Here is a 72089-nt window from a genome sequence, read left to right on the forward strand (position 1 = left end):
AGAACTAGAAGACAAGCCTCTGAGTGTCAAGTGCCTGGCAAGCCTTATGCTAAAGGCCTTCATTTCCCAGACTTTCAAGGCCCGCTTATTCCCACCTCAGGGCAGCACCCTCTCGGTGGAGTTCCTTCTCCTCCTATTTCACACGACTCCCCCAAGTCCCTTTAACAAGTCTGTTTTAGCAGGAGAGGTAATTTTCAGGGGGTCAGTTTGTTCTTATGGCTGGGGCTAAAACCGCTGCCCATTTGGCTAACTGACATGGATGGCCTGGTTAGGGGCGAGGCAAGGATAGCCTCAGCTAAGTCTATATGGTATTGTCTGGGCTACTCTCCATAAACCAGCCAGTGTGGGCAGGTCCCCACTGCTTGTGTGCAACCGTGGAACAAGAAGCCAGCCTGGGAAGAACCCACAGCACACCTGTGCAGTCGCACAGCAATAGGCCAACAGCTGCACACCCCTGCTGCTTGTATGCAACCAGGCCACAACAAACCAGCATGTGCAGAGCCTCACCACTGATGGGCAACCATACGAAAACAAGAGAATGAGAGAGATTCATGGAGGTTAAGTCCATTAATGGCTATTAGCCAGGATGGGTAAGGAATGGTGTCCCTGGCCTCTGTGTGTCGGAGGGTAGTGATGGACGGCAGGAGAGAGATCACTTGATCATTACCTGTTAGGTTTACTCCCTCTGGGGCACCTGGCATTGGCCACTGTTGGTAGACAGGATACTGGTCTGGATGGACCTTTGGTGTGACCCAGTCTGGCCGTTCTTATGTTCTTAAGTCAGCATCTTCAGCAGCCCCGCAACACACGAGCATCACTACGAAAAGCAGCCAGCTTGGACACTCACATCCGAAGGGAGAAAATTAACGAGGGAATTGAGTTTCAGTGTCACGCTTCGAAGCAGCAATTCTAAATGACGATGCGGGAGGGGGTGGGGGTGGGGGAGGGGAAGAGAGATGATTTTTTAAAATGATGAAAAATAATCTCTGAAGTGCCCTTTTTAACATAATTTAAATGCAGCTTCACTGTGTAACTTCTCTATGCATGTCCAAAATCATTTGTTGGAACAGCTTATAAAGGCTATCACTTCAAATGCTGATGAGTAGCTGTCTTACAGTCATGTCTCTTAATGTTTGTATAAATGGTCCTCACTTGATCTTACTTTTATTGGAGAGCTGAGAAATTTGAGCAGCCGAAAAACCCCCTTTAGGGGAACAAAACAACAACTAAAAAGATAAAGCAATTCTCAGCTCTGACGGAAGATGTATCCTTTTTCTGCTCATTATAAAATACTTATTATCTCCCTTTATCTCCAAGCCAACAGTGTTATTTCAATTTAACAGTGTCTGAGAAATGCAAGGAAATATAATAACAGGGCCATAGATGCACTATTTAATGTCAGAATGACAGATGCTTCAATTAGGCAGACAGGGCTATTTTTTCCCAAAATAGATAAAGATGAAATTTTTATAAGATTGTGCTGTTTGTGTTTATGGTACTGCACTGTTATAAGCTTCCATTACAACATAAATTAAAATAAAACCTCCTATTTCAATGGAAGCCCAAATAGGTTTGCCAATAATTTTGCAGCTCATAAAAGCATTTTATCCAAAAGCTGCCCTCCTCTTCCCTCTATTGCACTGACTTATTGCCTCCTGTATCATTGGAACTGGAAGGTGTATGGTGCATGTGACTCTGAAGTGTAAACCTGTTTTTTGAGGGTGGATTCAAATCCGTCTCCTCAGTTTACAGGGTGTGTGCTAATTAGCTTCACCCTTCACCAGCATGGTTTGTGTTTTGCTCCCTCCTGAGTGCTAGGGGCTTATCAGAGAGCGCCAAGCTGACGGAGCAAGGATCACATGGAATCCTGCCTGTTACTTTGATGTCTCTGAGATAAATTACCAGGGCCCCTGTTGCATTTTTCCTTCTGCAGAGTCAGGCTTTTGGACTCGGACTTAGAGCGGGTTCAAAAGCCCAAGGAACTGATGCAAACATTTTCACACATTTTTAGTTTGTTTCTTTCTTGATTTTTTTTTTCCAGCCAGCTCTAATCAGATCTGTCCTAGAGTTCAGGCCAGATGGGACCAGATCATCTCGTCTGTCCTCCTGTATGTCACAGGCCACCAACATCACCCAGCGCCCACAAACTAAACCTGACAATGGAAAGGTGACCAAAGAATTAGAGCTCACTGGGTGTTCTGTGTCACCAGTGGAGAATAGGAGGGACCGAGGTGCACCAGTGCTTGAGCCCCCTGCAATGGCAGGGAAAGTATTAAGTGAGTTATAGTCAGATAATCCTGGCAAGTGACCTGCACCCACACGGTGCAGAGGGAGGTGAATCCCCTACTCCCAAGGTCACTGCCAATCTGACCTGGGGAGAATTCCTTCCCAACACCACATATGACTATCAGTTAGACCCTGAGCCAGCCCAGCACCTGAGAGAGAGCCCTGGCCCTTCCCATCCAATATCCCATCTCTAGCTGTGGCCATCCCCTATGCTTCAGAGGAAGGAGATAAAAAAATACATTGGGGGCAAAAATCCCTTCCTGACCCTGACCGGTGGCCAGCTGAAACCCTGAAGCATGAGCTTTGGGAACATAACACATAAACCAGAAGTGAGCCCCCAGGCTGTTAAGCCCTGCCCCTCACCATCAGAAGCAACCCCATCACACAGTCGCACTCATAAATTTGTCCATCTCTTTCTTAAAACTAAGTTTTTTGTCTCCACAACTCCTTTTGGGAGGCTGTTCCAAAACCTCACCCCTCTTAGAAACTTTCTTCTAATTTCCAGCCTGGATTCATTTTTGGCCAGTTTATTTCCATTTGTTCTTGTGCCAACTTTCTCCTTTAGCTTAAATAGCTCTTCACCCTCCCTGGTGTTTATCTGCTTGATGTATTTATACAGAGCAATCATATCCTCTCTCAGCCTTTGTCTTTTATTTATTTATTTATTTTTGCTAGATTAAACAAGACAAGTTCTTCTGGGCTCTTCCCCAAAGACAGGCCCTCCATTCCCCTGATCATCCTTGTCGCTCTTCTCGGCACCTGTTCCACTTTAAATTCATCTTCCTTGAGCGCAGGGGACCAGAATTATCCCTTCTCAATCCTTTTGTGTGACCTCTTCTTGGGCGTCCTGTCGCAGGCTCCCAGGGACAACGCTTGCCTTGTAGATTTTTCTCTTGATAAATAAAAACTCACTGCTGTACAGGGGCACTCAGCACAAGGCCTAGCCACCACCTCAGCCCACTTAGGACCCCAGTGATACATAGGGCTCCTACATGCTCTCCTCACAGGGTAAATCCACCCTATGTTAGTACAGTGAAACCTGCAGCAAGGATCCTGGGGCTTTGTTTTCCTCTTGCTGGCACCAGTGTTTAAACCAGCAGCAGCCCAAATGAAACACACAGAATGACACAGATGTAAAATATATAAGCCAAAGGGGATCAGAATTCCTACCTCTAACAGGCAACCACCTGCTTTCAAGGACCCCGGGCTTTCAGTACAATTTGGCTTGACCTGCGGTTAAAGAACCTCCTCCACTAGGCAACGGACTTTTGCTGGGTTGTTTCGGTACAGATTGTCTTTGGTCTCCTCCGCCTTTTTTGGTGGTTGGGTCTGTGTGTGTGTCAGCTCATTACACTGCTCATTTTTTCTCCCTGGAGCTGTTAAGGAGGCAAATTCATTTTTTTCCTGCATTGCTCCCCTTGGTTGGGGGGTGGAAGAGCTGATTTGGGGGTCCAATCCTGCAAGGTGCTGAGCACACCTCAGTGGCCATTGAATTCAGTGGGTATTTGGATGCTTTGCAGCCTCTGGGCCTCAAGCTCATGAGGGCAGTGAGACCGCGCTGCAGGATCACAAGCGTGTGGCAGGCGAAGTTGCAGTCACTCCCCACCTGTTCCATGTTTCCGGTTAACGAGGTACCTAGACCTGAGCAGAGAGACACAGAAAAATATGGGCAGCAATTTGGAAGCTGACTCACTGGTGTTCCGTTGCAGTCCTCATTACCAGAGAGCCAGTGGAAACAGCTCCTCACCACGCAAGCTGCACTTTCTCCAAATGTGTTTCAGAGCATTGCTGAATGCCTGCTAATGTTTGTGTTTAACCACGTCTGTCTACCAACACATCTAGTGGGATTCTATTTAATTTCCTTCTTCAAACAGTGCATCTGCTTAATGTAAACCAATTAGACAGTTTCTCCTTCTAGGAAACCATGAGGCATAATCAAGAAAATGCAATTTGTTTGCCTTTCACAAATACATATTTTAACACAACCGCAGGAAAATAGAGTTCTGTGGAGCCACAAAAACAAAATAAAGCACATTAAAGCAAGCATGTGCTATGTACATATGGTCTCATTTAAGCCCAGGAAGGTCAGGAAATGCCAGCTTGGACCTGGGAATTCAAGTTCGCATTGACACTGTACTGCTAAACTAAACAGGGTCTGATCAACATGCGGGGACCTTCACTGACACATCTGTGACTGGTGGCCAGAGGGGGCCATTAGAAACGTACACTACCTGCTCCCTCTTTCCAAGATAAAGCATTATGTTCTCCTGAGGCATTGTTTACACTCCATCTGGCACCAGTTTACTTAAACTGGTGCAGCCCCTGTGGGAACACATTTATTTTGGTCTAAGAAGGGCTTCTTCCAGTTTAGCTTAAACGGATTCCCAGTCGACTTAAACTGAATCAAAATAAGCCCCTCTTAAACTGAAATAAGAGGGTCCACACAGTTCAGTTAAACCAGTGCAACTCTGCATATAGTCTAGCCCCGGGTGTCCAGCCCCTGCTGGGTCAATGAATGAATGTCCCAGCTCAGATTCCTCATTTTGGAAAATCAGTGTGTTGTGGCAGATGCAGCTGCACATGGGATGCAGGGTGGTTAATGGACTGGAAGGCAGTGCCAAGAAGTCTGATGGAATATGCCAGCCAGCAGCCAGTCATGCATCAATTTCAAATAAAAAATGTCCAGGGAGGTGACTATTTACCCCTGCGTGAAAACCAAATGGAACTTGATCATAATCTCCCAATTCAGAACCCTCGCTAGAGTTTGGCGTTGTTTTTAATGATCAGAATGGAGTAACAGTGTTATTCCCCAGACAGACTCCCATGCCCATTGTCTCTGACTATTGTCATCAGTCTTAACTCACTGGTGCTGGGCACGTTCCTGGGAGGGTGGTGAAATAAAAGTGTGACACACAGGAGTTGGTCACAGATTGGGCTTTGTCTTCTGGCTGCAAGAACTGGACATGGCTCAGAGTTGCCAGAGGCTAATATCTCTTTGTCACCTGTCCCGGTCAGTACAGTGTTCCTGTTATCAGGTCAGGCCGCCTCTTCCTTGGTAGTTGCATTTGAGGAATTCTTGGAGTGCTCAGTACGTCTGTGAGTAAACTCCAGCTGACGACTTGGGTCACTGCCTGCAGCTGATCAGCGGCGTCAGGCTGAGACACTGCAGAACACATAAGTACCTGCAGAGTTCAATGGCAATGGAGCTGCGTTCAGCGCCTGCAGGATTGGGCCCCAGGTTCTCAAGGACGCTGGTGTAGCTTTATTCTGAGTTGCTGGATGAGACAGGTTCTGTTTGTTCTCTAACGACAGTAAAGACCGCTAAGTGCTCTTTGTAAGCAAGGGCCTTTGCCCTGGTGTTCCTGCTCTCCACCATGCCACTGTTGTATAGGATGTGCCATGCGCTGCTTAGCTGCTGCTCTCCGTTGCTCAGGGGCTGTTTTTCAGTGGTGCTCATCATGTGTAATGACGTCGTCCCAATGTGCCCACTGCTGGTTCTGTATCCTGTTTAGGACTTTCCTGTTGTACAGAAGCCAGCTGTCTATATAATCACTTCAGAAATAGTCACAAAGCTCTCCCATCTGATATTATGAGCAGTGTGAGGGCAAAGGTGAGGGAAGCTAAGACTGGGATTAGACACCAGGCCATCTCTCAATCACCCATACACATGAGTTATCCAAAATAACTGTCACTCAGCCAGTATTTCCTCCTGGCTTCCCTCAGTGGATTATTCCTGTAACACAGTTGCTTTATAGCTGTATAACATTTGAAGGCAGATTTGTTTCCCCAGCCTTTTTTCTTATGTTACCATTGGTTAACATTGGTCAGGACCTTGTAGTGGCCCATAGCTTTGAGTTTCTTTTCTTTTTGGTTATATGAGTGACCTCTTTAAGGCTTTGCAGAATTTATACTAATCTTATCTGCTAATGACTTCGGTTTTTCCCCTTTTATTTTATCCAAGATTATCTGTGTAGGCCGATTGTGAAGTGTTCTCAAAGGATGTTATTAAGAATTTGTTATTCCTCCTTTTGCAACTGCAAGACAAAAAGCATTACTGAAGGCACGATACATTTGCTGGCACTTCATCAACCAGCAGCCAAAGTCTCTTTGACTGAATATTTTGTGTTCTTTGTTTTGGCTTTTGGGATATTATATGTGAAATAAACACTGCTCAAAAAATCATTTAGTACAAAGAGTTGCCAATAGTCAGAGATAAAGTGAGCAGGATCATATTAACCTATCATCCTGAAACATCAAAGGGAATAGCAAGTACTGAACATAAATGGCTGCCTCTAGTCTTCAAGTACAGAGACATAGCTGCATTAAGTACTTATTACAAAGGATTTGTTTTAAGTATAATTAGTATGATCTCTTCACTGGAGAGCATAGTCTAGTGGTTAGAGTAGGGGGGTGTTAGACTGGTTGTCAAACCTGGATTCCTTTTTCCCATTTTTCATTTGCTGCATTACTCTAGGCAAGTTACTTCACTTCTGTATGGCTCAGTTTACTCCCCTATTAAATGGGGATAATGCTACTTACCTACATATATGGGTTTAAGACCTACTCAGTTACTCAAAACATTTTCCCTAATTAGACATCAGGGTTTAGCTTGGCTTGTTCAATGCTGTATTATTTTCTGTTCATCAACATTCATAGGATCAACATTTTGTTTCTATGGTATTTGTGAAAAGAGAATTTCAGGTCTGATGCTGAGGGTCAGTTATTCAAGCAACAAAATGTGTTTTGTGGTATAGTAAGCTTAATTTTGAGCAGAAATGGCAGTATTGTATAAAGATTAGCCCAGAGGTAATTCCATGCATCTCAGTGGACCAGTCATAAAGCCTGAATAGTGAATTTCCAATATGAATTAATTAGCTGAATAAGCCTTGTGAATGATCCACAGACTCCAGCATATTCATAAAAAATGTTTGACAAATAATTTCAAATGAAAAATTAGTGCAGATGATCAGAAAACAATCAAAACAAATTTTCTATATGCTTTTCAGCTTTTCATTGAAATTTCATTTTGTCTGAAATTTCCCTTCCACCTCCACAAGTCCCTGATCCAGCAAAGCATTTAAGCTTGTGCTTAACATCGAAGGGCCTTCCATGAGTCGACTCCTCTGCCTCAATTAAATGTGTGTTTAAACACTTTATTAGTTTGGGGGTCCAAATTAGTAAACACTGTGGGTTTTTTTTGGCAAATAATTAGCACACAGGAAAAGGTGTTAAATTAACTGAAAAAAATAGTTTGCAAAAAAGCATTTGACCATCTTTAATTAAGATCCTCAACTAATCTAACCTTTCCCCACATTTACTGGTGGTCTGGAGTGGAGTTTTGGATCTAATCTAATCTAACCTAATCCATAAAGGCAGAGACAACATTTAAGTCCATGTCCAAATTCAGATATGAGCTTCTCCAAAGTTTGGGGCTGAGACTTTGGGCTGTGCCTACCTCTAACTGAAAATATCACCATTTCATTAGGAAACACCCATCTAACTTCAGTCTTTTCACTTCTTGATTCAGATCTTTGAAGAAAAAGAAAAAGTCTGAACTTTCCAGTCTTTTGTGGTGTATGTCCCTGGCAAAATGACTTTGCCGTTTCCCTTTGTAGTGAAATGCAATTTTATGTCACTTCAACCACCATGTGATACCACAGGCAATAACCTTTTAAGATATATGAAAGATGCTGATGACACTTACTATAGAGTTTACTTTAGATGCCTTCTGGTAAATTTCTGCTTCAAGATGTGCATAAGCTATCTGTGAGCCCTTGAAATATCTGAAGGTCTCATCTTTTTATCTCTGCTAAATTCCATGGCATATGTGTAGAGTAACTAGGTCAAGGAATAGTCAACAGAAAAGTTATGTCTGCATTTACTCAGGAAATTATATATGTAGCTTGGATTATGCATGAATTTAAAAAAGTCTACAATAGATACATAATAAACATTTCATGTTTGCCAGTTATTTTAATGGTGGAAATCTAGCCAGCTGGATTGTTCCACAAGAGTTAAAGTACAGGACAAGCTTCCTGACTTTCAGCATAATTGCTGCAAAAGAAAATACTGCAAATGGAAATCAGAACTGATACCAGATTACAATCGGCCTTGAGAATTGCCTGGTGAACTTTGTAGTCAGGGGATGTGCAGGAGAAAGTTCATGCTTTTTAGCAGAGCAACCCAAACAATATGAAATAATGTATAGTCATAGCCAGACTAGAGCTGTGAACTGCACTGAAGCACGTATAAAAGAATCAGATTTTCCACAAATGAAAATGCTATATAAGGCCATGTCAGGCTATTTCACGGCCGCTCCATTCCTTCAGCTTGCAGCCTTTTGCACCTACAGGGTGGATGGCTCCATGTTAGGGTTACCATATCTAACAAATAAAAAAAGAGGACCCTCCATGGCCCCTGGCCCCGCCCATTTCCCCACCCCAGCCCCGCCCCAAATCCGCCCCTTCCCGCCCTAACTCCGCCCCCTCCTCCCTCCCACTCCCAGCCACGCGGAAAGGGCTGCCCAAGCGCTAACGGCTTCACGGTTTGCCGGGCAGCCCCCAGACCCTGCGCCCCCGGCCGGCGCTTCCCCAGCGCAGCTGGAGCCCGGGAGGGGAAGCGCCCAGCCGGGGGTGCAGGGTCTGGAGGCTGCCCGGCAAACCGTGAAGCCGGTAGCGCTTGGGCTTCGGGCAGCCCCCTTGCCTCCGGACCCTGCGCCCCCAGCCGGGTACTTCCCCTCCCGGGCTCTGGCGGCGCAGGGTCCGGAGGCATGGGGGCTGCCCAAAGCCCGTAGCGCTCGGCTCTTAAACAGAGCCGAAGAGTCAGGGGAGGAGCAGAGTGGCCGCGGCCGGAGGCTCTGCTCCTCCCCTGACTCTTCGGCTCTGTTTAAGAGCCGAGCTGCCCGAGCGCTACCGGCTTCGGGCAGCCCCCATGCCTCCGGACCCTGTGCCGCTGGAGCCCGGGAGGGGAAGTGCCCAGCCAGCGGCTGGAGTCTGGAGGCAAGGGGGCTGCCTGAAGCCCATAGCGCTCGGGCAGCTCGGCTCTTAAACACAGCCGAAGAATCGGGGAGGAGCAGAGCCGCCATTTTCCCGGACATGTTCGGCTTTTTGGCAATTCCCCCCGGACGGGGGTTTGAGTGCCGAAAAGCCGTCATGTCCGGGAAAAAGAGGACGTATGGTAACCCTACTCCACGTTAACCGGGCACAGGGTTGACACCTGAAAAGGAGCTTTCCTATCTCACTAGCTCCGTGATGTGCTGGAGTTGGTAATGTGTTTTATAGAGAGACTCATGCTCGCGAGAGGTTTTATACATAGACTCGCCCTGTGAAGGGTGCTGAGGGGAGGTGTTTAGTTTCCCCAGGTTTCTGGGTGGGGAGGTATGTATCCTACATACATGGAAAGCAGCTCTTTAAATCTTTGTTACCATTCCTGCACCTGCCTGGCAGGGTGCTCAGCAAAAGGGATGTGGCTCCTTTCAAACAGCTCTGCTGAGTTAAAACAAGTCCTGTGACCTGAAGGTAGGTGTAGACAATACTGCTGCTCCTGGACAGAGGGCCATATTCTGATCTCAGTTGCATCGGTCTGGTGTAACTCCAGTGATGTCAAAACATTTACACTGGGGTAAATCGGAGGATTCAGCTGAGCACTTATTTCACTACAAGCTTTTATTCTCATTATTAATCATTTTTAAATAGCATCTTTTCCCTGTATTGACTCCAAACATAGGCAAATACACCATCTTTGCTCCATGGCTTAGGCAATGTTAAAGGTCAGTTAGTGCACAAAATAAATCAGTTACTCCAGCTCATCAGTTCCTGTGCCGTATCTGAACTGATATATTGCATTGTGCAATACTGTGTGTTTGCTTTCTGAATAGTTTGCCTGGCATATTGATATTATTTATGGCTTCCTTCTGACTTTAATTGTTTCAATCTTGTATATTTTAGTCATTTAATCTGTATTTGATTAGTCATAAAGTGCCCAGATACTTTGGTAGCTAGGCATTATAAAAATATTTATTATTATACTTCAAGCAAAACAAGCATTACTTTAATTTATTTGTTAATCACTTTTCAAATTCCAAGGAAACATCTGTGCAGATTTGCAATTAAGGTGGCGTATAGCTGCAGAAAGATTTCCCTAGACTTTCTGTAAATAGAGCCTGAGTTTATTCTGTAATTTTTTCAATATTCCTGAACAATTATAATCCTTTCCCTTTGCTGTAGACCATTAGCCGTCATATCCCATATGACTGTTGACTTATTTAACCAACAGGATTTAATTACTCAAAAGTGAGACCTTTTCTTTTTCAAAGTTGTCAGCCAGCGAATAATTCAGTTAGGGGCTAGTCTTTCTCCCAGTGACGCTCTGGAGCAAAGGTTTCATTGACTTCTGTAGGTCATAAACCAGGCCATTAGTCACACTGGGAGCCTGACAAGTCTGTGCCTCCATCATTTGAATAAACTGCCTGGAAAAGAAGAAAGACTTGTTTCTGAGTTGGAAACCTTGTTTCATGATAGCTGCAATCCTGTAAAATGCTCAGCACTCCACAGCTCCCACTGATTTCAGGGCACTTTGCAGGATCTGGATGATTATGTCAAATAGGAGTTAATTAGATTTTCCACTGGTAATTCTGCTCATTTTTCCTCCTGGCTGTTTTGTAAGAAGGCAGCAGTTGGAGCTCTAACACTGGCCAGAACTATGGAGAATGTGTTTGCTGGAAGAACTCACAAGGTGAGGTGGCAGAGTGCCAGAGATGCAGTATAGCATTAGCTGCCAAATGGGACTTTTTTCTTTTGAACCTTACCCAAGAAACCAAAAGTGCTACAGAATGTAATCTAGATCATTTTGTAGCCTTTCATTTTAATCATACAAAGGTCGACTGCTATTACATTTATAAAAAACACAGCGGGTTGACTTCGTTTGTATTCTAGGTACATATCAAACTGTTAATAATTGGATCCCATTGCTAGTGAATAAAATTCTACATGGGGGTGGCTTGTTTTGTTTGTTAACTGGTAGCTTAAAAGACTAGGGCAGATTTAACCACATCTGAGACTAGGATGGTCATAGTTTGGCGTATGCAGAATCAAATGTAGACTTCCTTGACACCTGGCTTGCTAGGAGCCCTGCTCAGCTGGGATCTCTCTTTGTAGATCATGCAGAGGTTAGGAAGAAAGTCACTAGTTTTTCTTTGAGAAGAAAAAAAGTTTGATCGGTAGCTGCAGTGTGTGAGCCAAACTCACCTGTCGGTCACTGGTTTCAACAGGGTTGTACCAGGGGTACTAAGACGAATCTGGCCAAGCAAATTTTCCAAATGACTCACCTCAATACACACTGAGAAAGCTTAGTGGGGTGGCTCCAAAGTTGAGTTGTTTACACTGGCTGACAGGACAGTTCAGGGGATTGCACAGAGCTGTTCACTTCCAGGTCACTGGCCCAAATTCTGCCTGCCAGGTCTCAAGAATTATCTGCCTAATCTGTTAGTGCCATTGGATAGGATTTTCAGGGCTCTCAGGATCTCTGGGGCCACCTTAACGTCTCTGAATAGAAACGGGGCCTGGCTGTTTGACAGTCTGGGAGTATTTTAGACACTCACAGGCTTTGCACTTCTTCAGCCAGGCGGCAGCTCGGTCAGATGCCTGAACTGCTGTTTGCAAAGCCAGTGGGGGTCTAAGCTTGGGCTAAATGTGATACTTTGAAATCACTGCTACATGACACAGTTAACCAGCTTTCGGTGAGATAACATTGCGCAGGGACTACAGCTCAGTGCCAACAAATCACTTCATCTGAAAAAGACTCCTCTCAACTTTTCAGTGCATCACACTAGGGACGGCTCCCTGAGTAATGTAAATGTCCATTATTAATATCGATATATTTTAGCATCACTAAGGACGCTGCTTGATTTTAGGAGAGTGACCTAAAAAGCCATCTTGCTAGTCATGTTGCTCAGCAAATGATGGCTTTCAAACACCAATTCTTGCCTTTTTCAGCAAAAAGACTCCCTCGTCTCCCCCACTTACAGTAGTAACAAGACAAATGTAGAGGCTCTTTTTGTCAAGCCTCATTCCTAATCCGAGGAGTGGGATTACTGTATTTCTTCATAATCATGCACTGCTCCCATTGCCTTGATCTATAAATAATATTTGTCACTCTGAGTCCATTTTAAGTTCATCAGCTTTAGTCCCCATCACTGTGTGACAGGACACAGATATTCAATAGATGCTTTAATTCTCAGGAGGAGGAGGAAGATTAACAAGTAATGCTTTTAAATATATCACCTACTGAGGGACTGCAGTGCTATTGACAACTATAAGAAAGGCATTTTTCCCCTTTCAGTCCAGTGAGATCTTGCCTTATACCAGAGCCATAGAGATTTAGAGGCCCTTGGAATGCTGTTATCTCCGTGGATGAGATATTAGCTTAAGTTGTCCTATCCTAGAAGAGAAGAGCAGAAGAAAGGGAGATCAATAAAAGATGCCTCTATGAAATTGAGTGTGGTCTTGCTAGAGGGAGCAAACCATCCCCATCAAAGAATTTATCTTGCTGACAAACTGAAAGTACAATCAATTCTACACTACTCAGAAGTGAGTCAACTTACTGCTATAATTCTTCTACCATACACCCTGCGTGATACTCACTCGCAGAATATAAATTAACTAAAAACATGGGGTGTAGGCAGATGCTGCTGATAAAAGTCTTTTTGATGTGAATTTGGATGATAGAAAAATCACTTTGATTCCCCACCCCCCCCAGCAATTGAAATGTTAGAGGAAAATGTTAATCCATCTTGCTGGTTAGCTGAGAAATCAGCCCTCTTCACACCTCCATCTCAGACTTCTGATGTTTCAGATCCTGCTTCCTTAATTCACACTGTTTAGGGTTAGCTAGTAAAATTGAGAAGTGATTAGGGAGGGGCCGACCTCTGGCACCAAGAAACTTTTCTGTAACTTTTCAGACCCTTTGGAGTCTTCAGGGGAGTCTGTTGTGGGTGGTGTTCATCACTGTGTGTCTGAGCTCCTATGGACGGGGCAGGAAGGATAGTCCTGTGGCTAAAACTCAGGACTGGGAGTCATAATATCTGGGCTGTATTCCCAGCAGAGCCCCAGACTGCTTGTGTGTGCTTGGCAGGCCATTTAAACCCTCTGTGCCTCAGTTTCCTCACTTGCAAAAAGGGGATTAATGGTCCCTGACCTACCTTGTTGGAGTGTTCATTCATGTCTGGGAAGAGCTTTGAGATCCCTGTCTGCAAGGTGCTATTGCAGTGCAAAGAAAGCACTGCTTTTATTACTTGCTTGCATTCAGGCATATCCATGTGTGGTCACAGAGGCGGTGACCTCAGAACAGGCTTTCCTTGCTGTGTTTTTGCATTCGGTTTCCAGTTTCTGAACCAGAGGGGGAGAGAATCTCCTTTGAATATTTCAGAACCTTAGAAGGTTGGTTTGGATGTGGTTCCAGAAGTGCAAGGGAGACGTGAGGACAGAAGGTCCTTATGGCTGTCAGAACTGGCTCACCCAGCTCACTAGCTCAGCAACAAGGGTCCCATGTTAATGAGAACTTCGAGTCCTCCTCGCGGCAGCAGCTGAACTCAACACTCAAATTCTCACCGAGCGATTGGCAGGGAGTATGGACCGCTGGTCAGTGGCAGTATTTCCTTCAGGCCCGAACACACTGGAACATCACTTTGCTCTGGCACCGACATCTGCCACAGTAACTCTTGGATTTCAGCCCGGAAGCCAGCCCTTAATCGACTGAAGCATCTCTTTAAAGATGGGATGAGCCACCGCTGTTGGGCTGCAGTTATGGCTTGAGTCACAGCGGAGAGGAAGCGAGTGTACTCTCTTGTGAATGCCCAGTGCCAGCTGGCTGTCTCTGGGGAGAGCATGATGACTTTCTTGGCATAGATCTCACACAGATACTGCCCGAGTCTATGGAAAGTGACAGCTTTTTGCAGTGCCAAGCCTCCCTGGGACTCCAGCCACCTGTAATTGACTCTCCTGGTGTATTCTTAGGCAACTCACTGTTTAGCCTGAGGCCAGGACACTGCCCAGTCAGCATTCTAGTTTATTTTTTTAACTAAGCCTGGGTTTCCATTAAGGCTTAGGGTTGCCAGATCTCTGATCTGTGACACATGCCAACTAGAATGCATTCTAACCACGCACGGTTTGATTTGTGTTACACAGCACCATAATGGTTGAGAAAGCATGTGACAAACTGAACACCACTCCTGGGTTGTGTGATCGTCATGTGATGATCCGCCATACACACTGTACCTCTGATGATTGGAGATGGATATTTCACTCTGGACTATAGGAAAGGAGTTTAGCTCTTAACTTCTGATTGTAGCTGAGAACTATATGAATTTTCAAATGAAACTCGTGAGCCTCTCTTGTTTGTGAACCTCATCCAGACAAAATGTGACACCACAACAGAACAAGCTTTGGAAATAAGTATTGTCACACACTGTATGAACAATATCTGTATTATTTCCCTGCCAGCATACTGAATTCAAATGACACTCATTAAGCCGAATACTATGAATTGAAAAACCTAGAAGTGCTGGAGGCAAAAACTGACAGACGAGCTTGTTCTTTGAACAAGCTGAAGGCCAGATGCAAACTAAGTTAGATGGGACTAATTAACGGCTGACAGCTCAGTAGTCGGCTTTCAATTTGTCTGGATATCAAAAAAATATATTTTATTGTAATTTTTTTAAGTAGAAAAACTATGAAAGGAGAGTGTTTCTCTTGCATTTGATTAAATCTTGTTTACCTCCAACATGCTCAGCAACATCTCTCGCATCACTGTCTCCTCTGTAACTATCAGCTGTTTTGAGAAGAGGGCTCTGCAAATTATGAATAAGTAATTAAAACTCAGCACCTACCAGCCCATCAGCATATTAAAGGGACAACCAAGATAAATTGTTCCTACTCTTACCTTCTTCCTAATTAAGCTTTAAAATGTCACAAATTCATCATAGCCAGTAAAAAAACCCCAACAACTTTCTTTAGCATGTCAAGCTTTGATAATCTACTGAAGGTTTTTTTCTGAGTCTTCAGAGTGCATTCAGTTCTAAGATGCTGTTTAAAAAATTGTTTTATTCATGATAGACCCTGCGCTAGGCTTCCCAAAATGCCATGTGTCATTCGCCATTTGAAATGGAATGTATATTTATAATCCATCAGCATCCTCAGGACCAAAATTATAAATTCTGTGTTACATCTTAGCAGTTTTATCCCAGTTCTCAAACTGAATATATTTGCTAATAATAAATATATAACACCACTGGTGTTTCGAAGAGCAACCTCTTTATGAAAGATGGCTTAATTACAAGGAAATTACTGTTGATAGATGATAACAAGCTGTCTGCGCTTTAAAACTGAAGGGGATGCTTGTGTTCATTTTAAACAAAATGTGATTTACAAGGTATTTATGCATAAAGAAGCATGCTGTGGCTCACCACCCTAGGAACATTCTAGAGAAGGCCGGGGGAGGGGGGTGAGCTCAACATGTGGAGTGGAGAAGTATAAGCATGTGATGAACAAATCCATATATGGAAAGGTTAAATATGATTGGTTAGAGGTTTGTGTTATGTAACTTGTTATGTAAGTGCCATGTGCTATAAAATAGCAATGGGAGGGGTTCCTTGTTGGAGGGATTCTGCCTGATTTTTGTACCCGGGGCTCTCCCTTTGTGCACATTGAATAAAGCCTTGTTGAATTGAATCGAATCGAAGACCCTTGATTCTGCCCAGCATCTGACTCATTGGGAACCACAAAATCCCAACAAAACTAACTAAGCACCTTGACCTGGTGGATGGAATTTACAGTATATATTTTCTTGCACATGATAAATTCCATACATGGTAGAGCCAATGTGATACTATTAACTTTCTCTACCCCTTTCTTTCACATCCTATGAAACATTCCTGCTAATTAGCGGCTTCATAGGAAGATGAAAAATGCCTCCTACCTAACATTCCTCCTGTATATAACAAGCAGAGTTAAATTCTGTCCCTGTGCAAGCAGCCATCATGAAGCCCATTTTTGAGGGATTAAGTGGGATTTGTTGCTGGGGTTTCCAATGGATTCGAAGGGTGTTAGGCACCCAAATCCCATTGATTTCAATGAGATTCAGGCTCCTAACTCCTTTAGGTGCCTCTGAAGAACCCAGCCATTGCGCTGCGGGGGATTTGTGCCAGCTCTGTGAACAGAAGTGAGTTTGTTGTTGCATTGAAATGCTACCAGTTCCTTTGAGACATTTCAGATGATACCAAGAGGTCAGCAGTACTCCCAGATGAATTCATGATGCTATCCCCTCTGGAACTGCTAACCCCACTAAAGGCTCTGACACTCCCATTATCCTTGCCCGTAGGGACCACAAAACCCAGGGTTATGGTAGCTCTTGCACAGGTGCACAAAGGCACCTTCACACCCTCTCTAATAGCTCCTGCATCTACACAAGGTGGACTGAGTTTACCGCTAGCATGCATGTGCCTAGCACAATCAAACCTGGTTTTAACAGAGTATGGAGATTTATCCTTCTCTCTTTGCTTCTCTTTCATTTTGGTTGCATGTTCCTTTTTCCACCTCTTCATCAGGCCTATACCTGAATAGACACCAAAACACAATGGATTTGTTTGGACCATGCAGATATAGCTACAAGCATTTTCTGCTTTAGTCTATTCTAGTCAGGTTCCTATACTGGAATCATCAGGGTAAGTCCTGATTCAGCAAAGCATTAAGCATGTGTTTAAACATTTTATTGAATCTGGGCCTTCACTCCTTCCAAAATGCAGTAAGCACTGTGAATAGCATCTGTCATGTGTGATTTCTTTGCAAATTACAGAGGGAAAAATGTACATGGATTTATAATTTTATACTACACAGTGAAGGCAGGTCAAAGAAGTGTGCCTTGCGCTTGGTCTGGAAAGTGACTTGTGTTAGCTGTTACTTTATGGCTTCTGCACATTGATGTTACCTTTATCTAAAAGCAAATGAAACAAAACAGAACATGTATTTTGGGACAATTTCTAACATAAAATTCACTGAGGAGTATTGCAAGTACTGACAGTGAAAAGATGATACTTTCCAAAACTTAGGCACAAAAAGTTCACAGCTGCAGCTTAACAAACTTTTTAATATTGCTTTCTTATTGAAGTGTTTTATGACTTACACACAGTTCAACTCCCTCCTTTTTATTAATACAATCAAATGTATTTCTTACTTTCCTCCACCAACCAATATAAAATAAAAACCTACAAGCACCTAAGATAAAAGAGTTGCATTTACCTTCATTCATTGATTTCCATGCCCTATGCTGCATGTCTGGAGTTATCTATAATCTTTCATATCTGGGATCTAAATTTTTTTCTAATATAATTTAGAAACAGTCTCCATATATCATCAATTTCCTCTATTTTGCTTTCAAGCCCATAAATCACCTTTTCTTAAACTGGAATATTTATATCGCCCTCCAGCTCTGATGTGCCAGATATCTTTTCAGTGCTTGGCTGTAATCTGTTTTGCTACCATCAGACTAAAGTAACCTGTTTAGCCTTTTCATAGGACACACTTATTGGTTTCAACGGATATCATTCCAGAATCACTTTAGACTCCCCAAAATCTATCGTCATAGTCTCCTATAGGTTTCTAGCATTTCCAGTGCAGATCATTAAGGTCAGCATATTTTGTAACAGGACAGCTTTCCTTCATTTTTTGAACCAGACTGGGTTTAATTCAGGCCTCCTTCCCCATGTGCTTTAAATATGGAGGGCTGGATCTCATCTGGTGTAGAGTGGCATAGCTGTAGTGACTTGAATGGTGCAATGCTGACATACACAGGCTGAGAATCTGGCCCACTGAGGGCTTAGCAACCAGTCTGAGAGGAGGTTAGGATCAGGAGGAATATAAATGTACTTCATGCGTTTCCCCCCACAGCAGAGTGGGTAAAATATGTAGTAAATGAACCTATTACACCAGCTTCTGGTTATTTTGTCTCAATATTTACTTAAAAAGCCCTGTACAAAATATTGTGTGCATAGCAGAGATAAACCCGACGTTGAACTAATTACAAATCACTTTTGTTGGCAGAAAAATTGTATAAGGGAGAATTTCCTAAAACGACTGCTGGGGTTAACTGCGTGTAATAGGCAAATTCAACAATGAAAATATAACTGCTCTGCATAATCCCTAAGATGAGATAACGTAATTCTGGAAATGGAGCCGGTGACGAACACTGTTTAAGGTTCACTTAAGGCTCCTGTCATTCTGCAGGGCTCTAAAATTTGCAAACAGACTGCACTTGATTTCTAAGGGATGAACAAGGGAGAAATTCATAGTTACCAGGGATGGTTTTATATTACAGTCAAGACTGCTTACAACAGCTGGAGAACGTCTGTTTTGAGAATATACTTTGGCCCAGATCCCTCATTTGTTATAAAGCGGTGTAGCTTCGCTGAAGTCAATGGAAATATGCTAATTTACACTTGTTGAGAATCTGGCCATGCATTTCCGCTCACCTCCTCGTGACCGCATAGCACCCACTGCAGTATTAGAGTCTGTGTCGTGAAAGGCTGAGCGCCATAGAGCTCTGCCCAGACACTCTGGGAAACTCAGCCTTTAAGGCACAGCCTACCACACCCACCAATCCACACTCTCCAGTGGGTCCACTCAGAGCCGCCTTCAGTGCAAAACATCTTCTGCTCCCACTGTAGGGGAATAAGAATTTGCTCCTTTAGGGAAGCTGTAGTTCAGCATTACCTTAAGTCTGCCAGGAAGTTACATCTTCTCACTGTTACAGCGACTGGGTATTTTTCTATTAGTTGCACCCATTAAGAGGGTTATCCGTTCCAAAGGGCTTGATGAATGGTGTGTATCTATTCACGTAGAACGCTGCCTCCTGGGATAGAATTCTGAGGGGCATGTTATGGTCTCAGGAGATGCCCACCATACAATTTTACTCCAGTAGACTTCAGTGCAGTGCAGTCGGGCTGGATTGATGGTCAGTTGAGACTAATGCTCACTGTGCTAAAATATGGTTGATTAACAGTCCCCTCCTCCTGTTTGTTGATTTGTGCGATCTGTCACATAGGACAGAGACAGTCTTGATTTGCCTGTTTACACTGCACTTAGCAGAATGGGACTGTTGTAATATAAATAAATAAAGATATATGGAGATATACTTATCTCATAGAAATGGCAGGGACCCCAAAAGGTCAGCAAGTCCAGCCCCCTGCCTTCACTAGCAGGACCAAGTACTGATTTTGCTCCAGATCTCTAAGTGACCCCCTCAAGGTTTGAACTCACAACGCTGAGTTTAGCAGGCCAATGTTCAAACCACTGAGCTACAGAACATAAGAAAGCAACGCTAAGCAGTCACAATTCCAGTCTTTACATTTTCAAGGCTTCCTTGAAGGACAGATTAAAATTCTCTTAAAGCCAGTCATTACTGAAACCTCTTTTGGTAGCAATGCATACAAAGCCATTGGGCAAAAAACATTCCACCATTGGATGCACATACATAAACTCCTTTGGCCTGGCTGCATCTGAGGGCAGTTTGTCTTATTGAATGATACTTTAGATATATGACAGGTTTCAGAGTAGCAGCCGTGTTAGTCTGTATCCGCAAAAAGAACAGGAGTACTTGTGGCACCTTAGAGACTAACAAATTTATTAGTTTATGCATATAATGCTCTAATAAATTTGTTAGTCTCTAAGGTGCCACAAGTACTCCTGTTCTTTTTTTAGATATATGCTGTCTGATTTTCAAAATCAAGATGCAAAAAGCTTTAGGAAATCTCCAGATATATGGAGAATATAGGTTCTCTGTCCCCGAGAAAATGGCAGCTGCTTCCACAGATTGCTTTTGCCTCTTCCAGCATGTTTTCTTCACTCTCCCTCCTGGTAGGTGCAGGTGAAAAGAAACATATGCACAGAGCAGTATGATCATACGCTGAATCAGACTGGCTTTCTGAGGTCTGCCGTTGGGAGGCCTAGGAGAGAGGGTTTTCAGAATAAACGGGCTGCAGCTGTTCATACATTGTTTCCTATTACAAGCTTGTTTGGAACTCACTTTTGAAAGAACTGATGCCAGTGTGGCTACTGCAAAAGAGCTGGCAAGAAAAGGCGCAATTGTCACAGAAAACCAGGTGGTCAAGCCATCAGGAGCCTGGCTTCCTGCCACTCAGCTGAAAAGGAGTGAAATTTCCCTTTGGCCTGCATAGTAAGTCAGTGCGCATCTTGTGTATAACTTGGCAAGATTAGAGTTCCCATATGTGCGTGGAGTTCCTCTGGCACTTGGCAACATGTTAGGTATCTCAAATCATTATTGTCATCTAGAGCTGGAGTGGAAATAGCTAAAGGATATAGCGAGTGAGACTAACTAAAGAACTAGAGCAATTCTGCGGCCTCCCAGGTCTTGCTGTTGTTATGTTACATAGCATGGTTATTCCAAACTTGTGGGGCTGAACCTCAGATCTTTTCCAAAAGCCCCTTGAGTTTAAGGGGAATCTTTCCCTTAGCAGTTTAAGGGTTATAGATGAGTGCTGCTTGAATTGTTTGTTGCAAATCATTTATCCAAGGAATTTTGGAGTTTTTCATCAAATAAATGATATGCAAGTACATTTTTCTGTTTTCCCGCCAGCTCTATAGATTGTTGAATATTAGTCCGCAAATAATTTATTCAAACTTCTACCAAACATTGAATTATTCATTCACAAAGAATTGTTTTTTCCATTATTTGACCCAACAACAGGGTCGAGCAGAGTTCTGATTCCCCTCAGGAGAGGGCAGTAGTACACATACAGACTAGCCAGTCCATCGTAGTAGCTTGTGTTTCTTGGCTAATAAATTCCACAGATATCTGCATTCACCAGAAGCACTAATTGTTATCTTTTAGAAATAGGAAGGGCAGTGCCTTTTCCACCAAGGGATGGCAGCATTAACAGCTAACATGGTACCATTAAGAATCTCCAAGTCAGCAATTTAAGGTTGGAGACTGAAAGAGGTATCCCAAGTTAAAAAGATGCAATTTAAATGCAACTTTCAGAGTTTTCCTGCTAGTGAACTAACCCCAGCAAATACCTATCATATTTATCTCTTTTTTAACAAATGTTTACTTGCTTTATTTCAGGAGTAATAATTATGGACGAGCAAACATTTTAGTAGATTCTTTCTTAGTAGATTGCTGGTTATGTATGTGCCCAGGCTGGGGTGACTGCAACTGTACTTGAAAGACTACAGCTTGGAGTAAGCTCTTCAGAACAGACATGATCAAGTGCTACATTAGATCTAGGTTTCACGGAGCCAAAGGTTGAATTGAAATTAGAGGTAATTTGAATTAATTACACCATTAATAACTAGTCTTGAAAGGTCTCAAAAGAACAGAACCCTCAGCTTCAGTAATTAGCTCTGCAATTGCTGGGAAGCAAAATCCTTCAGTGAATACTTTCTGAAATTCTGATGTCCATTTCTGGACAGTGTGTACAGTGTTCACGGTGGTAATTCTAACCAGCCGCTGACCCCCACAAAAGGGCAAACGATCAGAATATGAGAACAAGAACAACCTGTGCTGATCGATGATGAGGTCAGACATTAATAATTGGCTCTGGGGGCTCACACAGAGTAAACTGAACAGCAACAACAAAAGTAGCTGCCCAGCCAGGATGTCAAAAAGCAGAGCTGTGGCCGGGCGTGTTTGGCAACGTTCTGGCCATTGCTGTCAGACTCGTCACAGTCACTCCCCTGCTCATGAGCGTCACTTTTCGTTGTGAAACTGAATACTGGCTCCCTTCACTAGCACCTCAACAAGCACCTTCCATCTTTGGATCTCAAAGTGCTTTGCTTCTATTCACAGCCACGTCCCTCAGCGGGTAACAGGCATGGCAATCAGGGGAGCTTTGCTGATTGACACCAGATGAGCTTCTAGGCACAACACCCACATTACTCAGAGGAGTTAGTTAAATATTATTTGTAGCTACATTACAGAGGGGTTAACCGAGCTATCGAGAAGTTATGTGAGCTGCCCAAGATCACACAGTTAAGTCAGGGACAGAACCAGGAATAGAAGAACCCAGGAGTTCTGACTCCCAATGCCCTTCTTCACCTATTAATTAACGCTTCCTTCCTGGTAGTCTGTAGAGGTGGGGAATTAAACATGGGTGGCAATGGTTGTACCATTCTTGTCTGCAGTACCAAATAGGAAGTGACCAGATATCCTCCACATCTACCCATATGATATGAAGATAGGAATTTCAAAATGGGAAGTGCCTATATGGCATTCTTTACCTCTGGATCATTCCCTGAGTCAATGCTGATTGTCATTAAAAATTTTTGGGGCTTCCCTGGGACTCTATTATTATTATGATGTTATTTCTTGTTGTGCTAATTACTCAATTCTCCATTGATTTTGCTCAAAGACTTTGGAGACGCACTAGCATGTTACTGATTAGTTTTCCAAACCAGATTACTTTGTCTGGTATTTTTTCTCTAAGCTCTCATTGAAAACAAATGCAGATTTCAAAATAAACCTGGGGTGTTGTAAAAGTCTGAGAGAGTTTATGAAATTGTCTTTTGTGCATGACAGCACCTCTCCCTGTAGAAATTGAAGCAATTGTGTCATGCCTGTAATTGCAGAACTTTCCTATGAGCCTCTGAAGTATTAAGATTCAAGTGTATTATTGCAGAAATTTACCATGGAAGTAATATATTACTCTGCACTCCTTGAGTATTACCAAGAGTTGGCAGAATTGTAATATCATTCTTGAAAGTCCATGGGAATAAAAACCGATGATTTTTCTCATCAAAATTTAGTTCATTGCAAAGCTGAGTGGTTCATGAATAAACCACTGATCTTTATCTCAGTCTAGTTCAAACTAGTCTTTCCACACCTTGCTTCGGAACAGGATGCATGACTGATGATTCCTAGAATGGTCAGGCTACGTTTTTTGGCTTGGGTTTAAGAAATGTTTTAAAGAAATCTGGGCCATACTGTTTAGAAACTTGAAAACAACTGAGGTTAGGGGAGAAAGAATGTGTTTCTTTAAAAGCAAATCTGCCCTTCCCAACCTGTCTTTCTCCGGCCAAAGCCTTATCTCAGCCAATTTCTCTGACACAACTTGACATCACCAAAACTGAACTCCTGCGCTTCCCTACCTGACCTTCTCCACTCTCACTTGCACTGTTACTTGGGAACACACTTTCATTCCCTCTGTCACCAAGCCCATAGCTTGCAAATCATTTTTGACTCCTCTGTTTGACTGTGTTTTTGTATGTGTTTGTACAGAGCCTGGCATATCACGTTCTTCTGTTTTTGAACAGCACCTAACATGACGGGGTCCTGTCCATTACTAGGTTTCCTACGTGCTACATTAATAATAATAATGATTTATTAATAATTAAAGTGTTGGGCCTTATTGCAATAGAAGTAAATACCAGTAAAGGAAATGGTTTGTTCTTTCAGTGCTCCTTTTATAACAGGTGCTCCCAGCCAGTCTTCAAAACCTGTGCAAGGCATGAACTTAGTTTTCCTTCTGCTTCATAACTTTGGGGCACAACGAGTATCCAGTGTTCTAACAATTACATACAGGAAACAGAGGAGATGAGGTGAGGAGATCCTTAGTATTCCCTAATTAGAATCCAATGGGAGTTTTGCCATTGACTTAGGTGAGGCCAAGATTTCGCCCCCAGATTCGTTCTCTGAATGTATGGGCTGGGAAATATCATAACTGCCGCCTTATAAAAGATTGACACTGAGACACTGAGAAGGAAAGTGATTTGCTCGCAGCAGATGCAGGAATCTAGCCCTCCTGACTCCCTGTCGTGTGCTTCGAACTCTGGGCTGCTCTCAGGGCCGGCTCCAGCTTCTTTGCCACCCCAAGCAGCGAAGCGAAAGAAAAAAAAAAAAAAAGATAAAGTCGTGATCGGCGGTAGTTCGGCAGCAGCTCTGCCATGCCGCTTCTTTCTTCGGCAGCAATTCGGCGGCAGGTCCTTCGCTCCAAGAGGGACTGAGGGACTCGCCGCCGAATTGCCTCCAAAGACCCGGACGTGCCGCCCCTTTCCATCGGCCACCACAAGTACCTGCTTCCTGCGCTGGTGCCTGGAGCCGGCCCTGGCTGCTCCCACTCCCATTATCGGTTAGTATGGAGGTCTGTTTGTTAGCCTGGGACAGAATTTTGGGTTTGACTTTTTGATACTCTTATATACAAAGACACTGGGGATGTTGCTTTTGCCTAGTCAGATGGATTTGTTAGTACAATGGGAACAGATAAGAGCAGTTAAAGTGTTACTCGAGAGCACACTTTAAGATTGCCTCAATCCCTATCTCAAGGCAAAGTCAAGCAACCAGTCGGGAGGGGCAAAGGGGCTTGGGGAGTGGGAGGTAGAAAACACTAAAAGACCAAAGAAATGCCCCTCCTTGACCGTAGCACAGCCTCACTCCTTACTCCTCCCATGGGATACAAAAGAAGTGGGACGAAGACCCCAGACTCAAAATGGAACTTGATCCTAAGTTGTAAGGGGTAGGACTGTGGGCGTGCATTGCAGGTATATTTGCACCTGCTAAGGAGGAGGAGGTGGGAATGGGGAAGGGGGAATAGAGAATGGGAATAGGGAAGGGGGACACGGGGTAAAGCCTCTGTGGCATCAGAGCTGGGAAGGGGGACGCAGGGTCTCCGTGGGGTCAGAGCTGGGAACGGAGCATTGGGAAACAGACTCTGCCGGCGTGTAGAGCTATGGATGTGTTTGCTTGGAACTAACCCCAATCAACATGGCATTGCCTGCACTTCGCACGTCTGGTCTTCTGCTCTCTGTCTGCGTGACAAGAACCAGGGGAGAAGGTGACAGGAAAGCCCTCTAACATTATCCACCAATCTGAATTGCAGGAATAGGCCAGATCATCTGCCACTGACACAACAAATATTGCTGAGCCTAGAGAGCTTTAGTGATGTTCTTTTGAAAAGATGAATTATTGTGCATGCTGTCGATGTAGAATGAAGGGCGTATGAAGCTATAAACGAGACTGGAAATCTGTCCAGCACAGGAACCAGTCTGATCCCCCATCAAAGTCTGAAATGTGTGTCATATGTCTGAGCTGGAATGCAGTCATTAACTTTTACTGGCCAAATTAGCAGAATTTGGATGGGATTCTTTGTCTTCCCAGCCATTAGCCTTGTTAGTCTCAACCACTCAACACGGGGTTCTGCTGGCCTTGCTGAACTACAGCACTAATCTTTGTCTGGAGACTGGGTTGATAAGTCTTCTCAAACACTGGAGTGGAGGGGAAAGAGAGACAACGAGAGCAGGTCCAGGAGTGAATCCCTGGGCTTTATTTCAGGCATAAAACTCAGCTGAAATCATGCTGTATGAAATGCCAATTACACAAATCATTGTCTGATGGGAAAAGCAAACAAGGTAATCGTGGTTTAATACAAATCAAAATAGTTTATTCTCGTCAAATCATTAACTTACAATACAGCCGAAAATGAGTATTTCTGGCATCCACCCAGCCCTCTTTTAACAGCTGAGCCCTGAATCTGTGGCAGTGATATTTTAATATGAATTATTTGTATACCACTGGAAGATTTCATCTAGGACAAACTGTCAAACCACGAAGGTTTAAAATGGAATTCTTTAACGTAATTAATCAATGAAGAGTATGGACTTGGAAGTGAGAAATGTAGGGTGTTTAAAATAAAGAGCTGAAAACAGAAACAAATCAGACAGATGGAAATGAACATGGGAACATCCTTGGACAGTTTCCCCTGCTTATAAGAGATGCGGACAATTAAATGATTTCTTCTTCCTTTTTGCTAACGTTAACTCCCACCCACCAGGTGTTTTAGTTTCCATGTGAGATGCCATGCCAATAGCCAAGATGAAACAAGCAGCTTCTGTGGGCAAGCAGCTTCTGAGAGCATCTATCCAGCTCTCTATGCCAAGGAAAGCACCATTTGTGCACACTACAGTAAAACTGTCTCATGGGGTAGGTGCTTTTCAGACAAAATAGGTCTTCCCGTGGTGCTTCAGAAGAAGTTTGCAATGCACATAAAGCCTGCGTGTGCAGGGAGGAAGTGTGTCTGGTGGTTAAAGCTGGGGGTTGGGAGCCAGGATTCTTGGGTTTCATTCCCAGTTCTGCCACTTACACTTCTCTTTCTGTGTCTTATGTTGGTGAACGAGACTGTAAAATACACTTAAAATGCTCTGGTTTGATTTATTTAGAAAGATGTAGTCAAATATACATGTTATTCAGGAGACTCACACTGTCTCCAAGCAAGTGTGTGTTGAAGAGAAGCCAAAGGAAAAAGAAACACCATCAACAATTTTGGTATCTTCATTTGCTTTTGACTTAGGATCAATAAATCCCAACTCCAGGCTGAGAATAGCAAGAAAACCAGCAAGTCTCATGATTACTATTTTTGACTATCTCATTGACAGCATCCTCACCAGGGACTATGTTCGTGCTGACAGAATCTCTGCCTCTGTTTTCCTGGTGCGCAGTTGACAGAGGTGCACCACTTTGGTCACTCTGATGAGCGCTGGAAGCACTAGTTTGTGACTCCCAGGCTGGTTCTCTGCTTCCTCTGGGCTCTTAGAGAGAAGGGAGGGTAGCAAAAATAATGAAGGGAAGTCAGTTACACCAGGGATGAAACTGGCCCAACATCGACCTTCTCACTCTCTCTGCAGTCCCAGGGGACACAGGCGGCCCTTCCTACTGATGCAGGAGCTTTCACTTGGAGACAAGTTGCATTCAGACCCCATAATGATGCCTGAACGGAGATGAAGGCACCCTGAATCAGGCTGTCAAGTTGCCATGTTGTTGAGAGCTGCTAGCAGCAACGGAGTGTGGAAAGCAACATTGCTGTGAAGAGGGACTGAGCGCTGGAAGGAGTTTGAAGGAGAAGAGGGGAGGAGCAGTTCGGGAAAGAAGAGCTGTGTGTTCTCTCTCCTGGCTGGCTTTGAGCAGCCAGGGGAAACCATGGGCTTTCTGGGGCTCCCTCCACATGGCTCTCTCCAGCCCCAGTGCCCCCAACACACCCTTTTCACTCCTGCTTCCATGTCTAAAGCTGAAAAGGGGGGTGGGGATGCTTCTGTTCCCTGGCCCCTCCAGCAGTGTCTGCATGCAATGAGATTACCGTACCAATGCCCATAACTGTTGAATCACAGGGTAAATTAGTCTAGCCATTCAGCATCCATGCACAACTACAGACAGCAGAAGTAAGGGCTGCGCTTGCCCCCCAGAAAATCACACACCCTGCAGTCTAGTCTCCTGTTTAATCACAGAATCCCAGATGACAGCTTTGGAAGGTGCTATCTGGATCATCTATTCTAACCCCCTGCTTCACTGTACTTTCCATCTGCTTATTGAATCTTGCCTCGAATGCCTCTGATGGATAAACCAAAAGTAGCAGGGAAAAATGAGCTTGGCTGAGAATTTCTAGCTAAACACAGCTCCACTCGAACTCAGTGCTTATCAACCTTTTCAATAGCAGGACCCCTTTTGCTCACCAGTACACCCCCACATTTAGCAATATGGGAAGGGCAGAGTGGGTCACAGCCTCCCACACACTGGGAACCCAGGCTGTAAGTCATGCCAGCTGCAAGCCCAACGAATGTGATGTGGGACCAGATCAGAGGTATTCGGGGAATAGTTCTCACAGCTCCAGGCCATGGGTGCAGTCTCAAAGTCACAATTTCCAGAAGAGACAAAAGAAGGAGAACAGTATTAATTTGATAATAGTTTATGCAAATGATCCTAAGCTAAAATAATGCATTTATCTGAAGTGCTCTCAAATGAGGAGCAGATCTAAACACAAAAGCCACAAATGAGACCAGCTCTGACACATGAACAATTCAGGTTTCAGAGTAGCAGCCGTGTTAGTCTGTATCAGCAAAAACAACGAGGAGTCCTTGTGGCACCTTAGAGACTAACAAATAAGTTTGTTAGTCTCTAAGGTGCCACAAGGACTCCTCGTTGTTTTTGATGAATGTTATGTGTAGGATTTAGCAGTTGTAGGCACAACCTAGAGGAGTGAAACCTTGTTGCATTTGGTGCAGAACAGACAACTCAGAAAAGTCCCATTTTAACATTGGGGATAAGTGGAGAATCCTGTGCAGAGCAGGCCCCTTTCTATCATTTCCATGTCTAAATACAGGAGGGGGGAAAAATCTGGGCAAGAGACAGTCCCCAGACTTAGGAACATCCATCTTTCCATTGTGCTTATGTTGTCACAGGTTGGTCCAAGATGGGGTCTCAGAGCTCTGCTAAATTATTATGCTAGATACATCCAATTGTTACAGAAATAGTTCTACACTTGTTTCCGAGGGTGTCCCACTGGAGCTCTGCTCTCCCGGGGGCACACCTTTTATAAGTCCTGGGTTTTCAGGATGTGAAATGTTTCATTTTGTTTTGTTCAAGCTGTCCACTCCTAAATCTCTAAATAGAGAGTTCTGCCCACGTTAGCTGAAGTCTGGTACCTTTGCACAGCAGAAATAGCATGAAAAAGGCCTGTGACCTAGGAGACATGTACAAGGGAGCTAATGTAGCCTATCAGAAAGATTTGCTCAAGCAGAGAGGAGAGAACCATTGCTCCTAGGGCAATGCTTCCCAAACTTTAACAACCTGTGAACCCCTTTCATGAAAATGTCAAGTCTCGCAAACCCCCTCCTAAAAATGAATATTTCCAGCGATTTTCTCCTTTACCTGAGTATAAATTATAAAAGTAATGATCTTGGAAATACACAGTTAGTCTTAAAGGTGCCACAGGACCCTCTGTTGCTTTTTAGTGTGTAATAAGCATGTCCTAAAACAAACAGAAGTACTGGGAGCATAAGCTTTCATGGGTAAGAACCTCACTTCTTCAGATGCATCTGAAGAAGTGAGGTTCTTACCCACAAAAGCTTATGCTCCCAGTACTTCTGTTAGTCTTAAAGGTGCCACAGGACCCTCTGTTGCTTTTTACAGATTCAGACTAACACAGCTACCCCTCTGATACTTATTACACACTGTTTATTATTAATTATTATTTATCATTACAGTATTTTTATTACATTATGAAAACGGCAACACTCTTCCAAGATCTCACTTTCGTAGCTTGTATCACTTTGAATAAGCCTGTTATAAGACAAGGTTTCTATGTTTCATCAAGGACTATCAGATGTGAAACAGCAGGAAGGTATTTAAGAAGTCAACTCAAAGAGTTCCTCCTACACAAGCATTGAGGTCTTGAGCAGTCCAGGCGAACAACTCACGTTACAACAAAGCTTAAACTTGTTCTTCATAATAATTTTAAAAACAACACTAGCTGCCTATTTCATTTTAAAAACAGCAAAAAATATCCACCTCCCTTTCCATTTCTTATAAGGAGTCTTGAAGTTGAAATCTCCTCAGTGTGATAGATTGGCTTCTTTGATCTGCTCAGCTCTTGGAAGTCCAGGGGCTCTGGGGTGCTGGCCCTGTGCTGTCTGGGGTCTCTAGGGACAGCTCTGTCCGCTATTAGGGATTTTTTTCCTGAGAACCCCCGGAACATTTCACGAACCCCAGTTTGGAAACCACTGTCCTAGGGGAATCTGGGAGATGATATGGGAAGAAAAGCCAGGAGAGGAAACTCAAAGGGAATCTGTGGGGGAAGAGAGGAAAGCACAAAGCTTATTTGTAGCACAAATCACAACTATCATCATGTTAATTCTTAGCCAGGGCTTTGCTTCTGATGCCGGTGTGCTGTACAGGGGTGAATTGTGCGGGTGCTCCACTGTCGCACTGGTGCAGCAGTCGTTAATGGAACAGTAGCTAATTGTATTATTGCAGAGCAACTTCAACGGAAAACAACAGGCAACACAAAGGGAAGTTGCACAGTTTTAGAGTCAGAAATCTCGATGGCACAAAGGGCTTGATGGCCCTCAACCATTTCCACCTGTGTGATTGTGGGGCTGCTTGAGAGAGCAGCAACACGTGAACCCTGCAGCTCCATGTGGGCCCTGGCCTCACCCTGCTCTGCAAACAAAATGTAGTTTTAATTGTTCCTGGTGACAACATTCCTGCCTGCTCAGTCTGCACAGCAAAGGGGAGTGAGTCTGTGATGCTGATAGAACCTGGCTCAGGGTTAGTGCTATTGCTAGTTAGTGGCTGCTAACAATCTCCAACCCATCTCCTTGATTTGCGGGGGGGAGGGGAGTCCCTCAAGTGGATACCTAAAGGCATTGTCTTATTAGGAGAATGAAGAGTTTAAGGTTTATTATCTCACATATAGCAAGTGCAAGGCATTAAAAGGGCTAGGCTGCATTGCAAGGAATATTTGTAAAGTTGCACTGAGAGACAATCCAGCAATATGTTGCCCTTTCCTAGTGCCTTCTAGTTTAGGGTTACCATACGTCCGGATTTTCCCGGACATGTCCGGCTTTTGGGGGCTCAAATCCCCGTCCGGGGGGAAATCCCCCAAAAGCCGGGCATGTCCGGGAAAATCGGGAGGGAGGGCTGGGCCGGGCGCGCGGTGCCGGGCGCGCGGTGCCGGGCCGGGGCCGCGGGGTCGGGCCGCCGAGGGGGTGCGCTGGGCCGCGGGGCTGGGAGCTGGGGGGTCGGGCCGGGAGCCAGGCCGCCGGGGGGGTGCGCTGGGCCGCGGGGTCAGGCCGCCGGGGGGGTGCGCTGGGCCGCCGGGGCCGGGAGCCGGGGGGGGTGCGCTGGGCCGCCGGGGCCGGGAGCCGGGGGGCCGGCCGGCAGTGCTGGGCGGGCCGGGGGTGGTCGGCCAGGGGCCAGGGCCGGCACCCGAGGGCCCGAGCCGACCCAGGCTGGAGCCGCCGGGGGGGCCAGCCTGGGCCGCACCCCCTCCCCCCACACCCCCCCTTACCTGCCCAGGCTTCCCGCGAATTAAATGTTCGCGGGAAGCAGGGGAGGGGCGGAGACTTTGGGGAGGGGGCGGAGTTGGGGCGGGGCTGGGGGCGGGGCCAGGGCCCCGTGGAGTGTCCTCCTTTTGGAGGCACAAAATATGGTAACCCTATTCTAGTTCAAAAGCATCACATCCAAGATGTGTATCTTCAGCTGCTACCTGCCTTTGCCTGAGGCTTCTGTGGTACTGAGAAAAATGAAGTGCTCCTCAGATTACTGTCATACCATGGGGCCACCAGGTCCCCATATAGCATCTGGACAGCAAACGCTCCTACGCTGGGCATTGTCTGGTGCAAGCTCTTTTAGTTCAATCCCAGAGACTAAACTCAGGGGTGCTGCTAGGTGTGGGATATTTCCTTTTGTTGTTTGGAAGCTGAGTGGGAAATCTCTGTTGTACTTCCAGCACCCCATTCCTCAGCCTTTCTCCTTCAGAGATTGCTTCATTTGTGGGATGTCACCAGCAAAGCTGCTGTGTGGTCTAGCTTTTAGTGAGCATTTCAGAACAGCTCAGCTGCAAATTGTTTGCTTCCTCTAGAGCTGCTGTATTTCCCTTAAGCATTCAGCTGTGAACTACAAGATCCCTAGCGAAGGTGAAGTGCTGGTGTGTTTTGCACATGGGAGATACATATGTACACAGTGTCTGTGGCTTGTTCATAAATGGATTAGTGGTTCCTGTTTCTGAATGAAATCATTTGTATGGCAGGTAGTCTAGAGAGACTGGGGAATAATGGAAATGTAAATTGTTTCGTAGGCAAGACTGCCTCAGTTTTGTATACCAGCCTAATGAGTTTAATAGGCACTTTAAGGTAATGAAGAACAGCAATGAATTGAGGTAGGAAAAAGGGAGATTTGCTGTTAACCTTTTTGGGGCTGGTGCGGGGTAGGTTACACCCCCTTCACAGTCCCGTAGGCTGAATATTAATTGTGTCCTTTCCTCCAGGTGTATGTGTTACCAAAGGTGCAGTGTTTTGGGGGTTACAAGAAGCTCTAGGGGACTAAGTGAAACAAAGATGGAGCCCTTGGCTTCTGTTATTTCTACTCATGTGATCAAGTGTCTCCAGTAGCTTTTCTGTCTATTACTCTTATCTCTGCCTATAATTTATCTATAGATCTAGTTTAGAGAGACCCAAGACTCCCCCACTTTCTCACTCACTTGCCTCAAGCCCGGTGAGCGTTGGTTAATGCCTTCATGAGTAGATGATGCTAGAGAAAATCTCAGAGCACAAACAGGTGGGAGGAATCTGCAAACTTCTGTCTCCTCAAAGTACCGTCCCAACTGATTACTGCCAAAGAGAGCTTGTACCACTGAGTAAGAAGAAAAGACATCCCGTCACACTAGCTACTCAATATCCAAATTATCTAGCCTATCTGAAAAGCTTTGCAACAAAATAACTCTGTTTATCTCATACCAAGCTTATCTCTAGTCCACCCACAGGAGCCAAGCTGCAGCACACCTCCGCTTCTTCTACTCCTGGATTATCAACAGGAGCTGTTTTTATGTTTTTTCTCAGTGTAGTTCTTCAAGCTGAGAAACCATGCAGAATGCAATATGGTGAAAGTCTTTGCTGGGGTCCCGGCACAGAGCACAACTAATTTTCACCATCTCAAACATGTGCTGAAAAGATCAGACATTTTCAATAGTAACACAGAGCATTATGTACCATCATCTTGCATCCCAAAGCAACCTTGTGGCAGCTGCCAAACAGCAACGTAGCTAAATCCAGTGAAAACTGTACAAGAGATTTGGGCAGGAAGAGTGTAACTGGAATTTGGCTAAAACACAAAAACAAAGAGTAAGAGAAAATGGTCATCATTCACCATGTCTAAAGATTAAAAATGGGGCATGCCAGGGTTCTCTACGAGAAATTATGCAGTTTAATGTATTTATTAATGATCTGGAAAATGTGGTGAGCAATGAAGGGGCAAAATTTGCATATGACTCAGAGTTTTTAGGATCGTCAAGTCCAAAGAAGACTATGAAGGACTTCTGAGCAACCTAGCAAAGCTAAATGAAAGAGCAGCACAAAGGCAGGTGAAAGTTTGTGTTGTCAAGTTCAAGGTAATGCACATTGGCTGGAATAAACTGAACTATATATACTGGTGAGTTCTAAATGAACAGTAACCACTGAGGAGAAATACTTGGGCTTCATTGTGGATAGTTCAGTGGAAGTCTCTGCCCAACATTCAGCGACAACCAAGAAAGCAGACGAAGTGTTAGGCTGTATAAAGCATGCAATTGGAATACTGAGATATCATGATATTACATAAATACATGGCCCACCCTCAGCTGAATTTGGCCCAGAGTCATCAAAGATGCAATAGCCAACTCAAACAACTTAGTAGCTACACAAGCAAGAGATTAATGTAGCGGGAATTAAATTGGCTTACAAAATGGGAAATGAATCAAACCAAGATAAAAGGATTTTATAAGGTAGAATACTAAGTATTAGAAAGGCAGTCAGATGACCCCATTTAAACTTGTATTGAGAACCTGCTGGCAGGTAACGGGGACTGATATTTCTCTATCTGTAGGTAGTTGATACTTCAATATAAACCCAAGTGCACCATGTTCAATCAGCCATTGAAAGAGAAAATGCTCCTCCTGTTCCTCCAGGGTTATTAGTGGGTTATATGCTGCTTGGAAGGGAAGGAGATTTTTATTATGTGCAACCAGTAGGTTGCATAGACAAAGCTAGTTTTTCTTGGTTTCTAAAAAGTCTCCTAGAAATGGAGCAAATCAGTATGGAAATCTCTAAACATGGGAGACAGTGCTGACTCCGGACATGCATGTACCGTGTGATCTCTGCACTGCTTTCTTAACTCTCAGCCTGCACACTTATTATTCAGTTTAATGGGAGCAATGTGGAAGAAGAATAATTTGACTTCAAGTTCCTTTGAAAAGGGTCTGTCATGTTTGTTTCGGCACCTAGCATATTGGGGCCCAGCCATGAGAGATGCTACCCTGATATAAATGTTAAATAATAATAATATTGACACTGATGAATCTCCTGGTCATTTATGTAGCAGATTAATGCTCCCCAGGGACTACAGAGTGGATCATCTTCCTTATAGTCTTCACTGTGTACTACACTTAGGTATGCACTGAAAGATGCTTAATGAGTGACCAAATACCAGTTTTCATAGAGAGATTTGAGCCTTTCTATTGTTGTCAGCAGTGTCATTCAAATACCCCTTCTCTTTGGCTACAGAAGTCTTTAACGCATAAGATTTGCCATTCTAGATCATCTAGTGACCATTGCCTGATATTTCAGAGAGGCCCACGCCCACAAAATGCAGCTGGCCGACATTGCGGTTCTGTCTGTAGGAGAAAAATGGCTCGCTGGCCCCTGCAGCTTGGATTGCCACTGTTTTAGCATGTACAAATATTAATGGTAACAATGAAACCCTTTGTAAAATCCTGGGCCAGTGAGTTCCATAGGCTAACTGCCTCCGGGTGTCAAAGGAATGGATAATGGAAATCACTCCTCAGCTAGCTACCTCCATTCCTATCTCTCCTTATGTTTGTTAATCTTTGTTAGGGGGGGCGAGATTCAGTCCGAATGCAGCACTGACAATAATGTAGGTACTCCTGCTTTGGGCCAGTTTGTCATAGCAAAATTTGTCCCATTAAGCTTAAACTCATATTTTATTCTTCTTGTTCCGATTTCTTAGTGTGGCCTTCGATGATGCAGAGAACATGGACTGTGCTGCCAGCTGTTTCATGTAAACCCTCAAATCATTTAGCAAATTAGAGCCAATTAGCTCCATTTGAATTGTTTGGGTATGACAGCTATGTAGAAGGCTAGGCGAGCCTTCTGATGATATTTATCTGGCCTATATAAATGCAGGTTCTTTTTACCGCGTCCCTCTTTCTCCCATCCCCCACACTTGCACCCACTTGTTGTGTCTTGTCTGAATTAGATGAAAAGCTTTTTGGACAGAGATGGTATTTTACTTTATGTTTGTTGGTAGGTTATGTAGGTTACATGGCCACATACTGCACATTATTATCAGTTCTTTGTAGCACGAAAAGGCCTCCATGAGAGAAATATGGAGTTACATTGTGATAGGTACTTATAAACACAAAGATCTGTGGTCATCTTCCTTGGACATTTTTGACAAATACCTCCTTGGTATTATAACCTTGTAATGCATAGCCTGTTTATGAATGCTGTGCCATGCTTTACTATGGAAATTTAATTCTCATTATATTTTGGAGATTAAAAAAAATGCGAAAAGGAACAAGCCCTTAAAACTAACTTAACTGGTGGACTTTTCCGTTCTGCAGGAGGTCATGCCTGGGTTGATAAAAGGCATAATACAGAACGTTCTTCCCATTTCCTCCAAGCTTTTGATAGATTTCCACTTGGCAGCTTTTGCATCAGTCAGAAAGGCAGAGAGGGGGCAGGGGAGTGGGCGAAGTACAGCGAAAAAATAAGGAACAAGAAGCAATGTCAGATCTGAGTAGCTTTCCAGGCTGGATCCTCAGAGACCAAATGGAGCTGCTTTCTAATCTCCGTCAATTATTTAGAGGGACAAATAATTGTGAGTGCTCTAAATGCTGTGGCCACAATACAAATGCGGGAAGAGGAAAGAGATGCAGGATAAGCAGCCAGGGTGTTCCAAATGCGTTGTCCCCGCAGTGCTGCTCACGGGGGTGATGCACAGGAAGTGACAAATGCGAGTGAAGTATTTCATATTGAACATAGCGCTGCCTGCCCTCTGCTGCACCGGGATTGCTGTCTGCCGGTGTACAGGGGCCTAATGCTGGCTTAGCTTGCCCCTGCCGGTTTCCTGAAGAAGCAGGGAGTCTCAGGTTATCCTCAGTTGGCATAGAGCTGGTTACCCCTTCTGCTGCCTGCCCCATCCATGGTGTGTCTGCGCCCAGGTAACCTCTGACGGTTTCAGTGGCTTCCTGGGGGCATTGGCAGGTGGTGTGAATCAGACAGACACATCCCCACCCTTTCAGAAGCGTTTGAGCTTTCCCCCTCATTTTTTCACTTTACTTGTCTAGGTGACGAGCAGAAAAGAGACAGCGTGAAATATTGAGATCTTAGCACCTGGGGCTCCAGTGCTTCCTCTCCCAGCAAAGATCATCTCCAATCTGACCATTTTTCAGAGATGATGGCGCTACATACACAGAGCCGATCAGCTGACAGCTCGTGTTAATACCACAGCTATCGCAGTCGTGGGGTGGCTCAGGTGTGCGTTGCACCATGACAAGTTGTCAGCTCTCCTTATTGCTGCATCAGATATCTGCTACGGTGTCTATCACTTCCTTATGTGCAATGGCATGGAGTGAAAGCGTAGGCCGATTGGGTTTCTCCATGTCAAATGATCTGTGTGTCTAGCCATCCATAAAAACTCAATGGCGATCAGCACAGTTACAGGTCCAGTTTGTACTGTGGTGCTCATTAGCTTTTTAATCCCGCCTCGTCTGATTCTTATTAAGAGAGCTGACTGTCATAGAAGTGTTGGATATTGCTATAAAGTCAGCTAGAGAGTTTCCGAAGAGAGCCAGCTTCCCACAGTCCTACGGAGACAGCCAGCTTCCCAGGATCAAGAAGCATTGCAGCTACAGGGCTGTTGTTACCACATGACAACGTTACAGAGATACGTTGGGACAGCAGAAGAACTGCAGGAATAAAAAGCATGTCAGCTCAGCACCATGATATATCCCTCCATAGGGGAAAAAGGGTGAGACATGTGGGTGTTAGATTACACCAAGATCCGCAGGTGCCAAGAGACACGATCTGTGAAGCCATTCATGGCGGACGTGTTACCTCGGCAAGACAGGAGTTGTGGTGATGCTGTCAGGGCATCATCGGGGCCGAACCGAAGTGCCGTAAAGTCACAGAGGTCTTTTGGGAGCTGCTGAGCAGGGTGTGGTGTGGTGTGGTGGGGTTTGAAAGCAGTGCTGCTGCTGCTTTGACTGCTTCTCTCACTAAAAGGCAGTTCACATCACTGCTTCATGCCTCTGTTTCCCCATCTGTAAAATGGGGATCCCAATCCTGACCTCCTTTGTAAAACATTTTGAAATCTACCAAGCAAAAGAGCTATATAAGAGCGAGGCATTGTTATTTAGCTTTAATATTGTGTCTCATGCCAAGGACACACTATGCACTGGATGAGCCTTCTCCTGTGTGGAATTTTAAAATCAGAATAAATAAATACATAAATAATGGTATCGGAATTCTGTATGTGAATAGCAAGCTGACATGGATAAATGCTAAGGCGAAGGTACACGAAAGGAAACTAAAGAAGATTAAACTGGGGGCAGGATTCATAAGGTATTTTTTTTGTTCCTTCCAAAGAAGATAATAAATGTACATAAAGGGTAGCTACATAAACAAGATAGTTGGCGTACGCAGTGGGGTCATTCAGGAAATGATTAGATGCCATCCGAGGGGAAATGAATTACTGAAGAGGGACAGGCTCTCGTATACTGAGTGTCCTTTAGCTGTTCATAAGAAACTGTTCTGTTCTGTTACTGTACATCCTGAGACAGAGGGTAATTGTGCACACCAGCAAGAAGCTTAGAGGGGATTGAATGATCAAAGCACAAGTCCTCAGCAAATCAAAGTAATGTTAATGTATAAGGTGAAGTATTGCTATAGAAGCCATTGCAAACCGGAGCACAATAATATAGCAATGGTGCAAACCGATGGGGTTTGTACACTGTGCTCATATTGTACTTTTCTCCTGGTACAGTTCAGTTTAAGATGGAAAGCATGAGATCCAGTGTTTACCTTGGTTGATGTTAAGCTGGTACGCATGGTAAAAGAGAAACAGAGCCATGTTAATGTCCCTTCCCCCACGGCACTAAGAAACAGCAACAGCTTGTAATGATTTTGCAAAGACACAACAGGAGTCCCAAGTTGGGCACCTCTAACCATTAGGCTTTGCGCTGCAATCCTGCCATCTCTCCATACCACCTGTCTACCACAGATTTATAACGCGCTGCGGATTTCCTATATGAACAGTGCTGTGACAATGCACCTTATTATCAAGCCCACGCAGTCCGTCTATCAGCATCATAGCCTATCACAGGGAAAAATAGCTCCTGTTTGTCAGCCAGATGTCTTTGGTGATTCCTATTGTATAAACTGAATGATATGTGGATTGTGCCTTGATACAGATTAAGTGCAGCTCCTGGGTACTTTCTGCTGTCATGTCCATGTAAGATATGACAATTTGTGGTTTTAAAAAACCCAATACTAAAGCAATCAAGACTCTTTCTTCCCTTCGGTTATGATGCCATGCTCCTCCTGAAACTCTGCAGGCACCTGAAGCTGTATCTGTGTCACAGGGGTACACATCAGCTCTCTGGAAATGCATCCTTTACTGGTGATTGGCGTCTGTATTGTGTAATCCAGAGTTTAATCAATGAGGGTACCTAAGATGTCCTAGTCAGGAACTAGCAGATGAGGTGGAATGGGGCTTTCCAACTGAACCAACATGCTTTTTTTTTTAAAATTCAGAAAGTTCCAGAAAAATAAATAAATAGAAAGAGATGTAAAATAAGGAAAATAAAAGGCGCAGAAGAGAAAACATGGAAAGAACCAAAGGCTGCCATCTGAGCAGGGATGGGACAGCTCCCCTGTCCTTGAGAAGAAACAGTTATAGAACCAGTTTAAAATCCCTGGATTATATCGCTCTAGTTTTGTGGAGGGGCATGTGTTTCTACTTTCATTTCTCTTGTCTTCAGGATCAATGGTGGTTCTTCCTTGTACTGAAGAGGAAAAAACTGATTCAGTCTGAAAAGTCACTGCTGACCAAAGCTACATCCCCTTGTGTTTCATTTTATTTTCTCCCGCAAACCCACCTTCAAAGGGCCCACGTCAAGGGGAGCGACCCTCCAGGGAGTGATGGAGGCACCTTCCTCTGTAGAGGGTTAGTGCTCTTCATGTCACCCTCTGGGGGTAACTGGTAGAATTGAGGCAGTAGTGCCTCAGCATGCAGTGGAATTAACCCGACTAAACATCTCACTGGGAAAAGATGGGCTCTGAGATCATTCAGTGTCTGTCCAGGATGGAGCCTTTCTGCTCAGAACACTGAAGCTGCTCTGGATACATCTTTAATGTTAGAAACACTGGACCCCAGTCTTGCAGGCTGTCTGGGTGTGGCTGTCAATGGGAGTTCAGTAGATATGGCTTGAGCCTATGCCCATTGAAGTCTCTTTGAGTTTAGTGGTGCAGGATCAGGGCCCATCAGCTGGTCTTTTCCATTCTTAACTACTAAGATCCTAGCTAAGCTTCTCAAGGAGCCTGTGACGTTGACAAATATTAGCTAGGTAAGAATCCCTTCCCATTAGACCTGAAGAAAGACAGTGACAAGACACCATTTACAAAAGTAAACATACTAAAAAGCAGAGGAGAACTGTGATCCTTGTAAAGCCAATACTAAGAAACCATTAGCGACACTGATACATTTTGGAAGGTAAATAGGCTTTCATTAGTTAGCAGCTGAAAGGTGACTTCCCAGCAGAAAACCAAGACTTTTCTCAGCAACAGAAATCATCCATCACAGAGGATGCAGCCAGACTTTTCAGAGCCCTGAATTTGCATAGACAGTGCTTAACTATCCTTAACTCTTAGAAATGTTTTCCTAATGTCTAACCTGCAATTTAAACCTATTACTTCTTGTCCTGTCCTCAGTGGTTAAGGAGAACAATTTATCGCCCTCCTCTTTATAATAACCCTTTACATACTTGAATACTCGAAGACTGCTATCATATCCCCACTCAGTCTTCTCTTCTCCAGACTACACAAACACAGCGTTTTCAATCTTTCCTCATAAGTCATAGTTTCTAGACTTTTAATAATTTTTGTTGCTCTCCTCTGGACTTTCTCCAGTTTGTTCACGTCTTTCCCAAAGCGTGGTGTCCAGAACTGGACACAGTACTCAAGCTGAGGCCTTATCAGTGCTGAATAGAGTGGAAGAATTAGGTCTTGTGCCTTGGGCCAGGTCTATACTTATGGCTAGATGGGAAATGCTGTGATTGAGGCAGCAGTGTTGATTTAGCAGCTCGCCAAGAAGCATAAGGTAAGTCAGCGAGAGAGCGTCTCCCCTTGACACAGTGAGGTGTAGACACTGCTATAAGTCTATCTAGGTTACGTAAACTTCAATTACGTAACTTACATAACTGACATAGCGTAACTAAGATTGACTTACAGCTGTAGTGTAGATCAGCCCTTGCTTACAACACTCCTGCTAATACATCCCAGAATGATGTTCGCTTTTGTTGAAACATTATTACGTGGTTGACTCATATTTAGTTTATGTTCTACTACAACCCCCAGATCCTATTCTGCAGTACTCCTTCCTAAGCAGTCATTTCCCATTTTGTATTTGTGCAGCCACATTTATCCAGATTGCCTGCCTTGGTATCTATTTACTCGTGTCTATTTGGGCTTTATGCACGCAAACAGATATACTTGCTGATAACGCTCGTGTAGAAAAGCTGGTCCTGCTAGGTGGCCAGTCTTTATTGAGTGCTATGGACCAGACTGTGGAGACCTTAACTCAGGTTCATGAGAACTTACTCTCATGGGCAATCAATAGGACTGTTCGGGTGAGAGGGTGCTCACCAGGGTCAAAGGCCTATATGAGGATCTGCTGGTTGTGTGGCACTGGTAGAAAGCAGGGCTGCTCTATGTTTTCTGAACATAGCAAGGAGCTAATCAGTGTAGGAATAATAAAAGAATAATTCAAAACTCTATTTTGAGTCTAAAGTTCCCAGTCATATCTACCAATTTATAAGAAATTGGCCACCTTGAACTACCCGAAATATGAGTAACAAAATGAAATAGAATAGAATAGAATAGAATAGAAAAATCAAATTCACATGGAGAGGGGAAAAAGGTGGCGTACTTAATGAAAATGTTATATGTCCTACTTGGAAGCTTTGTTTAGTTGGGCTTTGAAATTAAATTCCTATTCCTTTCTAGAGCACTGTTATTACCTTAATTCCCAGCTCTGAATAAGGCCGTTTGTATTGCCAAATGGGTGCAGGTTTTTGTATTGTAGACTTGCTGAGCAAAGTAGCTATTGTTTCCTTTGAGAAGGCTGGCTTTTGTCAAGCACTGTTTTACCTTTATATATTTTTTTTAATTTAGATTTGTTTCCCCCCTGTTTCCTTTAAGCACAGTGTTATAATTCATTAAAGGGTGAGGTATATATTTTTCTTGTCTATTCTTTGTAAGACGTATTTGTGCTTGCTTGCTGCTTCTGGACCAGTGCACTGCTTCTGCATTTATATCCAGAACATTTAAAAGTAGGGGAAAGAAGGGGGGAGGGAGGAATGAATTCAGCAGGGCAGAGTACACAGCCAAAGGGGAGTCTGCCTTCATTTGCTTTGACTGCAGTCTAAAAAAATTTTTATAATGAGCAACTGAGATTTGAAAATAAAATGTCTATGTTTTTAAAGTAAATTTAGTACTGGTGCAAGATTTCACAAGAAGTGCCTTAAATTTGCATGATTTCAGTTAGACAGCTAATTAATGGCAAAATATTTGGAGTTGCTGATGCTCTCATGGCTTGGTATGCTCACTGGAGGTACTGGATAATTCCCCTGGAATACACAGGCCAAGGTCTTGTCCCATCGGATGAGATAAGATATCCTGCTGTCAACTTGTCTAGTCAAGACCATTTATGATGCTTCAAACACAGACTTTCCTTCCCATTTCAAGGATTTTTTAGTCTAGCGTTACATCAACTTGTGACTTAATGAGAGTCTTCAGAGGTCATTTCACTGTCATTTTCCAGACTAAAACTAACTCAGTTTGCAATGCATTTGACTCTGTTTTCTGCTTGTTTCTATCAACCGTCCTGCTGAAAATATATAAAGAGTCACAAAGGCTCTTTTCGCCCCCTTTGGCTCAGCAAGGCTTTTAACATCTAGCTCAACTTTGTAAAACAATCTTAAATTATACATTTCAGCTCAATCATTTTTCAGCATCCCTGAAATCTATCTACTTATTCAGGTGCCTATACAGTATAGATACAGTTTTAGGTGCCTTACTTTAATAACTCCAGCTTGAAAAGTGTAACCCAAATCCACTGAATTTTAAATGCTACTCATTTTGCTAATCTTACACCTGAATTTTTTTATGACTCTAATTTATCTAAAGGTGACATAAATCTCCGGGGTTTTGGGTTGTTGAGATATTCAGGTGAGGTTTTTTTTACAGAAGAGAAAATAAAACATGTTTGGACAAGTTTCCAGCCAGGCAAAATTGCTGCAATTGTTTGAAATAGTCTGAAAAATCTGCTCCCCTTATGTCTCTGCTGTACCAGCAAAGCATGAAAATCAAGATCTAATTGTTCAAGTGATGAGAGAGAAGTACACTTTGGGAATGTTTTGTTCTTGAAAAATAAGAGATGTGCAAGTTTGAAATTACCCACCACTTGCATATAGGAGACCACTGGAAAGTTACATGGCCTTTTCACTGTAACTGGTAACAAATGGCTGGGTTCTCCAGTTCTTGAGGATACCAGGTGAAAGGATCTTTCAGTTTTCCATCACCCATCCCGCAAAAAATTACTTTCAACTTAATAAATCATGATTTTTTAAAATGTAAAGTGATTGAAATGCATGTTGCCTACATTTGCTCACACACACCGGGATCTGCTAGCCTGGACCCTTTGCTGATGTGGAATCAGTGAGACTTCGCACATGTGCAGGGGTTGTATGCTTGCAGAGCTTGATGCAGGATCGGGGCCATATTGAACTGAACTATGAAGCTGTTCACAAGACAGTCCTTGTGGAACTGCATTACCTTACATTGCAACTCTCATCCTCTCCCCCATTCAATCTCCACCCTGTTGTTTGTTCCCAATACACGTTGCAACACGTTTAAATCTTAAACTGTAAACTCTTTATGGCCAGGAGTTTTTTTGTGCAATCCAGAAGAGAGATCCCATCTGTCTTTCAAAGATTATGTAATAATAAAAAATAATAACTACTGTAATTAGGACAGTATTGCCATCAGCAGATTTTAAAAATTAATGCATTTAGGCTTCTCTTTATTTGTTGGTTGTTTTTGGAGCCTTTAGGGTTCATGGTTTCAAGGTTTCCTCCATGACCATGAGGGGTAGAAACATGTTATTAAAAGAAAACTGAGATTTTTCACGTAATCCCACATAACTCCAGGAACTGAGGTGCTAAACAACACACCAAACTCTGTGAGACGCATAATAAAATTGTGAGCATTGGCAACCCTGCAAGATCTGAAAGGCACCCTCCCCCTTTAAACATATGTGACTCCCTTTTTAGCACCTTTATGCCTAGCATCTCCCCCACTTGAGAGACTTAAAAAAAGTGGCACAAAACAAAATGACATGCCTTCTGTTTTTCCTCCTTTACTGCTATAACTTTGTAAGAGCTATGGAAGAGTCATATTATTGCTATTATTATTTCAGCTAGACATTATGAAAAACTTTCCAAATCTAATGATAGTTCAGGACTGGAAGAGGTTACCAGGGCTGGCTTTAGGGCCTGCGGGGCCCGATTCAAATACCCGGCAGAGGTCCGGTTCTTCGGTGGCACTTCAGCGGCGGCGGGGTCCTTCACTCGGCTCTGGGTCTTCCGCGGCACTGAAGGACCCCGCCGCCGCCAAAATGCCGCCGAAGACCTGGAGCGGACTCCCAGCTGCCAAATTGCCGCCGAAGACCCGGAGTGAACCGCCGCTGGGTGAGTAAAAAAAATTAAAAGGGCACCTAAGGCACGGGGCCCTCTTAGGCACGGGGCCCAATTCCGGGGAATGGGGGGAATTGGCCTAAAGCCGGCCCTGTAGGTTACCAAGACAGGTTGTGGAATCTCCATCACAGGGGTTTTTAAGAACAGGTTCGACAAACACCTGTCAGGGATGGTCTAGATTTACTTGGCCCTGTCTCAGTGCAGGACGATGGACTAGATGACCTCTTGAAGTCCCTTCCAGCCTGACATTTATATGATACTGTGATTCATTAATTATTATTATTTATGATTTTATTTTATTGACAAATAGAAATAGAATCTGATCTCATTCATACCAATGTAAATTCATGGTAACTCTGAATTAAATACTTGTTTTGCTTTTCATGTATGATCTCCCAGTTTGTCACTCTGTCAGTGGACTGGTATTTGTACATTTCTACATGCTTTAAAAAAAGATAAGCAGTCATGGGATAAGAGGGAAGGTCCTCTCATGGATTGGTAACTGGTTAAAAGATAGGAAACAAAGGGTAGGAATAAATGGTCAGTTTTCAGAACGGAGAGAGGTAAATAGTGGTGTCCCCCAGGGGTCTGTACTGGGCCCAGTCCTATTCAGCATATTCATAAACAATCTGGAAAAAGGGGTAAACAGTGAAGTGGCAAAATTTGCAGATGATACAAAACTACTCAAGATAGTTAAGTCCCAGGCAGACTGCGAAGAGCTACAAAAGGAGCTCAAAAAACTGGGTGACTGGGCAACAAAATGGCAGATGAAATTCAATGTTGATAAATGCAAAGTAATGCACATTGGGAAACATAATTCCAACTATACGTATAAAATGATGGGGTCTAAATTAGCTGTTACCATTCAAGAAAGATCTTGGAGTCACTGTGGATAGTTCTCTGAAAACATCCACTCAATATGCAATGACTGTCAAAAAAGTCAGAATGTTGGGAATCATTAAGAAAGGGATAGATAATAAGACAGAAAATATCATATTGCCTCTATATACATCCATGATACGCCCACATCTTGAATACTGTGGGCGGATGTGGTTGCCCCATCTCAAACAAGATATATTGGAATTGGAAAAGGTTCAGAAAAAGGCAACACAAATTATTAGGGGTATGGAACGGCTGCAATATGAGGAGAGATTAATAAAACTGGGACTTTGCAGCTTGGAAAAGAGGACTAATGGGGGTTATGATAGAGGTCTATAAAATCATGACTGGTGTGGAGAAAGTAAATAACCAAGTGTTATTTACTCCTCATAACAAACAAACTAGAGATCACCAAATGAAATTAATAGACAGCAGGTTTAAAACAAATAAAAGGAAGTATTTCTTCCCATAATGCACAGTCAACCTGTGGAACTCTTTGCTAGAGGATGTTGTGAAGGCCAAGACTATAACAGGGTTCAAAAAAGAACTAGATAAGTTCACGGAGGATAGGTCCATCAATGGCTATTAGCCAGAATGGGCAGGGATGGTGTCCCTAGCCTCTGTTTGCCAGAAACCTGGAATGGGTGACAGGGGATGGATCACTTGATGATTCCCTGTTCTGTTCATTCCCTCTGGGGCACCTGGCATTGGCCACTGTCGGAAGACAGGATAGTGGGCGAGATGGACCTTTGGTCTGACCCAGTATAGACATTTCTTCTGTTCTTATGTTCTAACTCATTTCCCCAGAGGGCTAAAATGAGTCTACTTCACTTTTTGAATCAATTCCTACAAATGGTAGCAAATCACTACTCCATGAGGGGAGGCGGGGGACAATGATCATATATCCAATTTTCCGTATTATTAAGAAGTGATATAGTTCTCAGCCACACCTAAATTCCGTGCCTGCCAAACTTGTGCTGATATTCAGGGGCTCCCTCAATAAGCTGCCAGTTTGGGGTCTGAATTGCGACATGTGATTCATCAGTATAATTGTAACAGCTCATTTTACAAATATTATGTAAACCACTGCAGTGTAACTTATAATGAAAGTATTGCATAAGAATTTCAAAGTGCAGCCAATAAGATCAGTCGAACACTTTGGAAAAATCAAGAACTTTCTCTTTAATCAGCTAGCTTCTATCGTTTTAAGAATAAACAAGACGGAGGCAGGTTAAGGTAGCCACAACATATCATAAAGAAGCTTGAAGCCATGGTTTTGTGCTGTGAGTAAATAATTGATTTTAGAAAAATTCAGCTTCTGCATGGCTATTTCAATTACCTGGAAAATGACAAAGAACACAGGGAGAGGTTAATGGTTGTAAAATATTTAAAGAAAAGATGTTTGGCTGTGCTTGTTATATTTTTTCATTTTTCCAAGAGAGAGAAATCATCAGTGAAGCTAAATGATTGGGGTATGTGACGATGTTTAAGCCCTTCAGAGAGGCATGCTACTACAAGTGTGATTTATACAAATGATTTGTTCATTAGAAAGACAGCATGTGGCATCCACTCGATGAACAAAAATTGAAAGGTTCTTCCTTGGGTGCCCTCAAGGCGAACAACTCTTTAGACAGCAGAAGAACTAGTCTGGGAGTACTGACAAACACATGCCTGTGCTGAAGATTAACCATTGCTCTATTAGCAGAGGGCCAGTGTAAGGCACATGCACAACATAAGTCCCTCTTAAGCCTTGAGGTCTTAAGAGGTTCATGGGTGAGTGCTTGGCCTTTGCAGGGCAGGTGAACTTTACACTCTGGGAGTGCCCAGAGACCAGGTCACCCTAACTCCAGCCCCACCACACCAGGGAAAAGGGCCAGAGCAGAGTACAGGGGCATAAACAAGCCATATCCAGCCAGAGGAGGAGGATTCCCTCAGGCAGTCGCTGCGGAGGACAGCCAATAATCCTGCCCTCTGAGGATGCCCTTGCGAGCTCTGGCATCGGGGGCATGCCAAGAGAAGGACGGCAGCAGCATGGTGATTCTGGGCAGTGCTGTGGTTCATGAGGCAGCCACTGTTACTTAGACCGGCAGAGCTGGGAACTGGACCCAAACTTCTGAGCCCCTCTCTGGCCCCTTAACCAGAGCACCGGCCTTCCTCCCTTTTCATAACACTGGCAGCACATCAGTGGTTCTCATGAATGTCTCTTTCAACATTCCCCTTCATTGTTTCTACCCCTTGTTGCCTTTCCTCCAGGCTGTGACTGAGCTCAGTGAACACTGTTTGTTGGACGATGTCCATCTAAGTCACTTTGTGCAGTGGATTTTCTTACCACTATGTGGGAATGGGAAGCTTTATTCTCCTTACGTGCCTATGTTTATTTTTTTATGCTGAGCCATTTGGCTGCGTCTGTATTTAATCTGAGGACTGCGACTAAGACGTATTCTTTTTCAAGCACAGAGGCAGTTAAGCCTTTGGTACTTGGTTAATTCATATCTGATTTTTTTGTTTTTGCTGGTTTTCCATGAACAAATTTAGCATCAAGATTCACCATGTTGTGCACACAGTTCTGCTGCCTCTTTGGAGTTGATCCCTTGTCTTGATACAAATATCACAGCCACACACATTGACATGATGGTTTTTGGCACAGTGTTTCTATGCTGGGCTTTTTGTTATTTCTAGCTCTGTGCTGTAGCCCTTTCTTTTTCTACTAAGAACCAAACTGAGAAATCTCCTCCTGTGTCATTTGATGTTTTCTGTTTCAATCAGTTAGTGTTGCAATGTATTTCTGGGTTGCCACCAGAACTGTGTGGCTTTATTTGTTTTATTTAGCGGGAATAGAGAGGTGAAAGATGCAGACTGAAGTCCTCTAGTCATCCAACTAACAGACACAACACAAGCTGTGGCATGGTACATTTTCCCCAAAGGACTCCTTAGTTGATTTTGCTCTAACGGGGCCACTCTGAGGTGTGCTCAGTCAACACGGCTCATTTAGTCCTTCACCTTTCTCCATGGGCCATTTATAGTGGTGACTTTGAGGTGCGGGAACAGGACTAAAATTCCAACTCCAACAATTCCCCTCTCAAATGCCAGTGGCTTGCGGCTACTAACAACAGGGGCTACATTCCAACCAATGAAAAGGCCTGTAACTCATTCATACTCACCTACGCCAGCTCCTTCCCATAACAGTTATTTTATGAAGAAAGTGCCATTAAAAAAAAAAACTGCTTCAAAAGGGACTCACTGCGCAGTCATTTACCAAAAATCAAACTTAAAAATATATTTACGTTGTTCAGCACAATTACTGCTGACTGTCTCTGCTGGTGGCGGGAGCTATGACCAGGAATTTTCCTGGGTTCTCAGAGTGCATAAGGTCTTTGATCATTTCTTCTGAATTTATCTCTAATGTAGCAGAAATTAGACACTTCTTGGAACTGATTAGATAAAAGACATAAAGAGAGGTTACTGTAAGTGAGGAACTGCTGTGGATTCGCCCATGGGCATTGAAATCCTGGTCATTTATTTTACTGTTATCCCTTAGCAAACGAAGCCTTGACAGCAATTGAGACTTATCCCATCCAGGAACTGTGAAATCAATGGAAATGGGGATCTCACTATTGAAACTGGGGTTAGGGCACCTATTTCTGCCTTTGGGTGCTCACACAACACATTGGCAGTCATGACCAGCATCTGAGCATTAAGGAGCTAACCTGAGCACTCAAATGGAGGACACAGCATCCCCATTTCAATGCTGAGCCCATAGACTCTTTTGTAAAAGGAGGTTGCAGGGTTCCTTTGTCATACAAAAGCATTCGGTGCTGGAGCCCCGAGGGAGTGCTGTGTGGGGTGCAGGATGAAGAATTTATGGGGGCTTGTATTTATTACAAGGTAGAGCTCAGGTTAAGTTCTGCTTTACCAGCCCTAATATGCTCTGCTTGATGCTGTATCAGCACTGGACAGCTCTCAGCCTGATGCATGTACTGACCCCTTCTAGTTTTATTAGAATAGCTGGAACCAAGGCTTGGATCACAGAAGTTCCCCACTTCTACATCTTCACTCACATAGGATGGAAGAAGCATGCCCTCTAAAATTTGATGTCCTGTGTTGTCCACATGATCAAGGTGTTTCTTCTGGCCTTAAAATCTATTAAACTAAGGGCTGGATGTATTCCCTGAGCAGATGAGATGTTAAACTGATATCACATTAAACAAACAATGTGGGTTGTGAGTATTTGCTTCTGAAACAAAAAACAAAAACACTTCCACTAAACTTTCCACTACTCTATCAGTAGCAGGAGTCCCAAACTGTGGTATACCATTGCTGTGCATGGGTTATAAGCAGCCATGTTCCACCCTAGCTATGGCTCCATTTCAGTGGTGGATCAAAAGATTCCTCTAGATAGCTGGTGAAGCGTTTGGGGATGGAAGGTGTTACGTAGATGTAAATGCCTTGCAACTTCATTATCCCAGTTTCTGGAAGAAGTTGCAACTTTCACAAGGTCTTATACAGATAGCATAGTACTCCAGGGTAAGCCACTTGGGGGAAGGACTAACCTGGATCAGCCCACTTGGTTTGCAAGGTTGTATTAAAGCATTTGTGTTGATTACCAAGGTGGATTTGAAGATACCCTTCTCCATAATTTGCTTTGGTTTTGTGTGCTCTTTGATCATTATACCTCAGCTGTGGGAAATGCATTGGTTCTCTTTGTTTCAGTTAACTTTTCTTTTTCACTTTCATCCTTTTAGATAATTTATTCTTGTTTATTCTATTCACTTTCATATTTCGGTTTTACTTTCTATTAAAATTCTGCTTCAGTGGCTTATGGTGAGACTTTGAAGATGTCTCTCCCTGTCCTCAACCTTTCCAGGGGAACAAAATCCTCTCCTCATTTAACTCTTTCACTGCTATGTGTTATCTATTTACCTCCCTTTTAACTGCAATACCAAACAAAGCAGCATGTAATCAAGGTAGACTGTCCATTGTTTCCATATCTCTTTCAATGGGAATTAGGTAGCAATGGTTTGTCTGGCAAGAATTGAGTGAAAACAGCCTGCATTCATTAACATACAATAGGTTTTCTCAGTTTTTTTTAAAATACAGCAGTATATAAAATTATACAAAAACAACTAAGGATGGAAACCACTTAGTATGTCATCTAGTCCACCCAGCACAGATGAACAGTACTAGTTTGGTTCATACTGTCCTGGGAAAAATGACCCCAGAGCACTTTTTTGTAAGAGCAGGTGATAACCCTAATATTCTACCCAATATTTGCACTCTTTATAAAAACAAATTTGACTGCACTTATGCTATCAGGGCCGCTCCATTTGCCTACACAGCCAATAGCCAATGTTCACTGCCATACTTTCACACTGTGCATTAACATCTGCACTGCATAAAACCAAGTTGCAGTGTAATCTAATCTGCAAATTTACTTCCATTCTAAATTCACCTGAGTAAGTCTATTAAAGATGAAAGTGACTATGCTACTTCTTTGAGACCTAGTTGTTCACCCACTGAGTAATGCAAAGAGAATGAACACAAAATTGGAATGAGCCTCTGGAATAAATGTACTGCTTGAATGCAGAACATGCCTTTGTACATGCATGAAAAACCTATACATAATGAAACAATATATCCGATGCTAAACAGAAGGAAGACTGTGGAGAAGCTGACCATGACGTTAAAATGGTTTCTGGAACTGGCACTAAAACATGCTCCTCACATGGGTTGTGTTAATAAAAGCCTTCTCCAAGAAGGGCCTTTTTTCTTTCTGAGTTACAAAGATTTTAAATTTTCAAAGTGGAGCAAAGGTTCAGTGGAGAAAAATACCCTTATGCACAGCCGCTGAAAAGGGCTTTCAAGACAGCTGTTCTTGTCCCCTGCCTAAACAATGGAGTTCTTTAGCTGGCATTTCCTTTCCTTTTCAGATGTGGAAGCTTCTTTACTTTTTCACTTCTTTGTAGAGATGGATTTTTTTCCACCCTTTGTTCTCAAGTTTTTGGTGGTTTTTTTTTTTTAAGAGATATTTCAGCCTGGAAGATTTATTTGATTTCAACTTTAAAATGAATCTCCCAAATAGAAACTGTGGGTAGTAAGTGCCATTTGTCTATCAAGTTTATGGTATTTACACAATTGGTTTTTGTTTTATTAGACCGTGACTCTATTGTTAATATTTCACTGAGTTTTCACTGGTATGTTAGAGGTACATAGTAAGAGGGCAGATTTTTCTACCGTACCAATTCAGACCCCATTCTTGCAGCTATTCTACCCACACAACTCCCAGTGACATCAATAGGAGCTCTGGATTGGGAGATACAGAAACATTCCCTTCATGTCCTGGCTCTGATTCTCAGAACCTGAAGACTGACCTGAGCACTGTCATGAGTGACAGTCCCGGATGACTGGAAAAAGGCTAATGTAGTGCCCATCTTTTAAAAAGGCAAGGAGGAGGATCCAGGGAACTACAGGCCAGTCAGCGTCACCTCAGTCCCTGGAAAAATCATGGAGCAGGTCCTCAAGGAATCGATTCTAAAGCACTTAGATGAGAGGAAAGTGAGAGGAACAGTCAGCATGGATTCACCAAGGGCAAGTGCCTGACTAACCAAGTTGCCTTCTATGATGAGATAACTGGCTCTGTGGATGAGGGGAAAGCAGTGGATGTGTTATTCCTTGACTTTAGCAAAGCCACAATATTCTTGCCAGCAAATTAAAGAAGTATGGGCTGGATGAATGGACTATAAAGTGGATAGAAAGCTGGCTAGATTGTCGGGCTCAACGGGTAGTGATCAATGGGTCCATGTCTAGTTGGCAGCTGGTATCAAGAGGAGTGTCCCAAGGGTCGGTCCTGGGGCCGGTTTTGTTCAATATCTTCATTAATGATCTGGAGGATGGCGTGGACTGCACCCTCAGCAAGTTTGCAGATGACACTAAACTGGGAGGAGTGGTAGATACGCCAGAGGGTAGGGATAGGATACAGAGGTACCTAGACAAATTAGAGGATTGGGCCAAAAGAAATCTGATGAGGTTCAACAAGGACAAGTGCAGTGTCCTGCACTTAGGACGGAAGAATCCCATGCACTGCTATAGACTAGGGACCAAATGGCTAGGCAGCAGTTCTGCAGAAAAGGACCTAGGGGTTACAGTGGACGAGAAGCTGGATATGAGTCAACAGTGTGCCCTTGTTGCCAAGAAGGCTAATGGCATTTTGGGCTGTATAAGTAAGGGCATTGCTAGCAGATCGAGGGACATGATCATTCCCCTCTATTCAACATTGGTGAAGCTTCATCTGGAGTACTGTGTCCAGTTTTGGGCCCCACACTACAAGACGGATGTGGAAAAATTAGAAAGAGTCCAGCGGAGGGCAACAAAAATGATTAGGGGTCTGGAGCACATAACCTATGAGGAGAGGTTGAGGGAACTGGGATTGTTTAGTCTGCAGAAGAGAAGAATGAGGGGGGATTTGATAGCTGCTTTCAGTTACCTGAAAGGGGGTTCCAAAGAGGAGGGATCTAGACTTTTCTCAGTGGTGGCAGATGACAGAACAAGGAGTAATGGTTTCAAGTTGCAGTGGGGGAGGTTTAGGTTAGATATTAGGAAAAACATTTTCACTAGCATGGTGGTGAAACACTGTAATGGGTTACCTAGGGAGGTGGTAGAATCTCGTTCCTTAGAGGTTTTTAAGGTCAGGCTTGACAAAGCCCTGGCTGGGATGATTTGGTTGGGGATTGGTCCTGCTTTGAGCAGGGGGTTGGACTAGATGACCTCCTGAGGTCCCTTCCAACCCTGATATTCTATGATTCTATGATGTCAGGGGTGATAGTAGCTGGCCACAGTGCCCCAGGGAAAGAGGGGTTTGTCTTATTAGAAACAGAATTCTTTTCTAAAGGGTCTGTATTTGCAGACTGGTGACAAACTAATGACATCTAAATAACCTGCAAGGCGGGCAGCTGTCATGTGTTGACATACTCAATGAACACAGTAGCAAGCTGTGTGTGAAAGGAGAGGAGGGACTCGTTGCCATCTCAGATAAGAAGGTCATTTGCTGCCGATTACAAGAATCAGGAAGGTAATTAATTGGACACAAAGCAGGTTCCAGTTGTTCAGAGGGAGAAAAATTATGCTGTTATTATTATTATTACAGTAACACCCACAGACTCACCCTGCCAGACTCTGCCCAACACACAGGAAGACACGGCTCCTATACTGAAGAGCTTAGTCTTCCCTGTCTCCTCTAGTTATCAGGACAGATATGCAGCCTGTAAGGACCCAATTTTCCACTCCAGTTTATGGAGGAGATTCTGCTTGTTGCCCCGTCAAGCTGCACAGAACAATACGCTAGGAATCCACAATTATCATCTATTTATATAATGTCGTTTACCCTGGAGGTTCTCAAAGGGCTTGCTAAATGATGGCATTTAGATGCCTCATTCCTATTGATTGGTTGCATGGTCAAGCAAAGCTCCCATTAACGTCAATTGACAGCAGGATTTGACCCTCTGTACAGAGAGGAATCACTTCACTACTTAACACCCCACCCCCCTCCAGTCCTGGCAGACCCTTCCTAGGCTCATGTGTCAGGTCAGTGATTACCAAATTGGCCTCTGTTAACCCCATCCTTCCCACTGTGAAAGGAATGGGTCAGGCCTAGCAGAGAGCTGGAATCTCTCAGTTTGGTGTCCCCAAAGGTAAAAACAATGAGTGCCCAGTGTCAGCTCTTTCTGGAGCCCATTAGGAGCTGTCCATGCAGAGTTTGGCAAAATCTCTTTGGGATTATGTCTTGCAGTCAGACTTGCTATGTGAGAACCTGCAACACTCTCCCTGGACTCCGTGTAGGAAGCGTGGCCTAGTGGTTAGAGTGCTAGCTGGCACCATAGGAAACCCAGGTTTGATTCTTGCTCTGCCACAGGCATTGTGTGTGAACGTGGGCCAGTCGCTTAGTTGCTCTGTGCCACAGAGTCCCCATCTGTTAAACAGGAATAACAGCACAGCCCTGTCGCATGGGGGGTTGTGAAGAAAAATAAATTAAAGGGTGTGAGCTGCTCAGATACTCTGGTAATGGGGCCCTATAACTACCTATGACAGACAGACAGACACGTGTACTTGGCAATTAGTTGTGATGGGGCTCTCAAGAGCGGGACTGTCACTCATTACCATCAGTGGCAGCAGCGTGAGGCCAGAGTCCCTGCATAGAGCTGCATTACTGTACTTCTGGGCCTGACCCTGAACACCCTCAGCCATGATTACAGCCAATGGGAGCTGGGGGCATTCAGAACCTTGCAGGGCTGGGTCCTTGAAGAACACACCAGAAAAGGGAGCATCTGAAGGAAGGAGTCACTGGACTCTCTATTGTCACCGGATCCTATTGACTTGCTCTCATTGTTTGATGTTGTTATGTCTCAGGACAATAGAAACTGAAGCTTTGAAGAATATGTCACCATCCCAAAGGCCGTTTCTCTACCAGTGAACCCCAAGAATCTGTAATTGCAATTGACAGAGAGAAAATAAAGTATCTGACTTGCTGTACCCAAACAAAAAGTGAGAACTCTGTTATTCTCCGACATAAGTGACCTATGACATGAGAGAGCTGGTGGCACGGCTCAGCAGGACAAACACAGCCGGTCGCAGCTGGCCAGGAACAACACTTATAGCACTCGTTCAACATCAAGCCAACAGGAGGCGGGGAGGGGAGGGAAAGAGTCAAGAGAAAATTCCCTGGGCTTGGAGCTCAGCCCAGGCCTCTGAGCCTGGGGGAGGATCCTAACCTGCCCCTGCTGTGTGAACCAGCCAGTCTTATGGGGCCTCTCCCAGAGCGCCCCCATTGAGTGGAATGGGGGTGCTTCAGTGGGTTAATAGAGAGATCTATAAAATCGTGAGTGGTACAGAGAAAGTAAATAAGGAACTGTTATTTACTCCTTCTCATAATACAAGAACAAGGGGCCACCAAATGAAATTAATAGGTAGCAGGTTAAAAGCAAACACAAGAAAGTATTTTTTCGCGCAACGTACTGTCAATCTCTGGAACTCCTTGCCAGAGGGTGTTGTGAAGGCTAATACTATAATGGGGTTCAAAATCGAGATAGATAGATTCATGGAGGACAGGTCCATCAATGGCTATTAGCCAGGATGGGCAGGGATGGTGTCCCTAGTCTCTGTGTGCCGGAAGCTGGGATTGGGTGACAGGGGATGGATCACTCGATGATAACCTGTCTGTTCATTCCCTTTGGGGCACCTGCCATTGGCTACTGTCAGGGGACAGGATACTCGGCTTGATGGACCTTCGGTCTGACCCAGTATGGCCCTTCTTATGTTCTTATGTTTCAATTAGGCCCACCCTGCCTCCCCTGAGCCACTGGGAGTTGGGAGGGGTAAGCTGAGCTGGAGTTAAGCTCTGGTTAGCGTGGTACCGAGTAGTGCTGAATCCTCTTCATTATTATTTCTATGATGGTAGCAGCTAGAGGCCAGCTGAGATCAGGGCCCCGTTGGACTGGGCTCTGCAGACTGGTAATAAGACACAGTTCCTGCCCTGAAGAGGGAAACAGAGGTGCACTGACTTGCCCTAGGTCAACTCCGCCGGTCTCCTTGCTCCTTGAGTGCCCTAGGACCTTTCCTCCTATTGGGTTGCTCTCATTTGCTTTGCATTCAGATGGGATTACCCAGGTTGTGACTGGGTGAGAATTTGCCCTTTGTATTTAAATGCATGTCTTCTCCCTTGTTCAACTAGGCTTGCAGTGGCATTTTACAGCCTGCAGATTGCACCTTGATTGGATCCCTTTTCTGTCTCTTCCCACCCCCTCCACCCCTACCCCGTTCCTCACAACACTTTTACTCAAAGCATTAAAGTGCTGTCATTTTCTGCTGGTCTCCAGAAGCTGCCTGAATTTTAACACAGCCAGTAAAATGCTGTATGTGTTTCTACATGGCCAATATCCTGCATTTGTATTGGTGGGCCCTGCCCTCTCTTTCTAGCAGGGTAATGAGGTGAGGCAAGGTACCACCCAGTAATGTATGGGGGAAGGCCAAGCGGACCAATGGGCCCATCATCTAAATGCACAATGCAGGAAAGGTCAAGCCAGCCGGAGCCTCCTTCTATGACTCAGAGCCCGGAGGAGACATTTGAATTCTGAGTTCTGTTGAGTTTGGCTTTATTCTTCTGAGAAGCGTGGGAATGAGATAAGAAAGGGTCACAGAGCCAGGCCATGTGAATGACAAAGATTTTAACAAGGCTGGCAAATGGTGCAATTAATCTCTCTCCTTCCAGCCTCTGCTGCACTGTGATCTCACAGTTCCTCCTCGGGTCAGGGTGGCACTCAATCCCAGCTAGAGTCTTTGATTCAGCACCTGTCAGGGCTCTTGTCATGTCCATTTTTTGCCCCTTAGCATTTCTCTTTGGCCTTGTAACCGTGTTCCGTTCAGAACTGGAGCCAGAGAGCAGATTTGACTAGGTGAAAACAATGGGCGAAGCTGGGAAATAAGAAAATGATCAGCGCCCACTTCCTTTCCCAGAACAAGGCCTCTGTTCAGCAAGCTACTTAAGCATGTGCCTAACTTGAAGCATGTGTGTAATGTCATAGGGACGACTCACGTGCATAAAATCCTGGCTGAATTGAGACACAAAGTCCTGACCATTTCCATGGCGCAGAAGGAGCATTGGCCCATCGCTCATCTCCTGAGTAACTTATCTGGCAACATTTTCCTCATTCCTATTGCGTTTGCTGTTTCAGAACTCAAGACTATTCGGAAGACGTGCTGACCCCAATACTCTGCACTCCAAGAACATAATTTGGCCTGAGAATCTCAAAGTGCTGTTCATTAATCCTCACCACTTCCTGTGGAGGGAGCTAAGTGTTATTAACCATCTTTTGCCAATGGAGAAGCAGGCACAGATACACAACTGCCCTCAGGGACTCAGTGCAGAGGGAGGTCTGGGAATACAGCTCACAAGTCCTGATTGCCAGTCTCCTGCATTAATCCACAGAACACATTCCATAGCAGACACTTTCCCCTCTGTATACCAGGAGCCCCACCACCTGGGGAGGTAAATCCCTAGCCAAATAAATTATATGTTCATACCCTTGGAAATGAGACCTGTGACAAATTCCTGTTCCTTTCCCAGAAAGGGATATGGTGGCATGATATCAATCACTGCAATCCCACTTAAGCTTATATTAAGGTTTTAAGTGGAATGTGAGCAGTGCATTGGACCTAGTTCTCACCCTCTGAATTTCACCCACCTGTGGCAGTATAACAAGCCCCTTGAACATAAATGGCAGCGCTGGCTCTGGAGGTTATGAATAGTTCAGTAATCTGAAAGATGATATGATATATCTGCTAATATTGCAGATCAGGTTGTTATGCTCCAGAGACGCTGTATTTGGGTAACTGGAGCAGATTGGAGGTGGAGCTCTCCCTTCTGGCCCACTGGAGATCTAGCATGTGTGGGATGAAGGGAGAACAGTTATTTTCTAAAGGATGTTAAATCAAATGCCAAATGTAATGCAGCTTCTTCCCAGGAGGTGCTTTGCTGTAGACACTCTGCTTCAGTGATAAAGCTTTAACCAGGATAAACATCTGTGCGCTCAGGCTGGAGCTGAGGAGAAAAATCCTTGTCAAGGACATTGGGCTGTGTTTGTACACATTTGAAATGTTAATTTGGAGAGGAATTTGAACGGTGTAATTAATAACTGGAGCAGAGGAGTTCGACTTCAGGCGGGTTGTTCACGTGCACCCCACCTGACGAGGTTTGGATAAACGCAGAGGTCATTTCTGGGACCGAATGAATATCCTGCCCCCATTGCCACCGACTCTCCATTTCTGCAGTTATCAAGTGCGAATAGTATGTTTCACTCATACAGGGAGGCTTAAAGGAGAATCTCAAAGCTCTTTCAGTGCATTATTTAACAGACCCTCGGCATCCTCTTGTGAGGCAACTATTGTTACCCCTGCTTTATAGATGGGGAAACTAAGATACGGATAGGTCAAGTGACTGGTCCCGATTCACCTAGGGCCTCATGCTGCCACCCCTCCAAAGACTGCGAGGTACCTCATGGGCCTTTTCCTGGAGTAAAGTCAGCAGATTTAGGCCCATAGGTGAATCTCACCCTTTGAGTTTAGGAAGAGCACAAGGCCTGAAGCGGTGCTGGCTGTTTGCAGAGGGGTGAATCTCATCCACTTCTTGTTCATTCCACTTGGCCTTCCCGTCTCCTTCACACAGCGAGCATGGGCAAGGATCTCATACCATATTTCCAGGCTATCGCCCACAGTTATGTAGTGGGTCCCATGACGCTGCTTTAGGCTAGAGGAGCAAACTAGAAAAGGGCCATAAAACGAATGTGCTGCGTTAGCAGATTGTGATGTTGGTGATGTGAAATCATTCCCCAGCCTTGTCCCATTCCCTGACCGAGACCACACAAGGCTGCAGAGAGAAACTTGTGTTTGCACAAAAATGAAATGATCAAACCTTCTCTAGCCCTCATGAAGCTCTGTATGTCTTGCATTTTATCAAAGGCCTGCTCTTGCTCCCATTGAAGTAATAGCAAAATTCATATGGTCTTCATTGGGGAGTAAGAGCTGATCCATGATTTGTGTTATTACAGCCTTCAGCCCTGCTGTTTTGAGCTGTGATCTCCTCAGGCCTCACTAGCAGAGTGGTGGTGAACCTGTTCAGTACTTGGACAGGAGACCTGAAGAGAAAACCCGGAGGGCTGCAGGAAATGGCACTGGTGGGTTGGACTGCTGTGCCCTGGGAGTGATTAGGTACCCAACACCCCAATGTGCTACCGGTACAGATGGCTTATAAAATGGTTTATTTTTCTTGTAAGTTCTTTGGGTCAGGGAACGTGAGGTGAGGCCTCTGTATCTGTAGGTATGTAAAGAGTTAACAAAGTGCCAGTAGGTGGCGCTGAAGAGGATGTGCCATAGTTCCTAAGTCTGACGGGCCCAATGAAAGTTGTTTTGGTTTGTTGTGGTGCCCTGCAAATGGCTTCCTCTGAACAGCTTTTTACACCAGTTAGTCACAGGTACACAGTGTGTATTTAGCACAACTGAGCTCAGATCCCCAACTGAGGTCTATAGATACTACAGAAACAAACAACCACAACAGCAGCTTGGGATCCCTAAAAGGGGAGTGCTGGTGTATACATATGAGTTGTTATTATTATTGATGTTATTGTGTAGGGGGGACTTGATGTGTGATCCTCAATAAAGCCCTTGTGTTTTATCTCATCTTCATGCGATATTGAGCATACAAACCCTGCTTTAAAGAGGCTTATTCATTTATGGGGAAGTTCCATGTTTATGGCTCTCAAGGCAAATGTACCATCAAGCTCAAGGATTTATGGCAACAACCCTTGGGGTTTTTGTTTTTTCTTAACAGCTTTGGGATTTGTAACATCCAGAAAACAGTCACGCCCACGGGATAGCACCTAAACCAACCTGCATTATGTCACTTCACACCATGTTAATCTCCCTGCATATTTTCCAAAGTAATCAGATTTGACTGTTTCCTTGCAAATTGATAGAGCATAAAGGAGACAGCCGAGTTTACAGAGGGCTGCATAGACAGAGACGACCCTTTGAATTAAAAATCGTTTTTTTATAGTTTCTGCATGTCAGGACTTGTCCAGGGTAATCAAAACCACCCAGGAACCGTTGATCTCACTCAAATACACAATGTAACAACTTTCCACCCACACCCTACACTTTCACAGTACATATTTATAGATGTATATATGTGCACACATACACACACCAAGCATAAACAGTACATCTAGGCCCATGATTTGGTTTTTATGTGTGTACTTTGTATGTGTAGATAGATAATCATCATCATCTATCTCTTGGGTGGCTACTAAACATTTGTGAACGTACAGTATGTTGACAATCCTGCATACTTCAGGGCTAGAGACTTAGGCTGAAATTTCCAAAGTCACCAAGACTTTGAACTTCCAAATCCCATTAAAATTAATGGGGACAGGTGTCCAAATGCCTAGAGGCAGCTTTGAAAACCTCAGGCATATGTCTTTGCTGCCCCTTCAGTGTCTAGGATTCTGTTTACTGGTATCACATGCGAAGAAGTGTCTCAGCGCTGACAGACTTTTAGAAAAATGCATTGATCAAAATGGGCTCAAATGGTCTGAAAAACTCTCCACTTCTTTTCCCCCCAATAATAATAATTAATGGAGATATCCCATCTCCTAGAACTGGAAGGGACCTTGAAAGATCATTGAGTCCAGCCCCCTGCCTTCACTAGCAGGACCAAGTACTGATTTTTGCCCCAGATCCCTAAGTGGCCCCCTCAAGGATTGAACTCACAACCCTGGGTTTTGCAGGCCAATGCTCAAACCACTGAGCTATCTCTCCCCCCAATGTGCTTGCTAAGTTTAAAGACACATCTCACAGCTTGTTGATGGAGAAATCTCCAAGGTAGTGACTGGGGGAACAGGGCTCAGGAATTGATAAGGAGGCTTGGAGCCTTTCATCGCCAGCTCACGGGTTTGAAGCAAGCTGGCAGGGAATCGATGTCATTGCTATTTGGCAGCTGTTCCCTGGCCTGTGTGAAGTGAGTGAGCAGGCTTCAGCCACACTGGGCTCTCAGGGAGGGGTTCCCACACCACAAAAAAACCCTCCCCCTTTGGCACAAATTGGTACCCGGGCTGGCAGGCCCAGCAGGAAGGCCAGGAAGTGACCAGAGAGGCACGGAGAGCCCATTGCTGTCTCTGCAGGGGCGTGGCAGGCTGAGCTGTGCCCTTACCTGGTACTGCTGGTTACATGGAGGGTGTCTCTCTCCAGCTCGCTCGCTCTCTGCACTGTTATATGGAAAGTTCCCAGGGCTGTAAATTCAGCACTGAACTCACTTTAAAAATACAAGGGAGAGAAGGTGGGTGAGGTAATACTTTTTGTTGAACCCACTTTGTTGGTGAGACAGAGAAGCTTACCAGCTCCACAAAGCTCTTCTTCTGGTCTGGGGAAGGTTCTCAGAATGTCACCTACACAGCCCTGAAGAGGAGCTGTGTAGCTCAAAAGCTTGTCTCTCTCACCAGAAGAAGTGGGTCCAATAAAAGATATTACCTCCCCCACTTTGCCTCTCTAACATTCTGGGACTAACGTGGCTTCAACTACGCGGCACTTCGAAATACAAGGTAGTTGTGGTGACCCCTCAGTTAACCAAGCTAGAGACCTGCCAGCTCGATTCCCTTTCCCTGAAAGCCGGAATATGGCTAGCCCAGGACACAGTCATTTTATCTGACAGGCTGTGGTCAGTGTAGATTGTCCTGGGCTTTATTTAACTCTTCAGATTAATACTGCCTTTTGCAAGGACCAAACCCTCTCTCGGAGCTGTCCTCTGCCATCTAATTAAATATTTCTCCTTAGCTGCCTCATCGGAAACAACAGCTTATCTCCCGAGTGCCTTAAATGACTCACAATGAGAGGAGTTGGTGCATCTTTAGATCCTGCAAAGTGCCTCAACGCCTTCCTATCAACTGCTCCTCTAGTTCCAGTACCCTGTAAATGGGTCTCTCTTACATTGCGCCTGGCTAGTGAAATGAGAAGTGTGGAATGACTGGAAATCATTATATTATCATGGTTACCCTGTTTTCTACTAAATACCCTATTCGTCGCTTTTTAGATTAATAGGACAAAACAGTCAGTTCTGCAGCTTTTCTGGGAAAACACGGTAAGGCCCCAATTCTGCAATGAACACCATGGAGGAAACCCACTACCCCCATGTGGAAACTCATTGACTAATATCTTTCCACCTAGACCCTCTCACACACAGCATCTGGTGCAGGACTAATTCTGTGAAGTGAGGTTTCCCTTTAGCAATCAATAGCTGATGGTGATAAAGACCCCCTCGATAAACCAACAGGCAGGAGGATGTCAGCTAGATTTAAATAATGTTAAACAAATGAATGGTTGTGAATAGGGCTCAGGGAGAATTGATATCTGCTCTAGGGTCAGGAATTAAGGCCAGGATGCTGCTGGCAATAATATATGGAGCTATCCTTTCAGGTGTATGAATTAGCCAGGTTTCAGGGGAAGAGGGTGTGCAAAGTTCTGGTACACAAGGTTAACTCAAACACTGTAGCATTCTGGACTCTGCCATTCCTCTTGGGGAGAGCATTAATTGCCTGGAAGGAATGAGAAGGACTTTTCGAAAGTAACGTATTCCTCTCCTTTGAGAGGTTTCACGGGGAAGCAGATATCTTTCATTTTCCAAGTGATCATCTGCAATGGGCAACTGAGGAAAAAATAACAGGAAAATATTTGTTCAAGATATAGTTCTTTTTAAAGTAGTGTCTGGCAAACGGGCTGGAGTATCTCATCAAAGCAAGTGAGAATAAAGAAAACAGAAACATTTCACTTTTGCAGTGAACATGAGTTAACTAAAAATCAGTCACTTACAAAGCAATGGCCACTCCACAGAGGTGACCCTACCCCCACATGGGCCATGTGCTACTTACTACCATGGCAATTCCCATGTGCCTGGGTTTCTCTGCTACTCTGCCTTTGAATAACACTGGTCTATCTGGGTACACAGCACAAGGATTGTTTTGTGGCTACCGTGCTGGACTGAGACCTAGGAGTGTGAGGGGTTCAATGGAGTGTGCGGTTCTGCTACAAACTCTGTGACTTTAGAGAAAACAATCTTTCTGGGCCTCAGTTTGCCATATGTAAAACAGAGCTATTACAACTTTCGGTCTCCCACTCTATTGACGGTAAGTCTTTCATGACAGGAACAGTCTCTTGCCATGTCTTTGTACAGTGCCTAGCACATCGGGCATAGGTACTTTCACAGTGATAATGTTTATACCGGACTCCACCATGCATCATGTGAGCACCTTAGAAGTTGTAGAAGAAACACATGCATTTCTCAGATTCTTTCTCTGCATTCCTTGATGGAGGAAATCTTTCGTCCTGTCCGATTGGGTGGAAGTTGTAAGGAATGATGCGACTTGCACGTATTTTGAGGGGTCTGTAAGAGTTCGGCTTCCATTCCATTGGGGCATGAGCTCATCGAGCTCTGCAGTAAGTGGTGAGCAGCAGCTTTGTAAATTCCTAAGGAATTGTCATAAGACTGGGAAATTAATTATTGCTCTTTGCAAGGAAAAGTTAGCAGGGAGATGCCAGCACAGTGTACGGACAGTTCAGTATCAGCTCATTAGCTCTGGCAAATTTGTTGATTATCAGGTTATTAAAAGGCTCACTTCTCTTTGTTTGGCAAAGTTTTGCCCTAGGAGAATGGCATTTGAAGTGGCCCTGCCTGGGAAAAGGGAGACACAGGGTTCAGCTGGGCTACTTATTTGGGGGGAAATCCCTCCTCTGAAAGTAACTGAGAGTTTGGATTCAACCCATTGAAACATTCATTTGCCTTTTGTTAAATACACTTCCATGCAGATACAGAGCTGGAGAACAACCTATCCTGCCTATCTTCAGATTGGGTGCAGCACGACCAGTGGCAGTGCAAGCTCCCCCCAAGTGTCCTGCCAATGTGCTTGTGATGGGACTGGGCGTACCAGTGGTGTTGCCTAGTTAGGTCACTGGGCCCCAGCTCTCCAGCATCCCTTGCCGGCAATCACTCCAAAACGGTGGCAGTCCTCCTTCCAGTAGCTACAGACTCAGCCCTCTGGCCAGGTCACCAATAGTGTTTGTTCCCTTACGGGGTAACCAAGTCCAGCAAAATATATATAGTCCAACATTCCCCACAAAAGAAAGGGTCTTCAGCCACCTCCAGGTCCCTGTGAGTGGTGCGCCCTGGACTCTTGCACAGTTTCTAATTGTGAGCCTAAGAGTGTGCACAAAAGGAGAACAAATGCAAAGCAGGGGAGAAAAAGCTGAGTAAATAGGAATGCCAGCCTCTCCCTCCAGCCTTCCCCATGGCAACCATTACAGTACTTAGAAGACACAAAAGGCCAAAGGGAGACAAGAAAAAAAAATTAGGTGGGGCAAGTGGAGAAAAGATGATAATAATAAAAATGTAAAAAGAAAATGAAGTAAATACAAGGAAAAAGCCAGGCTGCATTCCAATAGACTGCAGGGTCCAGTGAGCTGATGTGACACAAAAAAAGGTAAAACATCTTGCTTCCTGGATAATACAAAGATCAGAGCACAGGTGATAAGAAATTGAAGTAAAATTTGAATGCAGAAATTACTGAAGGGAGTAAACTGCAGGCAATATGCTATTTTGCTATGCTAATAAAGAGATGAAAGCAAATTGAATGGGAGCAGAGACTGGCAAAAGTCTTATTTTTGTTGGAAAGAATAAGAGGATAAATGTTTTTAACATTTATGAAGTCAGAAAATAAAGCAAAGAGACTCAGAACATCAAGCTCATAGATGAGAAAATTAAAGTACATAAAATATTTATTCATTTGTGCTTAGTGGCTGTCAGCCATGCATGCATTTGTAGAAATGGGATGTTTCTGGGCATAGTTATAGACTGTTCTCCCCCCCCCCCACTCCAGAGATGAACAGGAACAATTTGGTAAATAGCAGCTGAATATGCAGTTCATTTTCCACATTCCATTAATGTTTCATTTCTTAATACCCTCAAAATAAAATGGGAAGTTGGTGTAGAACATTATTCCCTTTTATATAATAATAAAAAAGTATGTGGCTCCAGGCCAATAATCAAGACTATTAACTGGCATCTGTATTAAAATGCGATGTGAATGTTGGTAAAAGGTGACAGACTGACAGAAGCCCTGTAGTAATCAGCAGAACCAGGTTCAACAGTGGCAGCACAAAGTTACCTCCCGGTGCCCACACGTTCTGGTCTCAGGATCAGCGCTGCAGGATGCTTTTTGTGCTTCTTGCTGACATTACAAATGAAGATGGCAATTGTAGAGGCACATGTGGGCCAGCTGCCTGCTGGGAAATGCACTGAGACCCCTGCAGTTCATTTCACAGTGTGGCGACAACAGAACAGCCAACAGCTGGTAATTTCCATGGCTGAATTCATGACTGTGATTGGAATGGTGGCTTTTAATGAAAATGTGATTAAGTATATCTGATCAGTTATCCCATTAAAATCAATGTACCTTTTAAATACTTTCTTACCTTTGTCAGTTCTTCCCCCTACTTCCCAATTATGGACCTGGGGTTCAGTCATTTGAAATGAGACTCTAACATAATGTCTTAATGTTACCTCGTATCAAAGGGACATTCCACATACTTTTTAAGAACAATGCTACAATGCCTGGAACAGTTCAGTTCCAAAAACAAGACAGTTACACTGTTGGCTTCACCCCAGCCTGTGCCCCACTAGCCTAAGGCAATGGTCCGAAAGGAGGATATTGGCTTCTATGTTTCTCATCACTCTCCTTTTCTCTTGCCAGTTGTTTTTTTTAAAAGAAATCCACCCACAAGGAGAGAATAAGGGCGACCCCATTAATGGAGAGAGAGAGCATGTTGTAAGATGGAGCAACCACTCCAAGGTCAAAGTAATACCCTTTTATGACTGAGCATGGAAGGGCAGATTTGTGGTTTTAATTCTGAAAGGCCCAATTTTAAATTGTAATAGTAAACATGCTCACTTATACAGCAGCTGGAGAACAAATCTGCGGCATATTCAGCCTGATTCCAGCTTCAGACAACAGCCAGCCAGGATAGCCTTTGAAAGGGTTCCAGGGCCCAGTGGAAACAAGATGAGAGGTCAACAAGAACATGGATCGGTAGGTGGAGGAGCGGCAAATCTATCTGGAGTCACTGGCTGGGGAAGTTAGAGCAATGCCTCCCATTCCTCCTACTACATGTGGCAGCAGTGTTCGCAGGGGGCATGGGATCTGTAATGTATTGTGCTACATACACCAAAGCAACAGGGCCTTAGTCAACTGCCCCTTGAAGGATCGTGACACTGTGAGTTTGGCACCAAGGGGAGCAGAGGAGATTCTGAGGGCTAGCAGCTACAGAAACATTTTGCTGCTCAGCTGATCGCCCACCTACTAAATGGAACATGAGCATGAGGTTTCAGTTGTCATCAGCTCATCCTTGTCAGGAGTTAGGCTAGAGGCTAATAACCTGCCCATTGCCTAGGGCCAAATACAGCCCATTACTAATTTTAATTTGTTTGATAGGGAATTCCATTTGCTCCAGTGCTCTGGTTCACATCACTAGGTATCAGTTGTTTATTCTCCTGACAACAGAATTTTGAGTTTACCACTTGCATTTTCCCATATTGGGTAGCTGTAGCTCTTGTGTAGTTTGTCATTTCCCTCCACTCTCTTAGAAGCAAGCATTTCTTTCCGGTCATTGAACCGGCTATATTTATTTATATTCCCTTTTCTGTAGCTGGTGTTGAACATGCAACACCTGGCAGACAGGAGGAACAGAGAGGCTAATGAATACCCTTTGGAACAAAACACCACCTTTCACCTTACTGCATACCTCACATGATTGCCAGGCTAGGGAGATGATCAACTCTGAAAACACGCATATGTCCAAAGCCAAGAGATTTACAGTGATCTCGTCACAGGCCCACAAAGAACGGTGCTCTTTGGTACAACTTTGCACCTGAAATCAGTTTGAGGAGAGATTGTCAAAACTGCTGAGGGTGCCCTGTACCTCTGAACATCAAGCCTCTGTTGTTTGTCAACCCACTACTTTTGTTGCTTGTCTCTTGTTTGAAGAACATGAGGAATAGTTCCACATAATTGATGGAAAATGTAAATGTTTCACCTACTGTGTAGGACAGATGAATGTGTAGCCACACCTTGCTGTGAACCTGTCAGGGTGGGTGGGTTCAGTGTGCAAAGGGAACAGAGCAGATTGTATCAAGGGGCTGAGTTTCAGTTTAGGGCACTTTGGGGTGGTCTCTGGAACACAATTTCCCCTAGGTTTCCCCAATCCTACTTGTACATAGTATGACAAAGTTCCTTCTCTATCTTGGTGGGTCCTGTGCTTATTGGTGGATTTTCTTGCCTCAGAGATTCACCATGTGGGTTGGGGAACAGCCTAGAGACCTTCCCCTCTGGAAGAACCCACAGTCCAGGTCAATTGGGAGGTTTGGGAGGAACCCAGGCCCGCTCTCTACTCCTGGTTCCAGCCTAGGGCCCTGTGGACTGCAGCTGTCTATAGTGCCTCCTGTAACAGCTGCATGACAGCTACAACTCCCTGGGCTACTTCCCCATGGCCTCCTCCAAACATCTTCCTTATTCTCACCACAGGACCTTCCTCCTGGTGTCTGATAACGCTTGTGCTCCTCAGTCTTCCAGCAGCGCACACTCTCAGCTCCTTGCACCTCTTGCTCCCAGCTCCTCACACTCCCACCACAAACTGAAGTGAGCTCCTTTTAAAACCCAGGTGCCCTGATTAGCCTGCCTTAATTGATTCTAGCAGCTTCTTCTTAATTAGCTCCAGGTGTTCTAATTAGCCTGCCTGCCTTAACTGGTTCTAGCAGGTTTCTGATTACTCTAGTGCAGCCCCTGCTCTGGTCACTCAGGGAACAGAAAACTACTCAACCAGTGACCAGTATATTTGCCTTCTACCAGACTCCTGTACCCCACTGGTCTGGGTCTGTCACAATAGTGATAGGCAAACCTCAAAGGTTTGGAAGCTTAGTTCAGAACGGACCAAAATGTGTATATGCCTCTCTAAACTATAGCCAGAATCTCCAAAGCTGAGCTGGAGTTTTCAAGAGGATGCAGCGTCTCTTATCAGATTCTGGCTGTTTCCTGTTTCTGATCAAGCTGCAGTCTGGAAATGCAGAGACAACATCACAAAGGAAAAATGTTGGAGCTAAAATGCTTCTAATGCCATAAAGGATCCATGTGTAGCCTACACTTAGAGAATGGGTCTTTGTCCCACTATAGACGCTGGGCTACCTAAGAGGTTAATGCTGATAAATCTGCTAAATGTGCTAACCAGAGGACTTAGTCCGTTAGATTGAATGATCATGATTTCTGGTTTTAATGGTGAAGGTCTGTAGTTCAAGCCTCAATGGGGATCATTTACATACAGTTATTTGGGTTTGAGGTTGGAGTGAAGTTCTCATGAGTGAAGTTGTTAATTTAATCAAATATCAAGTGTTTATGTTTTCTTACACCACTGATTTTCCCTGGGCCCCTGAGTCTGAGGAGAAACTATACTGAAAGGCCCCAGGAATTTCCAAATCCTGCTTCTCCATGGAAAGCATCATCTATGATGTGTGACTGGACTTTGGACATGGGGGGAGAAACAGTTCTTATATTTCTTCCACTGACTCATTAATTGCACATTTCTATATAATATGGAGGTTGGAACATTAATCTCATTAAAATATACAAATATTGTTACTTATAAGCAGAATTATTTGAAATCATACATTCTGGGAAGTTCCCTCCACCCCTTTGATTTTACAGATTTGAATCTTATCCTCAGATGTGTAAACTGGAGTAACATCATTGACCTCAACTGAGCTTTGAAGATTTACATCAGTTGAGAAGCTGCCTCTTAATCTTTAGTCTGGTAGTTTCTTTATTTAAGAAAAACTGACACGTGACCAAGTATGGAAGAAACAAGAGCAACTGATAGAATCATAGATGATTAGGGTTGGACGAGACCTCAGGAGGTCATCTAGTCCAATCCCTTGCTCAAAGCAGGGCCAATCCCCAACTAAATCATCCCAGCCAGGGCTTTGTCAAGCCTGACTTAAAAACCTCTAAGGAAGGAGATTCCACCACCTCCCTAGGTAACCCATTCCAGTGCTTCACCACCCTCCTAGTGAAAAAGTTTTTCCTAATATCCAACCTGGACCTCCCCCACTGCAACTTGAGACCATTACTCCTTGTACTGTGATCTGCTACCACTGAGAACAGCTGAGCTCCATCCTCTTTGGAACCTCCCCTTCAGGTAGTTGAAGGCTGCTATCAAATCCCCCCTCACTCTTCTCTTCTGCAGACTAAATACGCCCAGTTCCCTCAGCTTCTCCTCATAAGTCATGTGCTCCAGCCCCCTAATCATTTTCTTTGCCCTCCACTTGACTCTCTCCAATGTGTCCACATCCTTTCTGTAATGGGGGCCCCAAAACTGGACGCAGTACCCCAGATGTGACCTCACCAGTGCCAAATAGAGTGGAATAATCACTTTCCTCGATCTGCTGGCAATGCTCCCACTAATGCAGCTCAACATGTCGTTAGCCTTCTTGGCAACAAAGGCACACTGTTGACTCATATCCAGCTTCTCGACCAATGTAATCCCCAGGCCCTTTTCTGCAGAACTGCCGCTTAGCCAGTCGGTCCCCAGCCTTTGGCAGTGCATGGGATTCTTACGTCCTAAGTCCGACCTACTCTGCATTTGTCCTTGTTGAACCTCATCAGATTTCTTTTAGCCCAATCCTCCAATTTGTCTAGGTCACTCTGGACCCTATCTCCACCCTCCAGCATATCTACGTCTCCCCCCAGTTTAGTGTCATCTGAGAACTGGTTGAGGGTGCAATCCATCCCATCATCCAGATCATTAATGAAGATGTTGAACAAAACCAGCCCCAGAACCTACCCCTGGGGCATTCTGCTTGATACTGGCTGCCAACTAGACATTGAGCCATTGATCGCTGCGTATTGAGCCAGACGATCTAGCCAGATTTCTACCCACCTTATAATCCATTCATCCTGTCCATACTTTAACTTGCTGGTAAGAATACTGTGGGAGACTGTATCAAAAGCTAGCTGGAACGAGGAGTTTACTGTATAGCCAAATGGTGCCACTTCTCTCTAAAATGAGGGATCAGAATTCTCTCTAGGTGGCAGGAAAACACAAGTGACAATTTTTTAGGATCACCATGAGAAATCACTCTAACAGCTAATAATGATAATGACACATTAGGAAAAGCTCAGATGAATCCCCACATCATTCAGATTCGTGTATTTCAAAGCTGCAGGCGCGGCATTGTGCGGTATGCATTCTAATGGTAAAGCAATTTAAAGCCTTCAGTCCAGGGAGTACACTTGTTCAGTCAGTCCACAGGAAGGAGTGTTTGATACCTGGCTAAGTAGAGCCTGAAGGAAAACCTGCTTAGGGGATGGAATTTATGCATGCAGAGAGAATTTAATTAAAGTTGGTATAAATTAAATATAAAGGGAAGACAGGTCAATATGGAGGAAACATATTTTAAAACATTTTGAAAATACTTCTAGGTTCTTTGATTCTTTTTAAAAGTGGTTTATTGGTGAAGGTGCAAAGTGAGAGATTGCACATGGATGCTAGAAGGAAACGTGTTAGCGGCTCTTCCAGAAGCCATCTCATTGCACGAGACAGAATGGCTACAGCTGCTAATTAGTGTGGTTTAGTATCGGCTCCTGACATTCCACAAGGAACCAGTTCTGTTCTTGGCTGCATGTTCTCCCTTTGATCTCAGTGTGGATTACAATATAAATCAGAGCAGAATCTGTCCCAATAAATTAAATAAAAATGGTCAAAACGGATGAATATTATCTACAAAAAGAGCGGGGAAGGTAAAAAGCTAAGGGGAGTCTTTCCATTGAGTTCAATAGGCTTTGGGTCAGGCCATTCTGACAAGTGGAATCCCAGCTTGTGGACAGACCTTGAGTCCCCATGTATAGTCAAAAAACGACTGTAAAAAGGATTCCATAAAGATATCAGCCTGCTCTTCAAAAGAAAGTACCTAAGTTGCATGCCTGGACTGGACCATTTTGGAATCTAAATTCTCCTCTGCATGCAAAGCGATGGATTAGCACATGCTGTGTATGTCATCCATTCTGCAAATGTATGTTGCCTTCTACAATTCTGTGAACTTCAAGGCTTCAACACTAGCAGTAGAAGATATAAGGCATGGGCAGACACACAGTTGAACCAGTGATAGATGGTGGCAGAGGAAAAAGCCAAGCCTGAGCAGGTCTTTAAAGATCAACAGTCTTCTAAATCTGACAGACTCCAATGAGCAGTGTAGTTAGATGGAATGAGGTGCTGGGAGGATCTAGTCCAGATGAAGATTCTGGCGGCAGTTTATGATGAAACCTACCTGGCAAGTCTCATCAGGGACCACCAGTGTACTCCGCATGGGGCTTCTTCAGTCCTGAACCACACCTTCTGCAGGAGGCAGACTCCACCCGTGGCACAGAGCTGCAACGTGCCTAAGGTGTACACCGTGAGCATCGCTGGCTCCCACGATCAGCGGAATGTTTGAGACCCTCTCTACATTTCAGGCCTGTCTCAGGGAGGATAATTGGGCTTGCGATTTGAGGTTTATGAGCTTGCATGGGCTGGCTCACGATGGAGGGTCTGAACTTCAGCGGGTGTAAATCCATGTAGTTCCAATCATTCTACACCCATTGACACCAGATCTTGCCTTGAATCTCCAGGGCCAAATCATTTAGGCTCTATATGCAGATGACATATTCAGTTTCCCCTGTTGCCTACCCTCTGTGCTTACCATTGCATTTCCAACAAGTACATACATAGCGTCTGCGTTTACCTTGAAACACTTGCTTCCCGAGAACTCACCATGAAGTACCTCTGTTGCCTATTCCCTGGGGACGCTGCAGTTTCTAAGTGAGCAGAGAGGAGCAAATTGCTTTACTTTCATAAATATCATTTGCAGGTTTTCATACTTAGGAAGCTGACACCTTGTCTGAGTATCATCATGTGGTAGAAATCAGGGATACATAGCTTTGGGAGATGTTACATAGAAGCATTTCCTCTGTCATTATTGATAACACATGCTTAGTAAGTGCAGATGAAAATCAACAGAGAGCCAGAGGGATGGGAAATATTTTTCTCCCCTGTATATATAAGGGCAAAACGGATTCAAAGAGCTATTGAAAATAGATACAAATATTTGAAGACCTGTGCAGGGTAAAAGTCTACAGCTCCTTGCATGAACTCTTCTGTCTTGCCATGTGGAATAAAAGGAAACACAGGCTGAGAGCATGGATCACACCAATGCTTTATCTAATCCAATATTCTGTCTCTGACAATGGCCAGCACCAGATTCTTCAGAGGAAAGTGTAAGAAACATCCAAAGAGGACAGTTATGTGATAACCTGCTCATAGGCAGTGGTGCTGGAACAGTTTTAGAGTGGGGGTGCTGAGCTGAGCCCCCCTTACTCCTGTCCATGCCCCTCACCACCCCCTAGAGCTGGGGCCGGGAGCAGGGCCGTGGCTCCGGGAGGGGGAGACATGGACAGGGATAAGGCGGCCAAGGTTGGTGCCACAGCTGGGGGAGGGTGCGGAGCCCCTGGGTGCAGGGTCAGCAGCCGGCACCCCAGGCCAGCAACCGGGACCGGGGCTGGCACCGGAGCTCCTGAGCGTGGGGCCGGCGGCCGGGACCCTGGGCACGAGCCAGCAGCTGGGACCAGGGCTGGCAGCAAAGCCCCTAGGCTGGTGGCCGGGACCAGGCCAGTAGAGGAGCCCCTGGGGT

This window comes from Malaclemys terrapin, chromosome 19 (genome assembly GCF_027887155.1).
Source record: "Malaclemys terrapin pileata isolate rMalTer1 chromosome 19, rMalTer1.hap1, whole genome shotgun sequence".
NCBI lineage: Eukaryota > Metazoa > Chordata > Testudines > Emydidae > Malaclemys > Malaclemys terrapin.